This window comes from Coffea arabica, chromosome 7e (genome assembly GCF_036785885.1).
Source record: "Coffea arabica cultivar ET-39 chromosome 7e, Coffea Arabica ET-39 HiFi, whole genome shotgun sequence".
Classification (NCBI taxonomy): Eukaryota; Viridiplantae; Streptophyta; class Magnoliopsida; order Gentianales; family Rubiaceae; genus Coffea; species Coffea arabica.
The window spans coordinates 1,273,313-1,337,500 of NC_092323.1; the positions used below are offsets into that span (position 1 = coordinate 1,273,313).

General features: G+C 36.6%; 2 protein-coding genes across 7 annotated transcripts; one reads left to right on the forward strand and one right to left on the reverse strand.

Moving 5' to 3' along the window:
- Positions 1-159: 159 nt before the first annotated feature.
- LOC140010976 (protein FORGETTER 1-like) lies at positions 160-25,682 on the reverse strand. 3 transcript variants are annotated; one of them, XM_072058703.1, is made up of 32 exons: positions 24,545-25,682; positions 23,272-23,337; positions 22,957-23,130; positions 22,749-22,879; positions 22,510-22,586; positions 20,036-20,217; positions 19,762-19,839; positions 14,161-14,293; positions 13,532-13,592; positions 13,370-13,451; positions 12,332-12,460; positions 12,092-12,235; positions 11,910-12,009; positions 11,660-11,785; positions 11,486-11,556; positions 11,208-11,380; positions 10,978-11,071; positions 10,736-10,833; positions 10,516-10,651; positions 10,257-10,363; positions 9,868-9,963; positions 9,673-9,760; positions 9,469-9,589; positions 7,809-7,920; positions 7,606-7,729; positions 7,462-7,539; positions 7,250-7,368; positions 6,471-6,524; positions 6,251-6,353; positions 3,102-3,230; positions 2,053-2,164; positions 160-636 (listed from the first exon to the last, which is right to left on the reverse strand). In XM_072058703.1, exons 1-32 carry the CDS (start codon positions 25,013-25,015, stop codon positions 605-607), a joined length of 3,801 nt encoding a protein of 1,266 aa, XP_071914804.1. In that variant the 5' UTR covers positions 25,016-25,682; the 3' UTR covers positions 160-604. The 3 variants fall into 3 exon arrangements, 2 of the variants coding, with proteins under 2 accessions (XP_071914804.1, XP_071914805.1); XM_072058704.1 differs by lacking the exon at positions 7,462-7,539 and having other exon boundaries at positions 24,545-25,455; XR_011818177.1 differs by lacking the exons at positions 160-636; positions 2,053-2,164; positions 3,102-3,230 and having other exon boundaries at positions 6,278-6,353; positions 7,462-7,522; positions 24,545-25,446.
- A 6,511-nt stretch (positions 25,683-32,193) lies between these two features.
- On the forward strand, positions 32,194-60,650 carry LOC113737611 (nuclear-pore anchor-like). 4 transcript variants are annotated; one of them, XM_072058860.1, is made up of 48 exons: positions 32,194-32,666; positions 32,791-32,937; positions 33,364-33,462; positions 34,920-35,048; positions 35,132-35,224; positions 35,312-35,377; positions 36,166-36,255; positions 36,347-36,424; positions 37,819-37,928; positions 38,275-38,395; positions 38,524-38,616; positions 40,196-40,244; positions 41,975-42,078; positions 42,150-42,218; positions 42,946-43,089; positions 43,292-43,396; positions 43,477-43,596; positions 43,722-43,800; positions 45,690-45,733; positions 45,825-45,898; positions 46,556-46,658; positions 46,758-46,892; positions 48,902-49,000; positions 49,099-49,140; positions 49,272-49,325; positions 49,543-49,722; positions 49,846-49,893; positions 50,424-50,474; positions 50,901-50,984; positions 51,056-51,130; positions 51,208-51,392; positions 51,680-51,782; positions 52,472-52,588; positions 53,782-53,874; positions 54,107-54,265; positions 54,345-54,398; positions 55,099-55,212; positions 55,437-55,514; positions 55,617-55,766; positions 55,850-55,921; positions 56,581-56,736; positions 56,845-56,898; positions 57,105-57,192; positions 57,382-57,473; positions 57,559-57,687; positions 57,913-58,017; positions 58,636-58,810; positions 58,942-60,650. In XM_072058860.1, the coding sequence occupies exons 1-48, from the start codon at positions 32,361-32,363 to the stop codon at positions 60,291-60,293; spliced, it is 6,267 nt and encodes a 2,088-aa protein (XP_071914961.1). In that variant the 5' UTR covers positions 32,194-32,360; the 3' UTR covers positions 60,294-60,650. The 4 variants fall into 4 exon arrangements, with proteins under 4 accessions (XP_071914961.1, XP_071914963.1, XP_071914962.1 ...); XM_072058862.1 differs by having other exon boundaries at positions 53,782-53,862; XM_072058861.1 differs by having other exon boundaries at positions 43,483-43,596.
- The last annotated feature ends 3,538 nt before the right edge of the window (positions 60,651-64,188 follow it).

The following is a 64,188-nucleotide window of genomic DNA, read 5'->3' on the forward strand; positions in this document are numbered from 1 at the left end:
TGGCTAAATAATAACAACCCCAAACTGCCTGAAAAATGGTTGAATTTTGTACACCCAACCGAAAAGTAACCCAAAGCCCAACACAACCTTCAAATTAGGGAACAAATTGAGCGGGTTTGTGGATTTGGGTTTAGACTGCCAAGCCTAAAATACTTCTCCTGAGTTGAAGCCATACTATTATACATAAACGACGAGCTACAACACCCACAAGGAAAGGCATTTTCTATCAACTGCTTTAGCTGCAAAAGCAAGGCCTGTGTCTGATACATTACACTTGCAATGTTGTCCAGAAACTCAACCAGCTATAGTTCACCCCGGCATTTTGCCTATCACGGTAATGCTTGTAACTTACAGAAACTATAAGCCCAAAATGAGCTCCTAAAAATAAGGATATTAACAATTACTAAGCCAGCGGAATTTCATTCTCTTGCAACAGGATCAAGAATAATTCACCTTTCACCATGAGTCACCCAGTTTTTCCCCAAAATATGACTGTTATTGCACATTGATGCTGCCGCAGGTTGCCAAGGGCATTACCACAAGAAATTGCTGGCAGTGACTTTGGTCATCAAAGGTGGAAAAAAAACTGTGTCATCAAAGTTGCTTAGTCATCAATATCTTGGACCCATGCCAAATCTGCCAACAGAATGCACCCGCAACATCATCATTTAGGCAAGGATCTTGCTTAATATGGAGCAAACATGGTTCGAGCATTGACATACGGACTAGCAATCATGCATGTAACAGTGCCATTGCCCAAGCTTTAAAGGCAAATGCTACTGCAATTTCTTATCCCTGATACTTTTGACTTTTCTAAACCAACAAAGAAATGGTTAGCTGAAAGCCTCAAAAACTCTATTACTCGAACTCTACTCCTCCCCAGGCATACTTATCTCAGACATGACATGACAAAGTTAAAGGGTGAAAAGGATGCAAAGTTTATATCATGGTTGAAGCCACCATAAGTGCATGAGTTGGATTTCAATTCTAACTATGTCTAATGTCCGTTTTCTTCCTTTTCCTGTGTACATTTTTTACTTGTGCAGCACTCAAATGATTAACACAATAGTAGATATCCAGATAAAAATATAATTTCCTCTTAAACACAAGACAAAATAATTTAAGCTGGTTTAAATTATCATATTTGCTTAAAGTGTTACTTACAAATTAGGATACAAGATGCACCCCCGTAAACATGCCCAAGTCTTTAGAGGTGTAGCCCCTTAGTTTCAGAAGGTTAACGAGTCTCACACCTAGACGGATACCTGTACCCAACACTGATACCCAAGTCCAGTGACATTGCTTAAAAGTGCAACACCTTTCTTCAGACGAAGTGGTGCAAACCCATAGTATCAACTACCAATTACAGAGTGCCATCATATAAAATACTTGACTCCAGCAAAATATGGTAGACATTGCAGATAGAAAGCTAGTATTTGGAAAAAGTAGATTTATGATATTTCAAATTGAGTGCTAAGAGTTTCTTTATTTTCAGGTGCAACTCAAGAGATAACAAGGAAACTAAAAAAATAAACCCGAGACTCTGCAGTTGGGTATCAGCCATGAAATAGCAACTTTTTGGATACTTTCCAAATACCCAATCTGAGACTAAAGCCAGATGGCTTACTGATTATCAGAACCATAATGAAACATATAAAATGATGGGCTTGATAAAAGAAACAAAGAATGACAAAAGTAGAAACTATAAATTCAAATTTCTCAACGAAATCACATACAGAGAGCCGAGTGGTGTTTGATGATACTAAACTAAATTCAGAAGGGGAAAGCATCACATCATCCCCTGACATCCTATAGAAACCCTACCAAATCCAAAATTTATTCATATGACTCATTTGGTAATACAAGTGACAATTCACAAAACCATCAAAGCTTGAAAAATGTGCAAAACTATTAATATTGCAGTTCATAGAAAATAACAGGATTAATGAAATACAAGTTTTTGCATGGTTTCAAATATGCGCTAAAGCTTTCTCATTTCACATACTTTCATTAGCACAAAATACAAATCAGAGACAGATGAAGAGAACAGACCTTGAAGCACAGACTCAACTGCAGCATTTGGGATTAGTAATCCAACAATCCGCTGATTGTCAGTGGTAGTTTCAATCCGGACAACTCTGATCCGTTTATGGCTTTGCCGGGCCTGCAGAGAAATGTAATGGGGCTTCACTCACTGGATATCTCTTTCCTCTTTAATCACATGTTTAAAAAAGGAACAGAAAAATGAAGGGCCACATTTTTGCTTAAATTTAGAGTCACAAGCAGCTTATTGCTTCAGAAGATGTATACACGCTCTATGAGCCTACCCAAAACACAGAGAGAGAGAGAGAGAGAGGGAGGAGAAGCACTCAGCCAAAGAAACAGAGAATTAGGCAACTGACAATCTAAATTAAAAAGCATAGATGCTAACAAATTCAAACAGAATAATGCATGCAGCTCAGAACCGAAAACAATGAAAATGAGAATTCCTTTCCTGGGCCCCTAACTCTATCTTAGTGCTAGTAATTACAGGAAGAAAAAAATGTGAAGGATCAAGGGGAGACTAGGATGAGCTCTTGTGTAACTAGTCTGCAATACTCAGAAGCTTTCATCAACTATAACTAGGCTGCAAACTAATCGACGCTCAGTCAAAGCTCGACTCAAGCTCGAACTGGCTTGCCGAGCCAATCAAGTCGAGCTGAGTACGGAGATATTCAGCTCTTTAGCTCGTCGAGCCAGCTTGAATTGATATATTTTTAATATTCTTTATTATTAGTAGTGAACTTACATATATATCCCCAATATTTTTATCGTTTCAAAAGGTCAATCGTCTATTTTATGCACATTAAAAAACATGAAAATCATTATTTTTTATTTTTATTTGAGCTCAATTAGGCTTGAACTTGAGCTTGACTAGGCTTGAATTTGAGTTCGAGCTCGAGTTCTACATTGAGAGCTTTTCAAGTTTGAACTCGAGTTCAAGCTTGGTGGAATTCAGTCAAGCTCGGCTTGATTAAGCCAAAGGTCAACTCGACTCAACTCAACTCAGCTCATTTGCAGCCCTAAATTTAACATGCCCTGAAAATCATGAAAAAGAATACCTGCTTGGAGAGAGCCTTCTCAATAGTTCCCCAGATGGGAAGAATAAGGCCACCCAACACATTTACCTCCTGCAATCTTCTGCCCACTGTACAGAAGCTCCCAAGCTTACAATTGGGTCCATGCATACACTGAACAGAAAAGTTGCAGAGACTCATATTAGAACTGTAACCAGTATATGTGCACACAAGACACGCATTACATAAAACAAGTACATAATACATATGCATATACACATTATGTGCTAGTGTAAAAAGATTTTTACATTCATAGAGTAGGAAAGATTAATCAAACATATATGTTTACAAATATATTAAAGAACAACATGAGAAGTCATATTTGGAGCAGCAAATCATGCAACTATTATGAACCACACCCTTAATGATCATAAGAAGAACTTGAAGTATATGAACCAAAAAATCACATGTAGGCTTTCCAAATACTTATGCATATTAAAAGTAGGATCTTCTTCTTCTGAAAGACTCACCAGATTACTAAAAGAAGCTGAAGTCCTATCCTTTAAGATGCTGCATGGCACAGCTTGAAAGTTGCCATTTCGGAATTAACGTTCACAGGGTACTGTAGCAGTGTGCTGCTTTAGTTATTCCAGGACTGTTTTACCAGTTCCTTGGTTATTCAATTACTTAAATGATTATTTCCTTTCCATATTTGACTCAAGATCCTAAACTTACTTGCATTCCTATTATATTTGTTTATTGGAGAGCAAGAAATTACTAGTCTAGAATGAGGATTGGGCATTAAACATCTAGCCTTCTGGCAAATGAAATCCTCTTCTTTGACTTCATCTCATCGAACTTCAGCGCTGGTGCTAATTAGCCCCCAAATCAAGGTTTCTATTGGTTTTCCCTGAAAACCTAGACTTCGTTCATGAATTGAAGTACCCCCTTTTCACAGCTTTTGGTATCAAAGTGATCCACAGATTGTTAAACTTACATGCAGCATGGGTTAAGAGAGATAGAAGGACGTCTTGAGTGGATATCCAAACAGTTGGATATGCTCATGCATTTAGAAGCGAGGGAACTTCAGGATAAGAAGCAATTCAGCTATAACATATGAGAAACACTTGAAGGTAGTCTGAAAGTGAATTATGAGTCTACCAGTGATAAGTAATCACGAATTATCCACCAATCTATGATGTTTAACCGCATGATGGTCCAAGTGTTAGATCTGGAGATTCTACAACAATCATCAAAGCCTCTACATAAAAATCTTCACCAAGTCTATGACACAAGACCAAAGACAGCTCAACCAGTTGGATCTAAAAATGTTCTACGGTTCCAGATACAAAGCTAGACTATCACAATCCAAAAACAAGTTTGTCCTTCTGAACATTCATTCACTTCAAAATTATTTTCAATTTCCACTATTAGAAGTGAATAGATGTCTTCCTCACCAGTCAGTGCTTTTTGGCTGATAAAAATTTGAGTTATGGAGATTGTAACGATTTGAAATGGAGAAACTTCATGGAGGATACAAAAGTTCAACATTCAAACACGTCGATTTTACTCATTTCAAGGAGCTGTATGGTGTCCTTTGATGTTGACAGAGCATCCCAAGAAATACTTTTACCGCTTGGTTCAGCACTTCAAAGATACAATGAGTGAGTTTGGAACAACTCCAGTACTTCGCTACTGGCAAATTTTAAAGTAGAAGAAGGCATGAAAAAGCCTGTCAGGGCATCCTTTTGATCATGGAAAGATCATGGAAAGCATACAAAACTCAGGGACAAGTTTTCCTCCAACCAGAGGAGAATTGATGCAGCATTTACGAATTAAAAGTTTCTATTCCCAAGTTTCTATATACCAGGTTCTGTTGTAGAGTGGCCTTTAGTGCTATAGGACTTAAATGATTATTTCCTTTCCTTGATTTAGGATCTTAGATTTATTTAGTTTCCTTTTATGGTGATTCGTGGAGAGCAAGAATTCCAATCAGTCCATATTGGGGATGGACAACCAGAGATCTAGCTTTCTTTTGTATTTTAATGAAATTATCTCCCATGAGTTGATCTCGTAGAACTTTAGATTTGGAGAAAAGTTTAATTTTTCATTCTAATTACTTTATTATTATTGCTATTCCCCAATGGGTCAGGTATTATGTAAACCCAACTAAGATTCATCATGTTTGTTTTGGGTTTTGCGTCCAAATTTTCAAACCCAAACCCTACTTAGATCCAGACCCTGTGAAAGAGATATGGGTCTAGGTATGGTCTGATTTTCCATGATTCAGATCCAAACCCAAATCCAAGTCCTACCCAAACCCATACAAATAAAAATGTTGAGCACGTGCAAGTTTAAATGTCAAATACAAATTAAAATTTTCAAGCAAATAGAATTACTTGATAATATTTCATGTTGTTCGTTCTTTATTACACCCAACATTCTTGATTTTTTTTTGGTTATTTGAAATTAGTAATTAGATTGTATTTTTGTTATCTTTGAATTCCATATGTTTTTATTGTTTTTTAACTTAATATTCAAAAAATTCACGTGGATGCCCATTGGGGTACCTAGACTCGGGAGGCTGGATCTAGATTTTCTTTTCCAAACCCATAAGGGTCTGGATCTGGGCCGATCCATTGACATGCATATGTATCACTTTTGAGTCACCGTTTCTGCAAGAAGCTTATCATCAATTTCAAGCGGACAAGTTTAGATCATATTGGGTGAGTAGGCATTGCTCCGTTGTCGAATTGATTTTACTTACTTGAGTTCTAACTACAAACTCTTCAGTTGTCACAGTGAAGTAATCCCAATCAACCAATACGGCGTAAATATCCACTTGTGAAAATACATGAGTTCCTCAAAAAAGAGGTAATTTTGGAAATTTATTGATTGTTACTAAGTGTGGTTCCTAGCACAGATGCACAGATGTACTCTTAGTGCTAGATATGGTCCATCCCAAATTCAACAATCAGAAGCAACTCCAATCTATTACTTACACACACAACCATCTAACAAGCAAAGGACTTCTGACAGTTATCAAATAATGGATGTTCTCCTTCATGTACTGGTCATATCACTTATACCAATATCACCAAATCCTTTAATCAAACAAGAAAACAATAACAGATAACCAGCATGATAACTGTTCTGAAGACAAATATACAGTAACAAGGTCGGAATTTGATTACCTGCTTGGATGAAACATCATATTCATCTTCCCAACCAGTACAAGCCTTCTCTGATGAAGAAATCTTCCGGTACTTATCCTTTAACTCTGTAAGTGGCATCTCCCTGGAAGATGAAAGAACCAACAAGAGAGGGAGCAAGAAGAGAGAAGAGATATGCAGCTGATAATAAGAAATGTATATTGATCTGGAAAGTTATCGAAGAGAAAATTATTATTGTTACCTTAATGCCTCCCCAACAGCAGGACGGAAGATTTTATACAAACCAGAGGCAGAACTGAAACACAATAACAAGGCCATCAAATTGAGTTTCACTATGTCATTTTGATGGAGGATGTAAGTAAAGAAAAAATAAAGCCTTAATAAATAACCATAATCAGATTCTGAATAAATAAAAGGGCACCAAGGACTACAACTGCAAAGTGCTACATCGAAAAAAAATCAGACAAAACAAAGGCCTGGCCTTTTCCTAATCACACATTAAGTTCCCCCTGGGTTGAAGTGATCCCACGTGTATGCAACTCAAATAAATGGAGCAATCTAGCGGGCACACCTGATGGTAACTACCACAAAAAATTGTAACTTGTCCAGAAGCTTTAGTTATAAAAAAATTTCATCTACTTAACACCAAATATAGCTGCAATCAAGCTGATCTGAGCACTCTTTTAATGATTTTGACAATTTTGTTTGCTCGATTTGAATCTGCCTTGGGCTCAATTATGAACCTGTCAAATTTGTGATACATTCATAAGGTGAAGTTCAAATTTTAACTATATCTACCAAGCTAGGGGAAGGCTTGAAAGTTTCTAGCTCTTTTCCTTTCTTGGATGTCTACATTGTAAAGGACACGCACTTACAAACCCAAACTTTCGTCTGTAAGCTACATTAACCCAAAATCGGTTAAGGAAATATGTGACAACTTGATTCAGAAAATGATGGACCACAATTATCAACCAAAAGTTAAGGAAATCCATAACTTCATAACAATGGGTCAAGGCGTACCCTTCCAATGCTAATAGAAAGTGTCGTCTTCCCAACCACTCCCTCTTAGATTCATAAAATCCATTGTTAGTCAGACCACATCCATCCTGTTGTCTCTCTTCCAGCAGTTTAGACGCAGACTGCAGTAAGACAAAATAAGACAATAAAACAAAATTCAAATTGTATTTCAGAGAAGTATGCAGTATAAAATGGCTTCTGTATAAAAGTACTACCTCCCATGTGATCCCACGATCTAATGTAAAAGTAAACAATATAGTAGACGCCCCCGACATACTGTCAACATGAACAGTCTGCAAGATTATGGATGTTAAGACGTGGTTAACGTTAAGCAATAATACTAGTAGGAGGAGGATAACCTTTGGATGCCCTTGTAACTCAACAGCATTGGCTTTCATATCAACAATGCCAGAGTCCAAATGTCCCTCAACACGTGCATTCTGAACGAGAAGATCAAGGATGCTAGCAAATAACTCAAACAGCCTGTACCCGCATCAAATTTACACCATTATAACAGCACATAAGGACATCGTGTTCCCAACTTGACCAGTCAACTACAAACCTATTTTGGATCTCAGGTGGAAGGCCTAAAAGGCGGTTGAGGAAGCGCCCAACATCATGCATATCCGAATCAACTATACGCCCAGAAATCTTTGCGCCATCCTTTCCATTACCTTAAAGCAAATGCAAGATATAACACTTCAAAAGGTTCTCACTGCCTACCTTACAAATTTTCTCATATTGATTAACCAAATAACTTAATAATTCAAAGAAAAAGGATAGAATAAGGTAGTGGGGTAGACCAAAGATGAAAGAAACTCCTAGACTCAGACAACAGTTTGCTTAAACATTATAATTGATTTCTCTGCCGGAAAAAAAATGCACACAAACACAGAAAAAATTTCCATAAGAGGATTCTTAACAGGGAAAAAGAGGAATATTAACAGTCTCAGATGCCGTAGTTCCTAACAAATGTCACCACATCATAGCCTGAGGAATTAGTTGCCAACTTTTGCTCCATTACAACTTCTGGTAGTAAAAGAAAAGCTTTCCTGCAATTTTCCCCCATTGGACGGTAAAGTGCTTTCCAGGATTGCTTATGTTCTCCATTTCGTTCCATATTTTCATCAGTGGTAAATGATAATAGATACTTGGCAAATAAGCCACCTATAGACTCTTTCCATATCACACTTTCTTCAAATCATACTCTCTGTCTAACATGAAATCTCATACAAAACTGTGAATTTTTGCCACATTAAGTTGTCTTCTTCTATATCAGCGTCAGAAAACCTCCACAATATTGCTCATCCTAGATGTATTGGTATAGTTTCAAATCAGGCATGCATCCTCCAAAATCACGTAGTTCTATAACCTAATGATTGCTCCTTTCCTCAAGTCAGCTGCAGTAGCAATAACCACATAAATCTATGGAAAATGATCTCTAAAGGTTTTTTTCCATATAAAAAATTCCCCAAACCTTTTCCCAGTAAACTGCCAAGCTTGTACACTCTGCAACTCTAAGTTTCCAAATCATCCTTCACTTCCCTACACATCGCCATACCTTAAATAAATCAGCTGTTTTTGCTCCCCAAATACCACATTTTGAATCCATACCTTCTCCCTGCACATCTCCAAATACAGTGTTTTAAGAAAAAAACACAGTAACAACCACCTCCCTTCCCTGAAATGACCTCATGGAACACCCTTGCTTTCCTGATACTCTCAATTATTAATAGGAGATTCAACCCTTATACAATTAACCAGATAGCACTTCTATCCAACCCATTCCTGTAAGAATCTAGATTAAAGTCGCGTAGCTTTTGCCTGCTAATTGCAGGAAGACAGAATTTTTTTTCTTTTGTTTATTATGAAATAAAAAAGTTTCTTCCCAGATGAAAGCAGAGCAGACAAGCAGCATACTATTGGTCTTCCCATGAAATCCAACCAACAAAGAAACCTCAAACCTTCAAGGATCGGTTTTTTAACCAGGTATGGAATATATCATCAAAACCTAACATGACAACATGAACCACAACAGAGGGGTGTCTGGTTTACCAATTCATTTTCATCCCACTTAAGGAATGGAAACTCACTTGCTACTTGTGCAGAGACCGAAAAACAAACAAGACAAAGGAGAAGACCTGTTTGTTATGGTAGAAGTAGGTGAAAGTTTCATGCTTATTTGCAACCAATTTGACAGGGCTATAGGGCTGAAATCTTACCAAGAACTGAGTCTCTTATTATTCCAACAGAAACAAGAGCAGCTTTCCCCTGCAAAATAAAATCTTGGATTGCATCTGGTTTTCCAGACGAGCATCCAGGTGGTACAACTGGCAAAGAGTCCTGAAAAGCAGAAAAAAAATTCAATAGTTACTTGAAATTTCCAACTACCCCAAAATAATACTATGAAATAAACTACAAAAAACCTGCTCCATGATTCCTCTGTACAGCATCATCAGAGCTCTCTTTCCATATGCACTATCATAATTATAAGCACTTAGAGTTGGGCCAGCCCTATGAATTTTCAGCAGCATCAGTGCTAATAGTTTGATAGAAACATGTATCCAACATATTAGTTTCTTAGCCTATTAAACATCCGTTAAGGACAAAACAAGAGTTACCTGCGGTCTCCCTGAGTAAGTGCTCCAAGAGATTCCAGTCTCTTGGCAACAATGGATGCAAACCTCCGTTCACCACCAAGATTCGTAAACAGTAGCCTGAAAGGTAAAAGGGGAAGTGGCTACCAGATAGTTCTTGTACGTGAAAGGAAACCAATTTGAAAGGGAAATGGAAAAGAATGAAGACTTGAAAGCACAAAAAGAATTAGAGGCCATGTTAAACCATGCATCATACACCACATTGGCCATGCCATTGCGGTATATCAAACTGGTGCAGTCATTCACCATGTTGTTTGGTGCTGTTGAGCAATGCACTATGCACATTTAAGCAAACTGTGTAGCTATACGGAGTGCTATCATACTGCGAGTTAGATTTAGAATCTGATATGTACCTATACTCAGGTGCAGAAGCTTGATTTGATCGGTGAGTCCTGCCAAACTGTTGAATTGCACGGTCAGCACTCCATGGTAGTTCCAAAGTTAAATGGACCCTTCGTTTCTGTTGGAAAAAAGACCAACAGGCTTGTACACATGAAGACAAAAGAACAAGCAAAATTCAACTGAAGATAATGAACCATGACGTGGTTCAGTGATAGCAGAATTCTAATACCGGAAAATGTCCACAGAATCAATGAAAACTTGAAAATGAACCTGATTTAGGGCCCTTCTATCTGCTTGCAAAGAAACACCAGCTGACCCAGCTTCTGAAATAATAGCTACCAACTTTTTCCCATTCATAAACAGTTGCTTCTCATGCATATTAACCATTTCCATTGTGACATCCTTACTGAAGTAATATAAATTCACATAGAACCAATTCAGCAACCACAAGATGAAAAGCACTGAAAAGCAAAACCAAATCAATACTGACGTGTTTCGAGCCTGATAAGTAACACCCTTTCCACCAGAGGCCCTAATAAGCATGCCACGCCTTCCTGTAATTTCGGCAACTTTATCAGGGCCACCAAGCTGCATAAGAATTAGAGGTCACAGGAAGAACTGAAGGACAAGATGAAGAGAAAATTAACCCAAAAAAGGAAAAGGACAGAAGATAAGAGTGGATGAACTCATGGTGTTGGTTATACCAATGGGAATTAGCATCTTTTATCTAACCTGATCAATAATATCATCCAATGGATTATTTGGAAGATCCAAAGAACGAATTAATTCCAATATCTTTGTTCTACGCTCCACAGCTCCCTCATACCTGAAATCATTTTTATCAGCACGTTGAAAAACCTATAATATCGGGAAATAAAAAAATAAAAAAACAAGATATTGTTTACATGCAAGGCAAACAAAGAGAAAATGGATATTTGGAGTCATTTCACAAACATGAAAACCTTTTCAGCAGTTCTGCAAGATAGGCGTGTCTTGCTTGGAGATATTCCTCTGTTTTTTCCTTGCATGAATGACAAGACCAATCACTGGAAACTGTTTCCATAACAGGTGGAACTAAGCAGGCAGGATGCACAAGCTGGCCACAACAGGAACACTGTAGCAACTTCTTCCTTTCCTACAACAAAAATGAGGATGGCTACGTAGCATAAGAAGAGACATTATTGAGATAAAGAAGAGAATGAATGAATGTAAATAAAGAAGAGAATGAATGAATGTACACCTCTTCTGAATTGCAGATATCACAGATCTGAAACTCATCATCAGATTCAGTAGATTCTTCTTCAGAGTCAACTACAATAGTAATCATGAATCAGTCATACGAAATATAGCGTATGAACAATAAAGTAAGCACAATGCATAGAATATGAAATATGTAACATTTTAATTAGCTTACTTTCTGATTCTTCGCTTTCAGCATCACTTGCAGATTGCCACTTAGCAACTTTCCTTACTCTCCCTCTGAAAGAAACTCCAGGAGTTGCTGAATGCCTCTTCCTTTGGAGCTCCTTCACACTTTCCTCTAACATCATTAAAAGTCAATCGCATAGGCAACAAAAGGTGCAAAATATTCCAATAACCTATTGAAGCAAGCAACATTTTGTAAAGATCTGATAAACAATAGCCGTACAGAATACTATTCATACCTGGGAGTGGTTCAGGCTTTTCAGGTAATGGATAATTTTCTTCCACAAATTTTAGCAACAACTCTCGAGGCCCAGAAATAAAATCATCAAGTTCAAGACCCTGTATAAGCACATATTTGAACAATGGGAAAATCGTGAACATGGTCAGGCTAATTGTAAATTGCATTGAAGAAATGACGCACATATTTTGAAACGGCTTCTTCAGTTCGTGCCTCTCCAGTACTCTGCAGGCCTATGACCACACACTTCTTCTCTGCTAATGCTTGCTTAGCTAGTCTTACCACTGCAGGCACCTTAGCTGACATACACACGTGCCTAAAGAAACGCTATGACAATGCAGAAACTTTCTTTCAACAAAAGTCCACAAGTGAAACTAATCTTTATGAACTATATTATTAGCCAAAATTCAAGATACTCAGTACCTGATGGTTTGCCCAATATAATCTCCATAATTGACTTGAGTTGGGCTTCTCAGTAGTCAGAAAGGCACTAGCTGACATCAATTCCACTCTCAGCTCTGCCCAGAACTCAGCCGCTTTCTTATACATTTCCTAGGAAATGACAAGTGAGAAAACCAAGGTCATGCAAAGCCTAGTCAAAGAACACAAAGACCTTCTTCATACAAAGAAAAGCTATTTTCAGTTGGTGATGTTTGTTCACACGGATCACGAAATGTCCATTGGTCGTTAAAAATTATCAATACTAATCTGCACATGTCAAAAGCATGGTCACATAATAGGGTAAAGAAGCAGCAACTATGACTGAAATAATCAGTGTTTTTCATGAATTTCTTCCAACAACAATAAGGGTAACATGGAAGGAAAGTATAAGCTTTAAAGAGATTCCAAAGACATTTCAAAAATTGTTAATTTGTATCGTCCCATACATATAATATCAGTTAAACTGGCACTTTTTGTAATTAGCAGATGTAATTGCACTCCATTTAGTGGATCAGGTGGAACTTCCAGTGAATTTACATATGGAATAAAATTGTCCCTCCAAATACACTTCTATACAAGTCTTGCCTCCTCAAGTCCAAGTGTCTGTGAAAAGAAAGGCCGGTGACAATAATTGGTCTTATATGTGGTTTAATAACAGTGATAGACAATAGACCTTTATATAGTATCATTAAGCATCTGGCAACAGAATAATCCTAGTCTCAGTCAAGCTCCAGTGTTAAGACACCAGAAAAACTCCCCATGCATCAAGGACAGACCGAATAGTAGGTATGACAAGCAATAAATGTGACCTTCCCGTTGAGCAAAATATAGCTACCAAGGAAATGAAATTACCAGCTAAACTGTTCAGTAGAGATAATCATATAATTTACTTTCAATATTTAGCAGCAAAGGCATAGGGTTACCATTCTGATATCAAGATGGTAAAATAGTACTACTAAGCAACATTAACATGTAGGATGTAAACGAAGGGCTCTAATTCGGCTGAAAAATGCACGGTACCATCATTTTCGCCTCTAATGGTACTTCAACAACTTCAATCTCGGCACCGTTGTAGCTCAGTGTACGACAAACATACATACCCCTAGAAAGTTTACAACAAGGAATCAAATCCCCTCGTAGTTTGAAATGTAAGTCATCCACAAGAAAATTTGAAGTCCAAACCTTGCTTTCATGTCCATTGCAACAAGCTCGAGTGCCCCAACTCCCCCTTTCTCCATAGCACCTGAACAAAAACCAACTGAAACTTCAGCAAATATTACACATGCATGAAGGATTGTACATTATTAGCACGAGCTTTTTCCTATATTAAAAAATTTCTCTAATAGCTGATATCTAAATTATGGCCTTTCTCATCCCTTGGAAAGTGACTCATTTACGTGCTTCCAATTTCCCAAATCTTCCAATATGAAATACAGAGACATCGCAAATGATCCCTCAAAACTTCAAGGATGCAGTCCAGAATCAATCGGTGAATGTGAAGGGTTAATCTTTACCACCATATAATGTGATGTAGACAGACGACAACTTAACATTGATAAGCTAAATAAACAACAAAACTTAGAGAAGGGATCCGGTTTTGATGACTCCAATGGATGATTTGATGAACTCCAATGGATCAACTACTTGTATGACTTGAACATGAATCATTGGATCCTATGTTCGCATCATAATGGTTTGACTACAACATTCCATCGATCCCTCTCTGTGCATATCTTCAATCACAAGCAGTTCGATAATATACAGCATAGGATTCTTTAAAAATTGTCTGTTTCAGCAAACAAAAATCGCACCTAGAAAATCACGGAAGCTAAGAAAAGAAGTTCCAGCTCCCCAAAGACCCAAGCGAACCATATAGCCCATATTGCGAGGTTCTGAAGCACCGGTTGCTGAACAATAAATGACACGAGCTTGAAGAAGCCGAGCCTGTAATATATGGTTAAGACAACAAATTAGAAGTCAATTTAGCTCAAGTAGTGGCTCGTTAGAGAATCTTTACACTGACAATGTATTTAAAAAAATTATCTAATAATTTTTGTGCCCGAGGTGCACAAATTATTGTCTGCGGCAGGAAACATTCATGACTACACGTGGGTGATAATACATCTGAATTAGCGAGAGCAAATTCTCTAAAATGCAGATAACCAGGAGATGAAGCATTGTAGACATGCAATCTTAATATCTCATGAGATGCAAAAGAGAAGACAAACATAAAAGTAGTCCCACTGGTTCTCTTTGTTAGATCTTTCAATTCCCCTTTGGATGGCAACCCAGAGAAAAAATAACTTTCATATTTGAAATCACAATGATAAAGTACAAATTACTTCACTACATTAATAGAAATCAAGGTTGCATTGCTAGATTTCAGTCTTTAGTAATTGTAAACCTGGAGCCAATAAAAAATGGATTTAAAAACAAAAATCAAATCTCATATACTGGGAATAGGGGATCAACATGATCATGATTAAAGAAACAGAAAAATAATTTAAAGCATCACAACTTCTCCTTTTTAAGTCCATTATAAACAATTCAGCACCACTTCTCCAACACAAAATCAATTAGCGGAAGTTTGAGAAACCTACTTGCACATCAAAGATTCTGTTAGATTATTTTAACACCAGTACTCCTGGAATGCTCGATGTGCATACAATTATCATCTTAATCAACATGAAGACAGCAGCTGTTTTAAGTTCAATAAGTGAAACCCAAATTGGAAGTGAGAATTGAGAGCAAAGAATCAACTATGGTGCATAGTCTGTTTTGTTTTCCAGGAAGGTGAAATCGAAATGGAAATGAGATGCAAGATGGAAAGTGATGTATTGAAGTACACCTGATTAGGAGGTTATTGAATAGTGGAAGCCTGGCTATGGAAAGAGTATAGTGGAGGCAGTTATGTAGGGTTGGGAAGTTTGGCAAATAAGATGTGGATGTATCATGCTGAATCTTGAAATGGTATATTTGGAATAATAAATAATGACACAATTTTTTAACACCAAACCCATGGCTCATGCATTATATGTAGAGAGAGATTTTTTCCCTTCTTCTGGATGGTACTCGAAAGACTGCACGTAGCAAAAGAAACAACATGCAACCAAATTTGGATCCTTTTTAGTTTAAATTGAATGGAGCCTGGCAGCATTCAACACCCCCATTGGCATTTAAACCAATACTAAAGTCAGCTAGTAAACTAATGTTTCCCTCCTCCACACATCACATAAATGATTATCTCTAGCTCCTTTTACACCTATTACCGTTTGTGTTCTAGTATTCCATCTAGTCCACTTACTATTAGAAGCATTGTCCATCTTTTCTGCTAAGGAACCAATTTCAAATATGACCTTGAGTAAAGCATATAATATGTAGATAAACTGATTCAAAGAGAAAAGAGGGAACAAAAAACATATAAAATAATTCTTTAAGTTGTTACTTGAACTTTCAATGAAAATCTACTACAGTTTGTTATGACTTCGCAAGACCCAAAAAGTATAATGTGGCAAGCGTCACTTCTCAAACAAGAACATCAACATAGAAATTTTGTAACTTGCCTCGCACCTTAAAACCAGCACCTCCGTATTCATAAATTTGAAACCCCTAAGCTCAGTCTTCTTACTAAAATTTCTTATAATTCGAAATGCTGGTGAAAATATCTTCTAATCTAAAGTATTTAACTCAATGCAACTTGTTAAGAGAACTTTCACACAATATGAAAGTTTGCGAGTGTCAGCTTCTAATCATGAATGCAAATCAGTTAGATAAGGCTTCTAAGATGCTCAACCTGAAACTGCTGCTTCAGTTCATTGTTGATTTGACCTAATTTATCAGTTCCAAACCTCACCTTCAACATTAGCTATCATCAGTAGCATTTAACAACCATGCTCTTAGCAACTGCACCCAGCAATCAGTCATCTTCAAACCTAACTGAAGTAACCTCTTCGCAATTCAGGACTTAAAGTGCAATGGCTTTAACTACCTCCATGTATCTGCAGAAGTTGTTTCAACTTTTCTACTTACAGCTGATAGTAGCTAACCCATGTGGCTTCAGAACAAGTGAGGAGAAACAATTATACGCCAAAAATAACAATATAATAAGTGTAAAATATAGAAAAGCGCCCTGCAATTAAGCAAACCTACAGAAAAGCCCCCTAGAGTTTCAAAACATACACTCCGGTACCTCGTGGTCTGAACTAATTTAAAAAAGCTACAGAAATCATCTAAATTAACGGGTTTGAAATACACACGCCTCTTTTGCGAGTATTTGTACAGAAAAAGCCCCCTATGGTTATAAATCATACAATCTGGTACCTCATGGTTTGAACTAAAGTGAAAAATCAACAAAAATCATTTAAATTAACGAGTTTAAGGGTGCTTTACTGAGAAACATAGGCTCCATTTGGATTAGCTTTTTTTGGGGGTGTTTTTTTAAAAATTTTACTGTAGCAGACTTTTTAGAGTATATTTTGGAATATTTAAGAGTAGTAGAGTTTTTAGAATATATTTGGGATATTTTTTAAACATTAAAAAAAATTAAGACTACTTTTTAGAGCACCTTTTAGAATACTTATTAAAAATTTTTAGATATTTTGTCCTCGGACTTGACAATGGCAATTGACAATGACACGAAGCACTAGCTGGTGATAGAAATGGGCGTACAGTACAACTCCAGAAATTCACGGCTGTGGTCTACACTGGGCCCGCCACCGTTCTGGTCCAACGCCAAACAGAGGTTAACCACGCCTCCCTTCTTTCTTCTTTTTTGTTTTGTCCGATTTCTTCTAATACTACTTACTACCATTCTTGTTCACGGTTCCGTTTCTTGCCGGTGACCCTACCCACTCTACAGCTACCACCATGTATTTCCTATGGCTCAGTTTTGAGTCCTTTGACACCTGCCCATATTATTTATTTATTTATAATAATAGAAAAAAAAAAAAAAAGACACCGTCAATTCAACTGCTCCCCTTCTCTGATCACACCGGCCACCACCAGAGCAGGAAGGAAGGGGGTTGGGGAAGGGAGGGGGGCAAGGGAGGAGGGAGGAGGAGAGAGTACGGAGGGGCTACGGTGGATAGTGATAAAAAAAATTAATAAATTTTAAAATTACTTTAAAATATATTACAAAACAAAAAACACTACATGTATAATGAAAAGTTTTTGAGATACACTAATAATGTTGAAGTAGTATAATGTTTCAAAAACATCATTAAAATTTAAAAGTACCTAATCCATACTACTTCGAAAGTTTTGGTAAACACGCTAAAATACTACTAGGTTTGTTTGGATAGAGTATTATTTGGAATAATTACTGTAACACTTTTTATGATGTGATGTACGTGAAACAAAAAAATGATCGAGCATACAAAAGGGTTAGTTGAAAAATGTGTTTATAATATAAGTAAAATATTATTTAAAAAATTTTGATATTCAAACAAACCCAACTAGCTAGTAAATAATTTTTTTAATCAAACTTTTAGCTGATATACCTATTAAACACCTTAGAACTCATAAAATTCTCAAAAACAACCCAAAACTCCCAAATGCAACTCACCTTTTTTTTTATACACAAAATAAATAAATAAAAGCTCCTAAATAAACTCACCTTATCTCTATACAAAAAATGAATAAACAAAAATAAAATACCACCCTCATCTCTTCCTCCACCACAACCCCCACCTCTTGCCACCACCATTGTCCACCTTCCACTGCCATCCTCCCTTCCATCACCAGCCCTTCCTCTCCTTCTTCCTCCTCTCCCTTCTCCCTCCCCTCCCCTACACCCTGCTCCCTCTCCTCCCCTCATGGCCACTTACCCGCATCCTCTCTCCTTCCAGCAACCATAGCTAGTCACGGGAGAGAGGGAAAGGGGTGCCGAGAAGGGGTCACGACCAGATTGCCCGTTCCCCACAGCCTCTCCCCTCTCTCATGTGACAGATCTGGTCACGGGAAGGAGGTAAGGAGATGTGGAAAGGGGGCCGCAACGAGAGGGGGTGGGGGTGCAGGGGAGGGAAAGGAGGAAGAGGAGGGGGAAGAGAGAGAAGGAAAAGGGAAAGGAATGGGGGTTGTGATGGAGGGGAGGGTGGCAGCAGAAGGTGGAGAATGGTGGTGGCAGCAATAGGTAACCATAGGGACCTTTTCTGTAGGTTGGCCTAACCTCAAGGTTTTCTGTAGGTTTGCTTAAGCATGATAGTTGTTAGAAGGTCTGTTTTTGCTTATATATATTAGGGTAATTGTGTCATTTCATCCACCTCCATTAGTTTTGACGATTTCCGTTGCCGTTTCGGTAAGGAGATGTGGAAAGGGGGCAGCAATGAGAGAGGGTGGGGGTGCAGGAGAGGGAAAGGAGGAAGAGGAGAGGGAAGAGAGAGAAGGAAAAAGGAAAGGAATAGGGGTTGTGATGGAGGGGAGCGTGGCAGCAGAAGGTGGAGAATGGTGGTGGCAGCAATAGGTAACCATAGGGACCTTTTCTGTAGGTTGGCCTAACCTCAAGGGGTTTTTCTGTAGGTTTGCTTAAGCAGGATAGTTGTTAGAAGGTCTTTTTTTGCTTATACACATTAGGGTAATTGTGTCATTTTGTCCACCTCCATTAGTTTTGACGATTTCCGTTGCTGTTTCAAATTAGTTCAAACCACAAGGGCTGGAACATATGGTTGGCTTTTCCATAGCACAGCTTAATCACGGGAATTTTCCGTATTTACCCTAATAATAATAAACAGCTTTCAAGCAGCTTTCTGTAGGTTTGCTTAAGCAGGATAGTTGTTAGAAGGTCTTTTTTTGCTTATACATATTAGGGTAATTGTGTCATTTTGTCCACCTCCATTAGTTTTGACGATTTCCGTTGCCCTTTCAAATTAGTTCAAACCACAAGGGGCTGGAACATATGGTTGGCTTTTCCATAGCACAGCTTAATCACAGGGGAATTTTCCGTATTTACCCTAATAATAATAAACAGCTTTCAAACAAGCGAAACCTAAAACTGGGAACAAGGATAGGCAGCGAATGTTATGCATTATATACTGCAAAGATGAGAAATCTAAAACTTCAAAGTAGCTCAATTAAAAGCAGCTGGCAGAAATTGCATGTAGGTACACGGAAGAACACTCCTTATAACATCTTCTGCTTTTAAACAAGAAGAACTGAACCACCAGAAGCAGACAAGACGGGTGCGGGATATTTGGGTGGATATGAATGTGTTTTTTGCAAGCATTGTGAACATGTGTGACAGACTGCGCCACAGAGAAATACAGCTTGCAGTGCCGGAATTTCCTTTTTGACCAAGACATAGGACAATATAATTACAAAGCCAATATCTACAGTATATAGAGTTTGATTATAAAAGGTTAGCACATAAACCATTGCAAGAAATACATGATTTCAGTCACTCAGTTTCAAGGATAAACCTGAATCTCGAGAACAGCCTCCCCCGTGCGTGTTGGCTGCCCTCCTGCTTCAGGGACCAAATTTTTTGCTTTGTGACACTGCAATAAGGTGGTTAAACCAGATAGCATAAGACAAACCGGACATGACATTTTTATCTTGCATGATTCACAACAACTGCCCCACATTTATGCCCTGAATATGCAACAATTGTACACTAACTAAAACTAAGATAAGCATATAAACTTCAAACTGGAAACATTCATTTTTTTCTGCATTACATGGAATGCTTTGTACCTCATCAAAAATAATCAGACCATCATAGTCTGGTCCACACCATTGTACAAGCTGCTGCAAACGAGTACGACCTTTTTCCGATGATGCAATGAGGCTGCTGTATGTCAAGAATATAACTCCTTCCCTAATGCCAACAGACTTTGAATCAAGCTTAGAGTAAGGCAGCTTGTTCAAGGCATGCACTACAAAAGTCAAATGAATGAAACTTAGCTTAGAAATACTTAAAATGTCAGCCAAAAACAGGGAAAAGGATCATCTTGAGACTTCTTCCTACTTATCAAGTACGGGACAACATCACAAAACCGATTAAGTTTGCAGGTCAATAAACTTAGTCTCCGAGCAGCATAGAAGAGCGATAAAAATCCGTTACAATTCAGATACATAAATTGTGCATTTATATAAATAGATAAATTTATATATACATACATTATAGGCCAGCAACTGCCTTAAAGCATGTTGATCAGGTAAGTGGTCCATGTTTTTGGAACATGTGAGATCTAGAAGGAAACCCTACTAAGCCAACTCGATGTGCTATCTTGATCGAGCGAATTGACCTTGGAAGCAAGACTGCATCAATGACTCTAGCAGCCTTGACATGCCCCATCCCAACTTAATGAACTTCTCTACCGTTCAGTCCTCATGCAACAGATAGTAAAGCAGTGCCAGATACACTCGTAACTCCCATCATATGAAACGGGTTCACTTCTGGCAATACATGGTAGATGTGCAATAACTTTTCTATCCCCAAAAGCTAGTTCAGTCAATTCCAGGTAAAGGCCTGCATGTTCCCCAAGGGAAGAGGGCCATGAATATCTTAGAAAGGGGCACGAAAGGGGCGTGAAAATCATATGAAACGGGTTCACTTCTGGCAAGATATGGTAGATGTGCGATAGCTTTTTATTCCCCAAAAGCTAGTTCAGTCAATTCCAGGTAAAGGCCTGCATCTTCCCCAAGGGAAGAGGGGCATGAATATCTTAGAAAGGGGCACGAAATGGCCGCAGCCACCCTCACCCCCCCTCTCTCCTCCCCTTTCTCCCTTCTCTCACCACAGTCACACAGCCAACCCCTCCCTACTCCTTTCCCTTCCCCTCCTCCTCCTTCCCCCTCTTTCCCCCACCACCCCCTCCTCTCTCTTCCCCCTGCCGCCCCTCCTCCTCCCTCAGTCTGGTCGCTCGACAGGATCTGATCTGAGGGGGAGGGCGAGTGGGGGCAAGGGAAAAAGAGAGGAGGGGGTGGCGAAGGAAAAAGGGGAAGGAAGGGAGGGGGATAAGAGTAAGAGGTGGGGTGGCAGCAGGCGGAAATGGAAGGGGAAAGAAGCCAGTGGAAGTGGAGCTGGCAGATGGAGTGGAAATGATTAGGGAGGTGGTGGTGGAAGAGGGAACGGGGCGTGTGTTTTTGGGCATTTTGGGGTCACTTAATGTGTTTTAACAACTGTTGCTAAAATTTTAACAAAACTTAGTCTACTAAAAACAGGCAAAAAACACACCTACCAAGCACACCCTGAGAAACCACCACAGCTTTCTACTTAACAGAGTTCACAAACTGTGAATTAAAAATAAAAAAAAAAGGTCTATTTAAGTGTAATGTTTCTATAAGTTGCCTTTTACGGAAGGCATTAGACTAGTGTAGCACAAACTTTTAAAGTTACACAAGAGCATAAAGAGGAGGCAGATAAAATTAGTCATAAATCAGGACTACTGATACAACACCCTCAAAAAAAAAATCTACATAAGTCCAGCTTTAAAGTAGAACCCCAATACTATTATCCGAGCAATCAAACAAAAATGAATATAGTATAATTCCAAACCATTACAGTAACTCAAGAACTGTAACCCATAAACAGCACTTCTGTGCCAGAATCAATTCTTTAAAAGTTGACATAAAAATTCAGCAGATGTTTTGTTTCCTATGATCAAATGGATCCCCTAACAAGAATTTCAAATTCTTTTTTTTCTTGGCATCTTTAATAAATAACATAAACTAAAGAAATTCAAATTCAAGCTTAATTCCTGCAAGCCGAATAAAGCACCGAAATCTATCGGAAGATGTTCCAGTATTTAAAAAAAAAAACTGCCTCTTCCAGAGGAATACACTGATAGATTAAATTCAGCCTTTTTTGACATCTATTGTGTCTTTTCGATGGGGCTTCTCCACATCAAACCATACACCCTCACAATCTGCAATGACCTAAAGTTGCATCAATGACAAAGCATCTCACTGCTAACAAATTTTCATTCAGAACTGAATTGTGTATCTTCAAAGATGCTCTCAACACTGGCAAACTGACCAAATGCATCTTTAGATTGACAACTACCCCCATTAAGCATCATACAAAGTGGTGGGGGAATGGCCTAAAGACAGAATTATATCTTCAAAATCCAGAGTTTCAGGTTATAACTAGCAGGATTATAACTAGCACATTCTTTGCTTCCAAAAAAAAAAAAAGAACTGATACTATGACAGTAACTTCCTACCTTCAACGCAGGATGCCCCCACATCGTCTAAGTCTCTCCTTGCATCGAATTTCAAGTCTGAACCAACAGAAATCCACCTGTATGCAATCATTTGAAACAGGGACTACACCGTGTGAGTTTCAACTATATGGCAGCATTGACTATCCACTGATGAGATTATAAAACAGGGAAAAAATGAACACAATCTACAGCACATTGAGGCATAATATGTGAAAGAATTGCTTAAAATAAAAGCTTACAGTGCCTTCCTTCTCTGGTGGTGCCAATTCTCCCATATTAACCCAGCTATTGTCCTCCCTTTGCCCACTCCAGCACCATCTCCAACAAAAAAGCCTGCCCTGGAGCCACTTGGAAGGTGCTGAAGATGTCTCTGTTATGAAATTACCATTATATGGCAGGTGACATTTAAATGAAATTTTGATTCCAAATGATGAACTGACAACAAACCTGACAGGCATAAACCAAAGTCTCAATCTGCAAACATGATAATGCTTTTGAGTTTTCCAGGTCATCCTTGATTGTGAGATCATAAGTTGGTTCAGGAGGCTGAACTGCAGATAATGATGATGTCTCCACCACAGGATCAGGATGGGGTGGACCAATTGACAGTTTTGGAGGCCGCTGCACAGAACTCAAAGTTGAAAGAATATTGAAAATCAAAATCTTAAGACTGTTCTTCCTAGTTTCCAAATACCAAAACATACAGGTGAATGCTAAAATGATTGAGGCACAAAGACGTATGAGAAGGATGAGAATAATTACATAGTCGGTGAATGTTTCCCCAACCATACCACCTTCATCTTCTTCTCGTTCCACCTCAATTGCAACCTGAAAGGTTTTTCCATGGACAGGAGATAACAAAGTATGAAAATCTTCAACTCTCCAATTTTAAAACATTCTCCATGCATAGAATATGCAGTGTCACTTCTATGGAAGTAAACGGTATCTCATTTTACGTTCCAATTAAACCCTAACCTAGGGCATAAACTAATGACCTTTTCTTTCATTCTTTCCAGTGGCCTATCAGCCATAATCTAGAATGACAACATTTAACAACAAGAGGGAATACATTTTTTCAAGTGCAAACTAGCTGGCAGATCATTCCCGAAGACCTTTTCATGCCAAATCTGCAACTACTTGGGTGGCATACTAAGCTAACAACTTTTTGATTTAAGCCACTGGTCTAAACTAACGAACCAAGTCGTTACTCTCATTGCATCCAAGTAATAGAAACTATTCAAATTGTCAAAAAGCATTCAACATGGGAAGCATTGGGAATTGCAAATACAACCACAACCGCCTTGCTAGTCCTGATCCAAGCAGTTCAAAATCAGGACCTAAGCAAGAAATGTAGAATTCTAGAGGTTGCTCTATGGGCTCTAGATGTGTTTCCCACCCTTCATGGACATAGCATATAGACCTCTTAGCATTTAGTTCCTACGTTTGAGGTTAGCTACCATTCTGATACCATGACAAATGAAGCGGCCAACTTGGTGGTACTCTTCAACTTAACTTCAGTAGCAATTTATCTAAAGGTCTTATTGAAACATGTTTACTAAATTCAAGCATTGCTTAGGTATCCCGAGACAGACACTTTAACACCTTTCAAGCTCTGTCACATTTTACAAGCAAAATTCTCTCCATATATATAAAAAGCATCAAAGATATACTAGGCAATACAAATAATGAGAAGGTAATATGTGATTAAATGGCTGCAACATGTCTCCTAAACTGCTAAACTTACAAGTACTAAGTTCAAATGGACTTGGATGCACTAGAGTTAAACAATGAATATATGCGGAGCATGTGTTTATCTAGATTTCATATCAACGTGTTGGAAAATGATATGGGGAGAAAAATTAGGCTGAAACAAAGGTCTAGCATTTGGAAATTAAAATACGGGTGCTTCAGAGTGGAATAATAACATCACACATCAGCATCAGTTTTGTACTCCACACCATCTGCTCATCGCTGTTGCCAGAGAACCAACAAAGTTCCAAAATGCCAGAGAAAATAGGAGAGGAAAAAATAAAACCTCGTTGACTTCTTCAGGGGGGGGCGGTGTAGGCAAAGGAGGAGCGCCCGGGAGAGGCGGAGCAAAGAACTGCCTAATCTTGGAGAGATCAACAGCAAGGTCGACTCCGCATTGAGGGCAATTGAAGCGGGAAAGACCGTGGGGGACGTTGAGTATGGCTTTGCAGTGAGCGCAGGGGAGCTGGATCTTTGTGGGATCAATGCCGTGGGCAGCGGCAGTGCGCTGCTGTTGCTGTTGCTGTGAAGTTCGCAACAGCTCCGGGGGCAGCATCTGCGGCAAATTGCACTTAGGGCATACGAACTCGGTCAGGCCGGCTCCCACCGTTAAGATCATCTTGCAACCCGCGCACCGCACTTGACAACCGGCGTCATTGGCACCAGCCTGGATGACAGGCAACGGTGGTAGGGATGGCGGAGGGGGAGGCGGAGGGGGGGAAGGAATTAGGGGAGGCGGCCCAGACGGCTGCCCCATTTCCCAATCTGTCAGCTAGTGCTCTAAACTGCAATTGATTCAGTAATCACTATCAAATAAAAGGCTCGCGATTAGCAATAATCATACGCGTTACTAATCCACAGCAGACGCCAAAAAATGGTGAAGAGGGTACTAGGATTGGATTTTGGGTTGTTGAAGCTCCCGGTACTGTATCAATTATGATAACTGAACCAGGACCAGACCAGTGACTCCAGTTTAACGCGGACAGAGGGCCACGCCCATACGAGACCGAGCTGTTGTTTGGGTTGGAGCGAGCGGCAAAACGGGAAAATCATACGCGGCGCTAATGTCGTATGGACAAAATTTTTGATCTGCGGGTATCATGTTCAAAATCAGGCGCCAGACCTCGTAACCCCCAGTGCTTCTGCATCTCCATCCTTTTTTTTTAGCAAATTGTACAAAATATCACTAAACTATTTACTTTGATAGCTTTTGATTACTTAAACTTATTTTAAGCCAAAAATATCACTTAACTCTTTTTTTTTTTTGATAATGAAAACGGAGATTCATTGAAGTAAATCTGCTTTTCCAGCGTACATAATCTCCTTTGGGAAGCTTACAAATCAGACGTGACTCTCCTTTGGGAAGCTTACAAACCAGACGTGACTCTCCTTTGGAAAGTTTACAAACCAGACGTGACTTTCCTCAATTGACAGAGACAGATGAGACAATAAATGAGTAGGAACATTGTTCTTTCTTCTTACATGTAAAACCTGTATGTAGTAAAAATCCTTCAGCATATCTCTAATGCCTCTAATCACTTAACTCTTAGAGCAGTAATTTTTATGTCATTCCATCCAAATTTAGGTGTTTCTAATAGACGAAGGGTCTTGCACATGACATGTACCAAGATTTTTGAAGGGAAGTGCCTTAAAAAAATCTTTGTGGGGCATTTTAATAGATAAAAAATATTTGGGGTCAATCTGATTACTTCAAAAGTTAGGGACTTTAATCAAATTATGAACAATTCCCTAACCCATGCTATCACACCAAAGGCCAAAACTCTGACAGGTACCATTACCAAATACCAACCACTGGCAAATTCCCATTTGGCAAATGAGTTATTTTAGGCATTGTAAGATGTGTATTTTTAAAATTTTGTAGAGTTTTTTTATATTATTATAACTAAAGATGTTAAAAAATTTGTAGGAGAGAATTTTGACAAAAAATTCATTTACCAAGCAAGACCAAGTTTGAACAACACCAATCGTACACCAAAATATACTTACTTATCAAAGGGGAGAACAACGAGTAAGCATCAATTACACAAGAAATGGAACTTAAGATGGCTCTGAGTCATTGAGTATAGCCTCCACTCCATCATTACCTCCACTACTCAATAGAGTTGATTTCGTCAAAGGAAATGAGATCTCAAAGCCAAATCTCTTCAAAAATAGGTTCTCGTGATTCACAACTAGCAAGTTTTAGTCCCTCTTCTGTGCTTGCTCTTTTAAAATATTGGGCACATCATTTCTCTCTTGATTCCTCAACCATGGCTTTTCAAGTCGTCGATATTCCCTATCACACGACCTTAGGCTAAAAAATGTTATTATTGGACTCTATTTAGATTGTTACATTGTTGTCTCTTTCATACTCTTAAAGGAAAATGTAAACAATTATCCAAACTAAAACCCATAAAGGTGTTGCACCAAGCAACGTCTCCATCCTTTTCGACATTGAATCTAGTATATTGATACTATAATTTTTATTATTATTTTACCGTTAGATCAGTTTGACGATTCTACTTTTGAAACTTACCCACGCAGTTCATATACCCAATTTTCTTTCATCTTTAATGCCAAATTGAATGAGATGACAAAAAATTACAATTTAAAGTGATGCTTTTTGGTAAAGAAAAAAGTTAAGTGACCAAAAACATTTAAACTTGATAAACATTTGGTGCCATTTGCTCTCCATTTTGTTTCTATATGTTTTGACTAGGCATGTTAATTGGATAAGATCTGGCCAAATCCACTTGATTCAGACACAACCCATTAAATTTAGAGTAAATCGGGAGAATGATCACTCAACTATTAGTAGTAGCACGATCTAGTTATCGATTTTTATTTTTGACCAAAAAGGTTACTCAAATATTTAAAAGGGCAAATTACATTTTACCCCCTATGCTTTAGTATTTTTTACATAACCCCCTGTATTTTCAAAAATTATGTATAATCCCGTTTATGGTTTGGATTACAGTGTCAAAATGATGAAATAATCATTTATAACGGAACTTCTAAAAATATCGAATTTGCCTTTATAAATATATGACACATTAACCCCGTATGGTTTTATATTTTACCATATAATCCCTTTATAGTTTAATACTTTACTATATAACCCCCTTATGGTTTTCAAAATATACACATAACCCCCCTTGGTTAATAAATAATTTTTAACTTTACATAGGAGTATTTTTGACATTTTAGATGACTCCGTTACGAATGATCATTCCTGTAACTTTGACACTTTAATTTAAACCACGAAGGGGTTATGTGTAACTTTTGAAACCATATGGGATTGTGTAAAAAAAAATGCTAAACCATAATGGGGTAAAATGGAATTTGCCCTATTTAAAATAAAGAAGGGTTGGAAGAATGAGTTGGGTGGTATTGAAGGAAACAGTGTAAGTAAAAGATTTTGAATTAGAGTCCTCCCATCTACACAAAAAAAAAAAACATATCTAAGATGGGCATTTTGGGTCATTCTCTACTAAATTAACCAAAGCCGACCTGCAACTTAGGACATTTGCCTTGGATGTACAATAACAAGTCAGTGTATTTTTTTTTTTCTTGATTGATTCACTATCTAAATTGGCTAATATGGCCCAAAAGACCTGTTTAAAAGAGTTGATTTACTTTTATGGCAAAAAAAATTTAGTTATCAAACCATATCATTTTAGATAGTTTAATGACCATTTTTTCTATTTATTTTTAAATTTATTAGTACTTAAATTCAAACTCAAACCCTTATTAATATAGAAAAGAAATTATAGATATGGATATTTGTAAGTTTGAGTTTCCAATGAGTATTTGTTTAGTGTGCAATTAAAAATTAATCTAAAAAACGATAAGAATATGTGAAATTTAAAAAATAGTAAAATACAACTTATTGCTCCAAATTTTTTTAACTAAAATAAGCAACCCCAAATAAAGTTGTGTGCAAGAAATCATTGAACTGAAACACATGAAATATTGTCAAACAATTCTATTTGCTTTATCTTTTTTTATCGGTACTTAACATTGAAACTTGCATATATTTAAATTCCCTATATTTTTTCTCATATATACATGTTAGTTGAGTTAGAATCTAGGTTTAGATTCTTTCACAACCATACCATAACCAAATCGATGATTCTTTCATATGGTCTGGATTGAATACGGTATGAATTTGAAATTTTGAATTCTAACCTAAGACTTACAAATGCATTTGATTTTTTTTTTTCACAAGATTATCGAATTCCAATTCTCACATATAAATGCATATGCAGTTTCTCTTGCTCAATCGATTTTCATTGCACTCAATTTGCTTTACTTGTTAATTCACTATTAACTCCAATTTTTTAATTGATAACTTATAAAGATGGAATTAGTCAATCTAATTGAGAATTTATGAAAATTTTCAACATTTAGCAAACATGAATAAGTAACCCTGAAAAAACATAAGCATGTACTACTTTAGTTTCTCGTTCCATTCATAACACAAATAATTTTAATGGTCCATTTGGTTCATAGAATGGTGTATGATCGGATAGATCATTTTGTGTTATCCCATGTTTGATTGCATTTTATATATGGCATGACACATCCGAATACATGGAAGAAGTGATATTCGTCAACTTGAAGTGACTAATTGATAGGATGATAAAATTTTAAACTAATTTATCATTATAAATAATACAAATTTATGTGCTCATAATTATATAATCCTACTCCCACATGATAACAAAACATGAATAGGTGAATTTGCCCCTACTAATTAATTTTAAATTATTTGATTAATTTACCCTTATGAATGATACAAATTCATAATGACTATTATGTAACAACATTCTCACATAATAATATGACAATAAACGGAGTAATTAGCCGCTACTAATTATATTTAAGTTTTTGACTAAATTACATCTATTAATTGATTTAATTTTTTTGACTAGTTTGCCCATACTTTCATTATAATAAAAAAACTATATTGCCCTTGCTAAACTTATTTTCTCAACCAAATTATATATAAATACATAATCCTATCAATTGAGGGTTGTGAATAAATAGTTCAATAAGCTCCAATTTGGCTTAAAGAAAAATTTTCTATATTAGCTTGAACTCAACTCATATAAAACTCTTATGAACTCAACTCATTTAAAACTCATAAATGATTTAAGTTTTAATCGATTTAACCATAATTTAGCTAAAACTTGACCTATTATTTAATTGAATTTTAAATTTAGGTTCAAAAACTTGGTCAAAATCTATTTGTAAGGGCTTGAGTGAGCTAAGTTTGAATGAACACAAATTTTTATATAGCAAAACTCTTGATTTACTTTATATATCTAAAATTTTAAACGACTCTATCTTAATAAAAGTTATAAATTATTTAATTTTTTATCAAATTATTAAATTATTTTATTAATATTTTATAAAATATTAAATTATTTTTATTAAAAAGGATATGCAAATTAAGAGGTACTTTGGTCATTAAAATAGTAATTCTAACTCATCAAATCTTTAATCAAACACATAATAGGATTTTTTTTCAACACATCCTATCCAATCCAAAACCAGCCAAACACTAGATAACTTGGATTATTAATTCAAAGATGACTCAACTTATGATTAATAATCCGAAGATGAGTCATTCCATCTCATCCCGTCCGTGAACCAAACAAATCCTAATGGATTAAGTTACATTTTAAACAAGAGTAAATCTTTCCTACACTGACGGTGTATACACTATCAGCGTTGGATTCATGACATGTGTGCAAAAGTTGAATTTCAAATTCAAATTTTGCATAGTTGTCATTCATCCAACGCTGATAGTGTATACACTGTCAGTGTAGGAAAGATTAATCCTTTAAACAAACCATATGTAAACTACAAAAAGAGTTAAATAAACATATTCCCTCATTTACTTAATGCTTCAAGACTAGTTTATGAAAACAACAATATATGCTTGGTGGAAGCTTTTGCATATTTATCTTGATTAACAGTTATTACCAAATATTCCCCTAGAAATATTAGAAGTGGCCCAAACTCACAGTAAACTTAATTCTTTATCTTTTTATTACTTTGCAAAATGAAGAATCAAAGAACAATTGTATCAAATTTAAGCAAAAGCAACACTGAAAAAAAAAACCAATTTTGTCTATGGATCTATGTAATCAATAAGAAAAAACATACAATGATTAGCACACATTTTAGAATAAAAGATAATAGGTTACGCCAAAGGTTACTAAATTATTTAAAATTACATGGTATGATCACTAATTTTTTTTTAGTAAAAAAAATCACTCAACTCTTTAAAATGTAATTTTTTCAATCAACTCATCAAATTCCAGCATAGAGATGATGAAAAGTCACTTACGTGACATGAATTAGCACTTTTTAAGGATAAAAAATATATAATTTTTTGAGGAATAATTATTCAAGCATTAGGGATGATAATTCATGAGGCATACATGAGCACTTTTTATAGGGGAATATATATATATATATATATATATATATATATATATATATATATATATATATTTGTGGAACAATTTGGAAAGAAAAATCAATATCTTAGGGACAAAAAAATAATATAAGAGAATTAAAAACTTTAACTAAATTACATGCTAGTCCCTAATCTATGTTTTTTTAGGACATTGTTTTGATACCTCTTCTTACCTTTGTGGCATGCATTTCCACTGTCTCCCCCTTCACACTATAATTCCCTCATTTTCTATCACAGTTTCCTCTTTCCACCATCCCTATTTCTCCATTCCTTACCAGCACTTGCAGCCCTCTTTTCTTTTTCCTAGATCCCTTATGCCAATCCCATCAATTTCTTTCCTATGAAACCTCTCACCATCCCTCCTCTTTGACCATGTCTATCTAAATTCCTTTTATAGTTGGGAACTACTTGATAATCCAAATAAATCAATTCCTATTTATTTTTCACTTTATCTAATTCAAAACTTCCAATACTGCTAAAAATAAGAGAAAGTACGGGCTCACAATCTATCAATTGTGAAGTCTCTAACAAATTTTGTATGATTTTTAGTCAAATTCATGAATGGTCCTATAGAATATATGGTTGGCAGTGTTGATGTATCATAAGAAGATTGCATTGAAAAATGATCAACACATAAACAAATCATGAGTATATTCCAATAATATACGTCCTAAATTTGTTAAACTGGTTGTGTTTTAAGAATGGGAGGAGAAAGAAAATTGATAGTGAAAAAGAGGTGCAAGAAGAGTAGTGCGAAAACTTCGTTCCGCTCTTCACTAAATTTATTTTCAGACTTTGTTGACAATTATATCCCTGAAATCATACTATTATTCACTATTATTACCCTGAGATCCTACTATTATTCACTATTTGTTGACAATTATTCACTATTATTCGCGTAGGTCATATAAGCAACTTTCCATTCTAAATAGTCGAATATCTTATTTAACTAAAAAATAGCCAAACAGTTAGCACTCATACGAGTTTAAATAATTTAATGACCTTTTATGTCATTCACTCTACATATTAGATTATTTTTGCTGTGTTTCAATTAAAGAATTAGGAGAAAGATTTGAAATCCATCCAAATCACTCTAGTTGTTTTGATTATTTAAAAGATATTTGGATTTGTAATTCATCAATTATTAAAATACATTTTATGTATTCAAATAATTGATTATTTACAAATTCAATTACCTCATAAGTATTTGAGAGAATTTCAAATTCTAAGTAGCCTTTAATATTTCTTCTTTGTGAACAACTATGATGCCATCAGAGTGACTTTATGCCTTTATTACAATTTGTTCCAACCAAAGGGGTTTTAGTGTTAGAAAGATAATAACGGGGTAAAGTAAAATCGACCTCAAACAACAAGGAGTTTTTACCTAAATAACCAAAGATCAATTACTCTGTATAAATTGTTCTTGGCATCCATTTCTTAAATCTGCATCCGGTTCGTCTCTTCCATTTCAATTCACCCTTGTCAGTTTTGTATAGTTAGGGCTATTCTTACGCATGCATAACGTGGGAGAACACGGAAACGAACTATAATCCCAAATTCAGGCCACAGAATCTTGTCGCCATCAGTTGGAAGAGGACGGAAGGAAATTGCTATGCCGCTATTCTTGTCGTCAGAGGAGTTCCAGAGCTGCTCGAATGACGCAGCTCTGGTGGCGGAGAAGGCGGACGCTTTCATCCAGGAACTTATGAACCAACTGGAGACGGTGAAAGCCAAAGCTGATGCCGCGTCCATTACTGCCGAACAAACTTGCTCTCTCCTCGAGCAGAAGTACGTCTCCCTCTCCTCCGAGTTCTCCAGCCTCCAGTCCCAGCACTCTCAGCTGAACGCCTCTCTGGAAGAGCGCCTCACCGAAATAACTGAACTCCGAGCCCAAAACCACCAAATTCATTTGCTATCCGTAAACTCTTTCGCTCTCTTGGCTATTAATTTTTTTTATTTCATCTTTCCGGGGACTGATGCTAAACTTGTTTCCTCTCCATGTCTATTATCCTCTCTTCACCCCGAAATCATAATCCAAAAAGACTGGCAAGGATGGGGATATTGAACGGCTGTCGACTGAGGCATCAGAGCTTCATAAATCCAAGAGACAGTTGATAGAGTTATTGGAGCAGAAAGAATTAGAGATCAGTGAGAAGAGTTCGATAATCAAGAGCTATCTTGATAAGATTGTATGGCGCTATTTATTTGTTTCCCTCCTTGATTGTATTATTTGCACAATCCCTTTTAGTTCAGGTTCTCTTGACCTAATTGCATGTATAAGAATCTATTCTTGCTACACTACTGTTTTAGTTAGTACGCATATGCTTTACATGAGCGTTCTCTACCACCGAAAGAAAAGTACATAAATGAAATGAACAAATTTTGAGTGATGTCCATAACGTTTAGCCAGTATTCTTGTGGTTTGGAATCTAGGGCTACACTTCTAAATGAAGTTATCTATTATACAGGGAAAAAGTGCATTCTGGAAAATGTTTGTGATGTATCTGCTACTATATTAGAGATTGTTGGTGTTGAAGAAACATTCGAGGTTATGCATGATTGAGATTAGTCATAGGGAAAATGCTGCTGATATTTTCTGTTTCTATGTTGTAAAGGTCTACTTGACTGAGAATGCTGCTTCTAAGGAAGCACGAGTCAATGAGTTGGAGACTGAACTTGCACGATCTCAGGCTTCTTCTACTCGCATTTGTCAGGTAGGTTGAAATGCTGCTGCATTGATTACTTGTTTCTCTAGAATGTGAAACAATGTATCGTAAAACTTCGTTCATCTGTGTCAGTGTCAGTTGTTCTTTATTTTTCCTAGATAAAGGGCAAGAGAATGAAATAGAAATTAGTCGAAGCATATCGTGGAAACATAGCTACTTATTGCTTGTTTACCCTTTTCCTTTTTCAACATTTTGACTATTAAATAATCTATGTTACCTACTGAAGTTACTGTACATAAATTATTGGAAAGTCGACTCCCTCTCAGCCCCCCTTTCCCTTTGAAAATTTTGAATTGTCTTTTTTTCTTTATTTTGTCCTATATTGGTTCGATGTGGTTGTTGAGATTTGCAGTAAATCAGAGACACCAAGCCAATTAGTTAGTATAGTATCTTTTTCTGTTGTCTCATCAGTTGCAGAGTTATTGTTCTTCATGTATATGCATCTGCTTTGTACCAAAATTCTTTATATAACAAAGCATTTAGAATAGGATGATGATTCTTTTCTTTTAATGCCAAGTAGTAAAGCATCTGTAAGAGATGGTACTTATTTTTTTGTGATCAAAACTTAATTTATCAGCTAAAAGGTTACAAAGAGGTTCATGTTTTACTGACCCGGTCTCTGATTTAATTCTGACAAGGAATAGCTATTAAGAGTCCTCCTTCACTTCAATATCTCCTTTTCAATGGGATTGAAAGAAGTAAGGGAAAAGTAGATACTTAGAATCTGTTATCGGCATCGTCTTTTAAAATTTCAATGCGTTTAAAGGTAGCATCAATACTTATTTCATTTCAGTGCCTTCAATTATTTGTTTTATCAGCAGCATGAATTAGAATCTCATAGCTTATTGTCAGCTCACATCATTTCTCATGTTTAGTACATTGACTTCGTACTGGTACATTTTGAAGCTTGAAACTGAATAAATGATTGTTGATTGTTGACGTAGGAGCTCTATCTGCTTTCAATCATACTAGCTCTTGATTTAGGTGCATATTCTGATGGTTTGGAGTCTGTTAATTGCAAGCATTCTTATGGGATACGCAGTAGAAGACTGTGTCATTCTAAGGCAGGACTTGACTTTGACTATGTTTATTAGATAGTAGTAACTTCTTAACATAGTGAGGGAATCTGTGTCTTCCTTTTTGGATTTTTATTTTCCTTAGTTTTAAAGTGATTTAAAGCAATTTATGATGAATTTGCTGACATATAAGAGCAGAAATGCGTGCTTAACTGAGTTAGTACAATTAACTGGGCTATGAGCATATGTTGATTGATGGTTTCTCCCATACTGTTTTAGACTTTTGTCTATGCTCATATCTGACTTAGTCCTTTTTCTTGTATTATTTAGAATGATGCAAATGTGTCTAAATAATTGGATTTTGGCGTCTTTCTGTTTTCTGTTATAAAGCTCATCCAATTTTGAGTATGAATGTTTGCTCTCTGGCAGGAGAAAGAGCTCATAGAGAGGCATAACTCATGGCTTAATGATGAGTTAAAAGTCAAAGTTGATAATCTTATTGAGCTGCGGAAAGCACATAGTGAACTTGAAGCCGAAATGTCTGCTAAGCTCGCAGATGTGAGTCTCCCTAATAAATTGTTCATGCATTAGCTGTCGAACTGCTGATTTATAAATTTGGTGAAACTTTGTGTTTGATTTAGGTTGAGAAAAATTGGAACGAGACATCTAGCTCTTTGAAGTGGAATAAAGATAGGGTGAAAGAATTGGAATCAAAGTTAGCCTCCTTAGAGCAGGTGTGCAGAATTGTATCCCTCTTTGAGCTTTGTTTATGTCTCAAAACATCTGTTTTGTTATGTAAATATTCATTTTTGCTTTTGAAGGAGTTACTGTCAGGTAAGGATGCAGCTGCCACTATTGAGAAGCAGCTCTCTTCGGAAATCTCAACAGTAAGTAATTGTAAAGATGTATATTGATATTTGATTTTCTTCCAGGTCATGTTTAAAAATATAAAAGTCCCGGTGCACCCATAAACAATGTTAAGGAATTTAATGTTTTTTCTTGCATATTTCTAATGATGCTTATTGTTTTTGTGCATGTGTTTGTGTGCCTTTGTGTGTGTGGGAGGGAGGGCTTTTGACCTCGTCTCTTGGTTTTCATGTGGGAGTTGCATCGAATGAAGATTTGAACATTTGAAGAGTTTAGTAACTGTAATTTCATGCGTTATCCCAAAGAAAATCAAATGACTTGATTAAGGAGTAAATATAAATGTCCTGAATGAAGATTATGACGCTGTATAGACTTGACTGGAGAATAAGAGTTCTTAAACTTAAAGCATTGCGCTGAGTGTACCTTTGAATCACGATGCAGATAATGTTGGTGTAGTAGTATGATGATAATTTTGAGGTAGTGCTTGCATGACTCATAATGGTATAGGCTTGGGGTTTGGAGGGTTGGAAAGTTTTTGTGAAACTTGAAACAAAAGACAAGAATTGGTTGCTGCTGTTAGTATCTGTAGAATGTTTGTTATTGATGTATTGGGCTCTTGCTGCTCAGTTGCCTTTCTAATGCTGAAGTCATCAACCAGGAGCCAGCTTAAATAAAATAACCACTTCTTTTTCACTCCATCAACATATATGCATAGCTGATAAATTCTCTATTCTTCTGTTAAATTTTAATGTTAATTTCAGATTGCCTTATTGACAAGTATGTTCTTTTTTCTGCTCTACTTGTAAAGTGGAAAAAGCTCGTGGACCTATACAAGGAGAGCTCTGAGGAATGGTCCAAAAAGGCTGGGGAGCTTGAGGGAGTGGTCAAGGCTTTGGAGGTAAGTGTCTTGAAATTGAGTTTCGTGTGTATTCATTCACTAGAACTCTTTTATTTATGCATGTATAATTTTCATGTTTGGTTTGTTGCAGACTCATTTAGTTCAAGTTGAAGATGACTATAAGCAGAGGCTTGAGAGTGAAGCATCAGCAAGAAAGGAAATTGAAAAGGTTTTGTGTTTTTTCCCCTCTCCTCCTTTTGCTTATGTGGTCCTTTTTTGTAATTACCTTGGGCTTGTTCTGATAAATATCTAGAGTCTCATTATCCAACATTAACTTCGATTACTAGATTCTCCAATGGAACCACTTCTTTCTCAGGAATGGACTTTTCTAGTTCTAGCTTGTTATGTGCATTTATCTAGTTTTTGTATGTCACTGGAAACAATTCTTTCCATGAGTTATTGTGCCTTCAACTTCTTTTTAGATGGTTATGTACTCTATGTTATGTAGGTTACCATGTAGAACATAAACTGGTTGCCTTTCAGAGTAGTTTTAAGCTTTTCATAGAGCAACAATGTTAAAGTACAAGAAGTGTTAATGATTCTCAACAGGTTGATAAAGTGTTAGCCAAACATGTTAATTGCAAACTTAGTGATCCATAGGCCGTTGAAGTACTTTACTTTCTCGTCTACTGAAATCACTTCCAGATGTATCTTTGTGATTTATTAGTGTTCTTTATGATTTAATTGCATCTTGGTCTTTGATGGCAAGGATTTGATTCCAGTTAAAAGGTGTATAGTTGTGAATAACTTTTGTCCATGTGCAACTTGTGCACGTGGAGTATGTGCATAATTTATAAGGTCTAGGATGGTTTGCTTGTGATTGCTGGATTTGAGGCTTATAGTTGCATAAATAAGTTGATGGGTTTGTCCTGTACTGGGCCCAGAATTTGTGAATTAATATTTATGTGTCTTAGGTGTTTTTAATAGGTAGGAAAAGTTAATGCAGTTTGTGATTATGGGTTTAGGTTTTCCCTTTTTGTGGTTGCTAGTTGAATTACCCGTTGAGTCTTATTTTACTGTATCATTTCAATTCTTGTTTTGTAATATTGTTTCAGTAATTTATGTCAAATTAACAGACTATGGACAATTTGGGTGTAATAAATGTATTTTCTATTATTTGAAGCAATTGTGCTGCAAACTTTTTCCGACCTTATGTGTAAATTGGTGACTTTCTACTTTAGCATGAGAAAATATTAACATCAATCTTATTTCATTTCTCAGCTGTCCTCTTTTTAATCTGGTAGGTTTTGTTTCGCTGAAGGTAAATATTGTCTATCTAGTGATCCTTTTGTTGAATAATTTGGGGAAAAGAATGAGATGTTAGCCAATTAGTTTTTAGTAGAGCCTTATATATGTTTTAGAGTAACAATTTTTATGTTGACTCTCAATAATGAAATTTGAGTTGGAGATTTTCCCACCATGTTACAACCTTCTAGTACTTGCATTTCATTGATTTATAGAGTCATTTTATTTTGGTTTGATTAATTGTGATGCCCATGATTATAATTCATACTGCGGCCATTGCTGTTTTTAATTTCATACTTTCTCCTTTTGAATATTTAGGAAGCTGATTGTTTGAAGGAAAATTTTGAAAAGTGTGCAGCCGAGTTGGAAAGTTTTAAGAGGAAGGACCAGCTAAAACCACTTCCCCTGAGTAGTTTTACTTCTGAATTGTAAGTCTAACAGACATATTTTGCAATGCAGGTCCATCTGACTTGTTCCTGGTTGACTTCATCTCTTAATGTATATGACTTTTTGTTTGAAAGACACCTTTTGTAATTGAAATTGCTTTAGAATTTGCATGTGATGCATCTACGACTCTGTTTTCCTACCTCTCCCTCTAAAACCCTTTTTAAGTGAGGACTTGAACTCTATTCATGACAACCATTTGTACTTTTGGCTTTATTACCTGCATAAAGCTCACCTCTACGTATGCGATTGGTTGCTTCTTTAGTCTTTGACTGTGAGTGGCCACAAAGTAAATTTTTTGTTCTCTATTTTTGCTGTGGATAATTGCAGATGGGTGGACCCAAGGGAAGGTACAAACACTGTTGAGGATAATCGGATGCTTTTGCCAAGTATTCCTGTTGGTGTCTCTGGAACTGCATTAGCAGCTTCCCTTCTTCGAGATGGTTGGAGTGTAAGTTAGAAATTTCCTCTGTCTTTAGTCCATTTCTGAGGAGAAATTCAAATCTTGTCGAGTTCATGACCTCATTCGGCTGTTTATCTGTTTTTTCCACCTGTCTAATATCTTTCTATCTTGTTAAGTTGGCTCAATTGTACACCAAATATCAAGAAGCTGTTGACGCGTTGCGGCATGAGCAATTGGGAAGAAAACAATCTCAAGCAATTCTGGAGCGTGTATGTTTTTGAACTCTTCTTTATATCTAGTATGTGTAGCATGTTGTGTAGAACTTCCAACTTCTCTTGTTATGATACATTCACAATGTGCCTGACTTAGGTCTTCAGATGAGATGCTTTAACCAGATGTCTCAATGTTCATAAATTATTTATGTTTTGTGAATTGAAAGGGAAAGTTTCTGTTCCAAACATTCTGTAGTGGGTTATTGTTTGTGAGGGGGTGTATGAATTGGCTGCTTTTTGGGTGTGTTTGCTCACATTCTGTTAAGGGAATTGTTTGTTCTCTTCTGTTTTGTCTTTTCTACTCTCTTACATCTAGTGCATAGTGTGTCAGTTCCTTTTTCAATTTATCAATGTTGCTTTTATTTTCTACAATAATGAATGTGCACATTAACAAGTTTCCCTGAATAGCCTGGAGAAGGAAAATACAGTTTCCAGGAACATTTTCGAACTTTGCCTGTGGATATGCATATTGATATGATTTTAGAAATGCTGTAAAAAGTTAATTTTAGAAATGCGGCTCTGTTTGGATCTACTAGTTTTTCAAAAACTAATTTTTCAAATACTATAAAAATTTTTAAAAAGTATTCTAAAAGGTACTCTAAAAAGTAATTTTTTTTTTTAATTTTTAAAAAATATTTTAAAAACTCTACTACTCTTAAATATTTCAAAATATTTTCTAAAAATATCCTAAAATATATTTTAAAAACTCTACTACAGTAAAATTTTTCAAAAATACCCCCAAAAACAGCTAATTCAAACGGAGTTTCCCGAGCAGAGAAATGTTTGTCCTGCTGCTGATTCACTAAATGCCATGTTTAACAACTCTCTGTACATTGGATGCCTTAAGATTGTGTCCAATGTGAAAATGCTTTTGCAATTATTAACTAATGGGGTTGAATCGAGTTGACTTTGAGCTGGCACTGGTTGAAATTCAACTTGAACTTCACCATAAGCTGCAGTCCTACTATAGCTTTCTGGCTAGAAATGAATTTGTGAGAAATCCTCAACTTTTTTGCATCAGCATATTTTGTTTTATCTAGCCCTCATTGACTAATTAAGTGATGACATGCACCCATAAAAGTCAAATTCTTATAGCTGTAATTGAAAATTTGGAAATTGGGTTCACTTTACTACTTGGTGACACTTCTCTATTGGGTAGCAAAGGACTTTGGAAAGCAATTACTATTAGTTGGAGCTGATGTGTTGCAATGTTCATACTGTTGCACCCACTGCTATTCAAGTAAGTTTGTTAACAGGTGGTGTTATAGGAAGTGAGAAAAAGAGGAGAGCGGTGAATGAGACACAAGCTGGGAGTAGATACCAACTTTAGAAGAAGCAGGGAATAGGAGAAGTATGAAATCCCCAAAAATTATAGCCAAATGATATTATTCACGGTTTTCTGTGTGGGCATGTATTGACGAGCTTGTAAATTGTAAATTTGTTGATATAGATATGCGTCACAAGTTTTCATTAGCTAAAGCTTTACTTGTGGCACTGGATTAATATGTATGTGCCGCTATATGATCTTAATCCAGTCTTAATTTTGTACTTTTCTGAATCGAATATCATTTTTTAGGTACTTTATGAGATAGAGGAGAAAGCAGGTGTCATCTTGGATGAGCGAGGTTTGTCCTTGATTTCAAGAAACTTCTGTTTACTTCTGTTCTTTTACCTCTTATTCGTTTTTTTTTTTGGCTTGTTCTTATGTGAACATTGATCTGGAGGTCATCGTTTAACTTATATTTGTGGGGTATTTGGGATTGGAAGAAAAATTGAAATTAATTTCTTCATATGAATTAGCATTCTTCTTTTTTAAGTCAGTAATGATGTTTTTAACATTCACTCAAACATGGAAATCACTTTCCACAATTTTGTGACAGACTGTTAAAATGTGGTTCATGAGGTCACTACTTCACAAGAAATTAACTAATTTTGTTTGATCAAAATTTCCTTTTCTGTGTATTCGTTCATCAAACCCTGAGTAATAAGATCTTCCTTCGTTCACTACTTCACAAGAAATTAACTAATTTTGTTTGATCAAAATTTCCTTTTCTGTGTATTCGGTCATCAACCCCTGAGTAATAAGATCTTCCTTGGCTTAGGAATTGTGCTGGTATAAAATTGTTCTTACAGTTAGATAATTTTTTTTCCCAAAAGCATTCAGTTTAAGTATTACGGACTCAATTTTGGTGGATGCTTTCCGATATGTATCCACCTTTAGTTAGCGGTTTTAGTGGTTAACATGGTTACTAAAATCACTATTCTTTATTATTCTTTTATTGTACTCTGTCGTTTTTGCCTTCTTCTTCTCCTCCTCGTCCTCCTCTCCCTCTCTCTCTCTCTCACACACACACACAAAACTATCTTCTTCTTGAATGCTAAATCCTCAATAAGGAAAGGCCTCTTCGAGGTATGCAGGAGCACGAAGTATGAAGGTTTCTTGTTCTCTGTGTGTGTTTCACTCAACTATGTTCTTGTTAAATGATGATTCCCTCAGAAAAACAATTCTGCTTGTAGTTATGTAGGAGTACTGAGTACAGCAGTAGAGCCATGTTTAGCTGTGGGTGGGCAATTGCCCCCTTAAACTTTGAAAAATTCATGATGTCAGCACGAAAAAGCTGAAAGTTTTTAATTTTGTCCTACATTTGCATTGCTTCTTATTATGTCTCTTTGACCGTAGAAGCTTCAGAAAATTAGTCAGATCATGTTTGATATTGTTTGTGAGTATATGCAACTTATGTTCGTCATATTATTGATTTGATGGGTGAACATCCATTCAATAAGGTTCTGAAAGCATCTAGAATATGAAAATTCTGTTGGTTTAATATCTTGCTCTTTTAAATTGTAGTTTGTAATGGCCTAAATTGTAGTTTGTAATGGTGGAAGTTGGCCAGTTGGCTGCTGAATATTATAACTTGTGAGAAGAAGTGTTTGAACTAAGTACGGGGCAATTCTAGTATTTTCTATGCTTGCACTAGCCCATGCTCTGCTTACTATATGGATGCAACGAGCACATTTGATTTGTCTATCTCCTTTCTTCAAGACAATGAGTTTGTTTGGACACACAAAATTTGCAAGATTTATTTCAGATTTTGTTTTGCTTGCATCATACACACAATTCCCAATCACCTTTTTATCTCACATACATCACATCACAAAAAGTACTACAGTAACTGAATCAAATAAATCATCCAAATAAATTCTTATCCAAACAAACTCAATAATTTTTAGTGGGGATACAGCATTATTGATGCAGAGTATACTTGTCCCTCCATAAAAAGTATACTGTAGAAGCTTCTTTGCTTGATTTCTTCTTCTTCATGGACATGTCATGGGGTTAATTGCCTTTTTGCAGCTGAACATGAGAGAATGGTTGAGGCGTACTCTTCACTTAACCAAAAATTGCAACATTCTCTTTCTGAACAAACTGCTCTACAGAGTCACACCCAAGAACTAAAGGTTTAGACATTTTTTAGTTTTAAGAATAATGCTTTTCAGTTTTGATAATGAATTTACATAATTGGTTTCAGGCCGACTTGAGGAGGCATGAACGCGAGTATGCTGCAGCCCAAAAGGAGGTTGTTGATCTCCAAAAGCAGGTTACATATGAGGATGTAAAAGCTCATTATTTTTTCATCTTTAGCCGGTCTTTCATTTACTTGAGAGCTTCTGAAGCTAGCATTGCATCAGCTGCTCTCTTGTGGTTATTTTTATCAAGTAAAAAATGATTGAAACGTTAAGTCTTTGAATCGTATTATAGGTTTTAGATATCCCTGTGGTAAAGCAAACATCCATGCTACTAGTGGTTTTCGACCCACTCGTTACCTCCTTGTGCTTTTGACTGAAGTAAAACGTGGTTGGAAAACTTCAAAACTAAGAGATACCTGTTACTTTGTTGTAGATGTAGCCATGTAGCTTAAACAACTCCAAAGAATACTTGTCGGGTAATTATGTTTCTGTGAGAATAAAAGAATGCCTACTTATTTTTGGATAGGAAAATTTTTGGATTTTTTTTTTGCATCATAAACACATTCAAATCACCTTTTTTTATTCAACCTTTTTTTAATCTCACGTATATCACATCGCAAAAAGTGCAAAATTATTATTCTAAAAAAAAATCCAGATGATCTTTGATCCAAACAGGATGTTTTCCATCCATCTGAGTAATTATTTTACTGATTAGATAATTAATTCGTTTGGCAACTTTTGTTGCCTATGCTGGAAAGTTTGGTAAGGAATCCCTGGCAAGTTTTGGCAGCGTTGCAGATACAATGGGCAATAATCTCATTCTTGCTATTAAGCCTCACTTGTCAATCTTGTTCTTAGGTTTCTGTTCTTCTAAAGGAATGCCGGGACATACAACTGCGTGGTGGATCTGTTTGTCATGATTATGGTGATACTTTTATGGCTGGTTCTGGTGTGTCAACTGAAGATGCTTATAATGCTGCTGATGTTATTCCTGAGCAGTTGGTATGGTCTGTTGCCTGTCTGCATCCCACCACATTCACCAAAAATAGAAATATAAAGAAGAAAAAAGGAATCCATCCTCTGTCTAGTGTACATTAATGATGTGCTTTTTAAATAAAATGTGTGCAGCTGGCTTTCGATGCAAGGAACCCATCCTCTGTCTAATGTACACTAATGATGTGCTTTTTACCTAAAATGTGTGCAGCTGGCTTTCAAAGATATTTCTGGATTGGTTGAACAGAATGTCCAGCTCAGACGCCTTGTTCATAGCCTCTCTGAGGATATTGCATCTCGAGAAACTGAGTTAAAGGTTTTCGGAAATATCTACATTTAACTAGTGCAGTTAATTATTTTCAACGCCTTATGTAGCCTTACCTGCATTACTGTAAGTTGCAGGAGAAGTATGAAAAAGAGCTTCAGAGGCATACCGATGAAGCTGGCTCTAAAGTTAATGCTGTATTAGCTCGAGCTGAAGAGCAGGCATGCATGATTGAATCACTTCACACCTCTGTAAGCTTCTTCAGGGACTATGGCTTTTGGAACAGCGCATTCTTGTTTTGTTCTGATTGACAGAATTAGTGGTAAAAAGTATTAGCGCTCATTCACTGTTTGTCTGGCATTTCCTCCATACATAGGTAGCAATGTACAAGAGGTTGTATGAAGAAGCTCATAAACCTCGTTCTCCGAATCCTCTACTTCAAGAAGCTGTGCCAGGTTTCTGCTTGTTTCTTTTTGTTTCTTTAATTTAGTTATTTTCTTCTGATGTTTACATGCTATGCTCTGTCCTCCTCCATTCGTGCTGGATGCTATTTTTAAGGCAAGGTATATTAAAGGTTCTATTATGCATTTGTTGTTTTTTTTGTCCTTTCATCAATGAATCGATCCCTTTGTCCTTCTACCAATAATCACTTGCAAACCTGATAGTCTATGTAGACCAGGCCTACCTAATTTTTCTCCTCCTCATAATGAGTTGTTTTATGACAAGTGTACCAAATCAATTGCAATTCTTGGTGCTTCAATGGTTGAAGATACAGAGCTTTTCTCTGGTACTTTCCTTGAACAATTCACTTGCATTCCAATTCATGGTTGCTGGCAGGGGATTGGGTTGTAATGCTGCATGATATCTTGGAATTTGGTCTATGATTAATGGCTAAAGTTTGTACAGGAATCCTTTGACGTGCATTTAGAAGGATATTGAGATGAAGAAAAAGTAGTTGGAAATAAGATATGTAGTTGATTTATGACCATTTGGGAATTGTCCTTATTAACTTTTTCATGTTAAGTGGAGGCATGACTTGCGGCTTTGCTGTTGTTATTTGGGCATGGTTAAGTTTCTTTTTTCAGCAAACAGATCCTAAACACACACCAATTCAGCAACTATAACATAAAATTGAGGGAGGCTACGTTGATCATAACTTTCTCATTCCATTATACCACAACAATAAAGACAAAATAGTTAAGCAATGACCTTCAGTCTTATGTATAAAAAGAGTTTCATCTGAAAAGACATTATTGTTAAAATAAATACAGAGCCAACTAAGATTGTGTACAACAGATGTTTATTCAGGAATAATGCCTCGATATCTTTGTGAAAAGTATCACATATTATAATCAAACATTCTTCTGATGTCTCAGGCTTATTAATCAGTTAATTTACGTTTATTTCCTCACGCTTCATCTTTATTTTTTTTTGGTGTTTTCTTTTTGAGTGCTACAGAGAGGGATAACAACTGCTGGTATCCTTCTTGGAAGTATGGATAGATACGTATTATACATGAACTATCTAATTTCTCATGTCTGGAAGTTGAGCAATCATGAATTTTGCTTCAGCTGATATGTTAGTCAGATATTCTTGACGGTTATCATAGATCCTGAGATAGCCCATTTGTTTTCTAATTATAATGAGTTTCCTTCAGGGTTCATATCTTGTTACACATACCTTCCCTAAAAAGTAATGTCTACGTAGGATGTGCTTGGAGTTCAAGAATTACCCTTATCCATGCCATGTCAAAGGTCACTAAAGTTTTGCAGGGGCAAAATAGTTAACGTTACTGAACCAAGTAAAGTTATTGTGATTTGAAAAGCCAAATGGGAAGTCTTTGTTTTCATGCCAAATTTAGGTAGGGGTCAATGTATTTTACCCGATCTAATTCCAATTTTTATTATAATTTTGGTCTTCCTGGATTATTAGCCAAAATAAAAAACTATCCCTAATTTATTACATATTAGTTTTTAATTGATATTGCTTTTGAAGAATTATGCTTGGGATTTTTCCCTTTTGGAAATAGTCAGCTCAATAAGTTCTGTTCATTGTATCACTAATCCTTCTTTTCCTTAGCACAAATATGCCTGCGAACCTTATGCCTTGGCAGCATCTAATTTCAAGTAAGGTCCTTTCTATGTTTTGAAACAAAGAAAGGAAACGGAAGATAGAAGTAAGAAGGTTCATATTGGCACTGACGGGATAGAATTCGTATTTACTCCTCTATATGTTGTTCAAAGTTTCATGTTGACATCTTAACATTGCTTTATAGATTGGATGACCAAAATTTTGTGGAATATCCTTTTTGCATGATGATTACTAATAATAGTGCTTATTGCAGTGGAGCGAGGGAAGGCTATCATTGGCCTAGCTGACGATTCTTATGTATGGTTCTGAAACACTTGAGGAATATAAATTTTATCTCTCAGAGTAATATGAGTGATCACTTTTGTCTTATTGGTTTAACATAATCCAGGAATCTTTGAAGAAGGCACAAGAAAAGGCTCATAAGCAGGTGAAATATCTTGATGAAGAATTCGGGAAGTCAAGGTAAATGGTTGGCAGTTCATACAAGTTTACCTCAGCTTCTGCCCTCTTGTGCATACTGGTATTGTTTGTTTGAGAATGGGTTACACCCAGCCACTTAACGGTGTATTTTATGACTTTTGGCGGAGGGTATGCATGCATTCGGTAAAATTGAGCATGACCATGAGATGTTAGGGAGTTAGGTGTCTTCAAGAAGCTTATTAGGTGCTGATTATAAGACATATGCGTTGCACTGCACAATCTTTTACAGATGCCTTTAGATGATGTGCTGCTTTCTCTTGTCATGTTGCTTTCGTTTCTATTATACATATCTTGTCTGGATACTCATACAGTGCTTACTGTTTTGTATTTATTCTTTTCTTGTTTGGTTCTCTATTATTTTCATGTTTAAATGGGGAAGCAAGGGGTGGAGGGAGGTGGGCAAGAAAGGGAAGGATGGTCTCTAATTTATTTGTGATCCTTGTGTCTGAGAGCTTGAAATGGTTTCCTGTTGAATATACATATTAGATGGTTAGTATTATTGCCTAGGTGAAGGAACTAAGACGGTGGTCAATTAGGATTGATTTGGTCCTTTCCTATTGATCTTGGCATTGTCAGTTTGATTGCTTGTTATCTTCTTCTCATGGTAACTAGGTCATATTAATATGTCCTTTATTGCAGGTGTGAGATCATATCCTTGCGATCAGAATGTGACAAGTTAGCTCTAGAAGCACAACTAGCACGAGAAAAACTTGAAAGGTTTATGGCAGAATATGAACACCAGGTCAAAATCTTATTTATGGAATATTTGGGTATTGTATGTTAATATCTTTAATTGCATGGTTTATCTTAATACATTTGTTCTTGTGGTTTGATACATCAGAGAGATGAATATAATGGCTTGCTAGCAAGAAATGTTGAGTTCTCACAGTTGATAATTGACTACCAAAGAAAGCTACGTGATAGCTCGGACTCGCAGAGGGCTGCTGAGGAGCTTTCACGAAAATTAACCATGGAGGTGATTGCCATATCTGTTTGTTCTACCATGCTAAGAATTTATTTTGAGTGACAGTTTTACTTTTTATTCACAATATTTCAACATAGCGCTAGCTTCTTTATGAAGAGGAACAAAGGGGGTGGTACCTGCCTCTTGACAAAAGAAAGCATCACATTAAATTTTAAAATTTTCTTAGAGAAAAATACTCAGTTAATTATTTCAATGTTGTAGTATGACATTCTTGGTCAATGTAACATTTCCCAAAACTCGATAAACAAACAGAGAATTGGACAATCCTATGTTTATCCTCAATTTCAGTACATTTTGAAGCTTAGATTTCAGCTGTTCACGACCTTTCCTTTTCACACAGCAGTTTTTTCTTTAAGATCCAAATGTGGAGCTTAGAGTTGTAATTATTACAGGCTTCTTCCTTCATTGTTCACACAAAATCCGGCTTAACAATAGGTCTTTTGTTGTGGCTAATGTGGTCCAGCATTAACTGGAGGCAGCAAAGAGCCGTGCTGGAACAAATGAATGTATTCTCCTCCAACTTTTTGCAAGTCTGTTAACAAAACAATTTAATTTGCTAAAGGAGTATGCTATCTCCTGTTAAAGTACTTGGGATACTTGTCATGCAAAAGATGCCACCCTCTTGGCTAAAAGTCCTTATTTGTGTCAAGCAGAGCAGTTGGTCTTCAAATCATTGAGAAGATCTTTAAAAGAAAAACATCCATTTTCCTTTGTTTCACAACTGCTTTGTAACCTTAATCTCTGATTGTAAAAGTTTGCCAAATGTTTTCTGATATTCTGGCTTCTTTGTTCCACAATCTCATCTTAAAATTGACTGTCATGCAACCCCTTTATACCTTCTAGGCACATATATGTGACTTTCTTTTTCTGTTTTTTTAACTATTAGTGATGGAAATTTGCTTTCCTCCACTGCCAAATGTTATATCTAATTACATTTTAATGTCTTGCGCTTTGTCTGTGTGCTTTTCTGGCTTTTGAGCTTTCTAGCCTCTTTGGGTCCCTGTTTTGTTAATTATGTTGATTTATTAAATAAAACAAAATCGAGGAGATCTCAGTGTGGTTAATTCACCCATCATTCTTTCCCTATATCTATAGAGTTTTCAAAGTGCAGCCACATAATTCTAAAACAAAAGGGAAATTTCATGTTCTTATTCCCCAAAATTTCAATCAGATGCGTGCACTATCAGATTAGCCACGGTCTTAAATACCATCTGGAATCAATTTTCTATACCACATGAAGTGAGGGACATAGCAATTTTTGACACACAAGGCTTTCTTGTACTAAACCAATTGTATTATCCTTCTGCTGGTGTAATATCAATGAACTCTGCCTGATCAATAATGTCACTTAACTCCCTTATTGCTGCAGCAGATCTGGGACAACCCAGTGTTGACTCCATCAATATTTTCCATTTCAGAAATGAGCACCTACCATCATCTTCTGCTTACGAGGATTGTGATTTTAAAATAGGCTCCTCGGTCACTTGTGGACATAGAGATGGAAAGACTCTTTTCCAGAACTTCCTAGGACAAATTGATGTTGAGAATAAAACCCATTTTTTAATGCCTGAACTAGCTTCTGCAAAATAAATGTTCCCATAACTTGAAGCTCAAAGACTTATTCAGATTTTGTAGATGGTTCTGTCCTTTCTCACCCAAAGAATTCTCTCACGACTTTTTTAATGCAGCTAGCTCTTCCTTGTATGTACTCCTGAGAACACATAATAATATTATTTTCCACGATCACAGAATAACTGAAAGTCGCAACTTCTTGTTGCTGTATTTACAAGCTTTGCTTTGAGAGTCCCGGAGTATTTCGTGCAGAGAATGCCCGACAGCTTAAGTATTCAGATAAAGTTTAAGTTCAGCTTGTATCTGCAGAATCAACTTTTCATGAGATGATATCCAATTAATCTTAAGAATGTGTTTTTTGGGGTTTATCTTTGTCATTACTAATTTTTGTCCTAATCATGACTTGAAACAAGTATATTACCTTATAGGTCTCTCTTGTCAAGCAAGAAAAGGAAATGTTGTTGAATGCTGAGAGGAGAGCTGCTGATGAAATTCGTAGCTTGTCAGAGAGGGCTCATCGTCTGCAGGTATTTATCTTAAAGGCATTTTTATTCTTCTCTACTTTCTGCGAGGGCGAATTATGATTATAGATTGTGCTTTCTGTTACTTGTGTGAATTTCTTCAGGCTAGTTTGAATACTATAGAGAGCACGGAAGAAGTTCGAGAGGTACCCCCCCTTTTTTTAATTATTTTTAAAATTTTTTCTCCAACATGTTGGTTTTCACTGTTGTAGTTGTTTTGTCAAAATAATATGAGCTTTGTTAAGGGGTTTTATTTATTTATTTTTGGTGGAAGCAGGAGGCCAGATGTGCTGAAAGAAAAAAGCAGGAGCTATATATTAATCAAATTGAGGTTTGTTTCCAGTTTCGGACATGCTTCATCCCTAGCCTCTTTTTAATTAATAGGTTGAGCTATTACTGGACTTGTAAACAGATGCAGAAGGGTAGAAAGATTTCTTTTCTTTTCCCGTGTTTTCTCCAATGCTTCCATGATCTGCTACTCTTTTCAATTATGTTGTGTGTTCTGCTTTTTATTTTTTTATTTTTTTATTTTTTATTGATGGATGCAGAGAGAATGGGCTGAGGCGAAAAAAGAGCTTAATGAAGAGCGTGACAGGGTCCGAAATCTTACACTAGAGCGGGAAAGTTCCCTGAACAATGCATTGAAACAAGTTGAAGAAATTGGAAAAGAATTGAGTAAAGCCTTACATGCACTTGCTGCAGCTGAGGCTAGGGCGTCTATTGCCGAGGTCTCTGTTATTTAGAATATTTGGCCAATAATATCTCCTAGTTCATGCTTGTGTTTAGTTGGTGCTTGGTAACATAGTGAATAGGTTATAGACTTTGCTTCTCATATGGTTAATTTAATCCAGGCCCGATGCTCTGAGTTGGAGGAGAAGATGAAGTTGGCCAATTTTGAGGTGATTTTTCCACCTTGCATTTGTTGTGAAATATCTTAATGTAGGCTTTTTAATTGGTTGTAAAAGGGCCACTTGCATCTGTTGTTCTGAAGAATTGTGGCACTTTATCCATGACATTTACTTGGTCTTTCGGCTGATTTTTATGGGTTTACTCTGCTTCGTTGATAATGAAATTACTTGGTTGATAACTGACTTTTATGCTTTTCTAAGATAGTTGCTAAAAAGTTTGTTTCTCTTTTCAGTTTTCCCCTGCTCCATATTCTGAGCCTTTTTACACTTTTTCACTGAATTAAGATATTTGTGATGTTTTTCCCTGCTTCATTTTCTGAGCATTTTTGCACTCTTCCCAACCTTCATATTGCTTTCTCTAGTGCAGCGATCTTGTGATGTTTTAAATCACTTTTCAGATATATCCTCTGTTGTCTGATGAAATTTTGGTCCTGTTTGAATGCCTTTTTTCAAATTCTTAATTTTTCTTATTTTCCATGGTTATTGTGATACTGAATTATACTTTACTGCTTATAATTCAGGCTTCTGAGAAATATGGAAAAGGTGGACCTAACTCTACTGCTAATAATGAGGTAACCTTGTTTTACCTACAGCATTCTGGCTTCTGTGCGTATTTCTTCATTTCGAACAATGTCCGGTTGGCACACATGCTCCCCTTGTGGGGTTGAGGGTTTACAGTTAGGATTTAGTGGGGTTGATGTGTGCTTTATTGGGTAGAAAGAGAACAAGAATAAGTTCCAATGTTTTACCTTTAGGGCATGTCCTAGCAGTGGGGGCAAACTTGAGACCTGGGAAGTTGTAAGGTTCGATTCCTGCTGCTTGGGGCCCCTAGCCCACTGCTTGCTGCAGCTTTCCCAGTTAGTGCAGCCCAAGTTTGGTATAGTAAATATGAAAAGGGAAAAAATAGGAATTTCGATTTTTTCAGTAGGACAATAAATTTGTATGAAGTTTGATCTCTGTTCATTGACCTTTTGCGTTTGTAAATAATTGGATTCAAGATTGTATTGGATTTGCACACTGCTGAACATGAAATTGCAAAATTGAGAGAGGAAGCACGAATCAACAAGGAACACATGCTTCAGGTAATTTCAATGCTTCTGCGGTTACTACTTAAAATGAATGATATGCTAATCTCTTTTGGCTATTGTGGCAGTATAAAAACATTGCTCAGGCTAGTGAAGAAGCTCTTAAACAGCTGGAAGTTGCCCATGAGAACTCAAAAGCAGAGGTTGTCCGAAAGCTTTGTTGTTTTCTAAATTAGTGAATTTTTCTCATTCACAAGTTGGTATTGCATGTTTTCCACAGGCGGAGAATTTCAAGAAGTCGCTCGAGGCAGAACTTTTATCTCTCAGACAAAGGGTTACTGAACTTGAAGAAGAATGCAACTTGAAAAATAAGGAAGTGGAATTTGCAACTGTCAGGAAAGAAGAAGCTCTTGCTGCTGCTTTATCAGAAATTGCATTTCTAAAAGAGGATTGCTCGGTTAAGACGTCAGTGTTTGACTACCAATATCTTTGTTGGTTCAGTTTGACTTGTGCAGAAACTGCTATGCTGTCTAAACTGATCTTTTTCTGAAATTGGCATATCCAAAATTGAAAAATGTGACTCAACCTCCCAATTCCCAATTCAAAAAGCATAATGCATCAAATGATCTGCAACAGCCACCAGATCCCATGTGTTCTGCTTTTGCCCCCCAAGGCTCACTTCAAATGATATGACTTCAAATGATATCTTTGTTTTTGCCGCCTTGAATGGCTAATCATTGTATTATTTGCAGGTCTCAAGTTGCAGTTTTGGAAACACAAATTTCTTCTTTAAAAGATGATTTAGAGAAAGAGCATCAAAAAGCACGTGCTGCTCAAGCTAATTACGAAAGACAGGTTGCCATGATTGTTATAACTGCATTTTACTCTATTGTTTGCTCATTTTTAGATCACCAAAAGTTTTTGGGACTGTATGCCTATGTTCAGTAAGTTGAAGCAGTTTATGTTAAAAGATGCGCTGCCAAAATTCCTGTCCAAACTAGACTTCATAAGAGGATTTGGTTTCAAATGGTAACTGATTGTTTTTATCTTCTGGCATTTGCTCTTAATTCTGTATGTATCAATGAAAAAAGGTGAAAAATTTTCTTTTCACCTTGTATATTATGGTTTTTGCTGTCTAAAGACCAGCTAAGAAGATCTGAGAAAATGACTATACAGTGTTTTCTAAGCATGGACTGGTGAATGGCTTAGTATTCTCATAAACATGTGCTTTCCATCTTTCCTTTGCTTTAACTCCATGAAGAGTTCTTGATCGACATTCACCATGGAAGGTTGAACTTTCACTTGACAACACGGCTATGCAAAACATATGGTATCCAGTATCCACTGAACGTTTTTATTGGTCTGCATTAGAATTTGAAACATTTCGTATTGTGGGGAAATTATTGAAATGGAACTGAAGAGTGGCTTTCCGTTCTGTTATCTTTTGGTGTTCTTCAGATGCATAATATTACTCTCATTTCATTGGTGATGGTGTAATTTATTTTTTATACTTAATATGCATATTTTTTTTGTGATTTTGGTAGGTTATTCTACAGTCTGATACGATTCAGGAGTTGACTAGAACTTCACAAGCTTTAGCTACACTGCAAGAAGAAGCATCCGAGCTTCGCAAATTGTCAGATGCACTGAAAACAGAAAATGTATCTTCCTTTTCTGTGACAAATTGTTGTTCCTTTTCTCTCACTGTTTTCCAGTTAATTTGTACTGTTGTCGATCTTGCATTTTTGGATTTAAATCCATTGCGTTTATTATGATTCTTTTCGATTTGATATAATCATGATCGTTTCAAGTCATTCTGTAAATTTGAAATTTCTACTCTGAGAGCCAATTTTGTGTCACCTGAGGAACCTCTTCTGTGGCCTACATGGTCACAGGTATTGCATCTTTAGTTTTCTTACAACTCCCAGCTCTTATGAAAGTCTGACAGTGTAGGGCAATTCCCCGTGCACTACAATTACTAAGAATAGCATATTGCATAGTTTGTCAGTTTTGAAGTTCCTTTGTTTCCTAATCCTTCACAAACAAACAATTTCATATGAACAGAATTTGGCTGAAATACTCAGTTTATGAACTGTCCACCTAATGCCTTCACGTTTTCAAAATCTTTTCCATTTAATTCAGCAGTTAAATGGTGATCTTGTTCATCTGGATTTAATTAATCTGAGAGTAAGACCGCACCTTTCGCAGTCATATGTATGGTCAGCTTTTTCTTTGATGGAAGTTTCATTACTGCTGCTTTTTTTTTTTTCAGTTTTATGTTGACCAACCTGTAGATGGAAAGATGATAGGGTATCATAGATTGTTTTCGTTCTGGATTTGTAATGGTTCTGCCCAATTCTTGTAACATTTCCTTGTTTTGTACACAATCTCATAAACAGTTAACTGAAGAATGGTTCCTTCCTCTTAGTTTGATAGTCATTATTGAGACTAGATATTAGCTAGGAGCCCCCATGTGGTAATTATCTTCCTATTCGTTCTGGGTTTGTAATGATTCTGCCCAATTCTTGTAATATTTCCTTGTTTTGTACACAATCTCGTAACCAGTTATCTGAAGATTGGTTCCTTCCTCTTAGTTTGATAGTTCATTATTGAGACTAGATATTAGCTAGGAGCCATCATGTGGTAATTATCTTCCTAACTGCCTCTGTCCTGTTAAATTGAAGATCAAACTCAGAACTTATTTATGTCCTTTAATTTCGTTACCTCAGTAATATGTATGTTAGAGTTAATGTAAGTTCTGGGCTATTGTTTCAGAGTGCTTATATCTGAGGTTTGACTACTTGATTCTTGTATCGGTTTGTACTAACTCCTATGATTTGGCTGTGATTCATAGATTGAACTCAAGGCCAAGTGGGAAACTGAGAAGTCAGTGCTTGATGTTCTGAAGAACGATGCAGATATGAAGTATAATGAGGTTAATGAACTGGTAAATGATTACTTATTTTTATATAATTTTGTTTTTGTGCTTATATGTCTCTGCGATTTTCCCTTTTTCTTTTTTCCCCTTTCACATGTATCTTACATTTAATATCATTATTTCTATTTTATTGGTTTCTTGAATTCTTTCTGAAGGACTGTCACTGGTTTTTATTTAATTATTTATTTTTTGCCTTCCATTTTGATTTTTTTACTCCCTTCTGAACCCATGCATCTCTCAGAACAAGGTATTACATAGCAAGTTAGAGGCTTTACACATCAAATTGGCCGAGAAGGACCGTCATTCTTCCTGTGTTTCTGGAAGCTCTTCTCAGGATTCTCTTGATGATGATAATGGTTTGGGACATATTGTAAATTACCTCCGACGCTCGAAAGAAATTGTATGCATGCCCCATCTTCTTCTTGTGCCTTTCACCGACTCTCATTTATTTAGCATCTAACTAAATTGGACTTCTACAGGCAGAAACAGAAATTTCTTTGCTAAAACAGGAAAAACTGCGACTTCAATCACAGGTAGCTCGACGTACCATTTTGATTTGCCTACACATAATTATTTATTTTCATGTTTCCGTTTTGTCCTATCTTGTATCTTTGGGGCTTAGGTTATCATGTAGGGCAATCATTTGTTGCCAGTTTGCTTAGTTTTACTAAATAGGACTGTATTAAACTTAACTAAGTCTTGAATGCCTCACTGGTAAAGTAAATTGGGGTGTCGTATATATATATATGTATGTATGTATGTATGTATATGTGTGTGTGTGTGTGTTACTAGCTGTGCTTCTCCGTGATCTATATGCTTTGATTTTTGGGCTTGGTGCTTCCCTATAAGGTTTTGAAGAGCATGACATGTTAACCCTCATTGGCATTTTGTGGCTTCCCTGCAACCTCAGTTATCTTATATGTCTTTATCTGCTCACATTTGGGGTTGGTTTTCCTGATAGGGTTGTGCATGGAACCCTATCAGGATTAAGTAATGTTAACCTGCATGGAACCTTAATGGATATCTGTTGTGTGGGCTTGTTGCAAACTGAGTTTTTTAAGCACAAGCATTTTGCATAACTCTGCAATAAGTGGCTGGTTGATATCCATAGGATTTAGTTTCTTCACGCACTATTGATACTTCAAGATTTTGAAATTTTAGCGGCGCTATTGATACTTCAAGATTTTAGTCAAGTTTGCTTCTAATGTATTTTTCTTCTTTTTGCTCTTCCAGCTTGAAACTGCTCTGAAGGCAGCAGAGTCAGCTCAAGCGTCACTTAATGCTGAGCGAGCAAATTTAAAGACATCGCTGTTCACTGAGGAAGAGTTCAAATCTCTACAGCTTCAGGTTAAAGTTATACCTTGCGTCTTCTTTCGATCCTTGCAATCGTTATTTGTCTTCTGTACATGACATTCTGTTGTCTTTTTTTTTAATAATTTTTTTGGGTTGAATTTACATTTTAGATGTTCACTTTTTTCTTGCTATTTTTTTTCCTTGTTTTGGCTTTTCCCCAATGTGACACGGACAATGTCATCTGGGGACCTGAAATTCTGCTGTTTAAACCACTGCAGGTTCGAGAAATAAGTTTGCTTCGGGAAAGTAACATTCAACTCAGAGAGGAAAACAGGCATAATTTTGAGGAATGTCAGGTTTGAATGTAGACAGTATACTTCTGTGGAATTGTTAGTTGATGTATTACGTTTGCTTTTTGGTAGCTTCTCTAACAAGAAAAAATTGTTGCTTTGTCCTAGAAACTTCGTGAAGCTCTTCAAAAAATTAGTATTGAAATGGAAATTAAGGAGAGAAGTCTTGAGGAGAGGCAAAAAGAGGTTGAAGCTTGTAGGAGAGATATTGAAAAACAGGTGTTGGAGAAAGAAGATTTTAAACGGAAGGTTGATGAGGTATTGTCTTGAACCAGATTTTACCTTTCAATCCCTAAATCACTTTGGTTTGTCTTCTCATGGTTCTTTTCCCTCATCCTAAGTTATTGGAGAAGTCCAAGAGTTTTGATGTGGAAGATTATGACCGTTTGAGAGAATCAGTTCAGCAGATGCAGGTGGGTTGTATATTATCCTGAATTGGTCATTATGATCTCTGTTCCATTTTTGGTGATGATTGTGGAAATAATTTTATGTTCTCTTTGAAGTTATCTTCAGATTTGATCAAATCCTTGAATGATTTTACATTCGTCATTTGAGCTTTTTGATTAAACATGATTGGTGAGGACCAAGGTTTTTTGTTTTACCAGCACTTGGATTGACAAGTTTTCTGTGTTAAGCGTGGTTGTTAACATAGTAGCCAGTTGGTTTTTTGTCCTTAACCCTTGAAAACTTGTAGACCATTCTTTTGGGTTTTCATTATTGACTTTCTTGATTGATTTTGGAGGAAATTGGAAGAGGATTTTGTGACGGCCATTTGCCAGTCGCAAGTGGAAATCCTTGAATAGAAAATTATTTAAAAGATGGTGTTTTGCTTCTTCTGGCTTACTATAAGTTTTATTTGGTTTCTCCAAGGAATACAATTAAATTTAGAAACAGGATCCACGAATGTAGCTCATAATATTGATTACAGGGAGAGAATATGTTGAAGATGGATTAGAAAGGAAACATGAAAAATGGACAGGCATAATAAGGATATAACATGGCTTCTGATTTCTGAATTTGTTGGTAAACCTTAGATCCTTACCAACATGGCTTCCAATTTCTTCGTCTGTAGGTAAACCTTAGAGAAAAGGAAGCTCAATTAGAAGAAATGAAGGTGGTATTATCTGAGAGGCAAAGTGTGATATCACGTTTGGAGCAGGATGTTTCAAGGAGTAAAATAGAAAGGAATGAAAAGGAGTCCAGGATAAATGAAATATCTCAAGTTGAGGTACTCCTATTTGCATTCAATATGTAAATTTCACCTCAATTTCTTGATTTCTCTTTGCCTCGAGTTTTAGATCACAACTAATAGATTCTTGCATATGTTGTGATTCAGGCTTCTTTGAGATCAGATCTTGAAAAGCAGAGGAGGGTGATAGCTCAATTAAAGGTCAGCAGCGTGTTCATGGATATACCTGGTCTTTGTTTACTTCTTGAAAAAATACCTTGGACGTTGTTCCTTGTAATAATTGAGTGTCTGATGATCTTCCATTCTTTTGATACTGCTTTCACTAAATAAGACCTTGGATGTTGTTTGTTGTAATAATGGGGTGTCTGATTACCTTACATTATTGTGATGCGGCTTTTACTTTGCAGAAGAAATCTGAAACCTTGTCAAAAGAAAAGGAAGACATGAGCAAAGAGAACCTTGTTCTTTCCAAACAATTAGAAGATGCTAAGCAAGGTGTGGGTTCCTTACCATACTTTCCGGAATTAAATGAGCTAGAATGCTTATCTGTTAGAGCATGGGGGCCAAAAAAAAAAAAAAACTTTTGGTTTCTTATGGCAAGATGCATCACTTACTTTCAGTTCTTATGATAGCATTATAGCACTACAAAATTATCTTTCTCAGCTATTTAGTTGTCTTTTATAGTGAAAAGGAGTCTTGGAGATGCTGCAGGTGAGCATGCCATGAAGGAGAAGGAGAAGGAGAAGGAGAAGGAGGAGAAAGACACCAGAATACAGGTTCACACAACGACTCGATATTTTGTTGCTCTTTTGTTTTCCTCTTATAATGATTTAGCTGATATTTTCTTGCAATTTATGAAAGATTCTGGAAAAAACTGTGGAGAGGTTGAGAGAGGAATTGAAGAAGGAAAAGGATGAACATAAAACAGAGAAAGCAAAGCGACTGAAGACGCAGAAGACAATTAGTGACTCATATGAGACTGTTTCTCAGGTGTGCTTGCTCGTTGAACTGGCTTTTTTATTTTTTAGACTTGTGAAGTGGATTGCTTGTTGTATTTGGATTAATAGTCATCAAAATTATAGTTTTATAGCACAGCTCATGCGTGTAAATGAAAATTAAGGATGCATGAAAATAAATTTAATTTGTCTTTTAAAAGGTTTACAGAAGAAATATTTGCAGGCTTGAATTTATTAATTTTTTCCTGTAATAATCCAGCATCGGGTGAAGTTGTTAGATGAACTGGAGAAGCATAAACAGGCTCTGAGAATGCTTGTAGATGAAGTTGAAAAGCTAAAGCAGTCTAGGGGAAATCAATCAGAGGTAACAATTCAAGGTTTTTTGCTGTATTGCACATTTTTGTTTCATCATATCCCATTTCCCCTGCTTCGTGACATACACACCTTCTGTACTTGTACATTTCATGTTTTAGTGACAGAGATTACCAGTCGCTTGAAATTGATGTCTAGGAATCATGCGAACTTGTAAAAGTATTGGAAAAATGCCAATACACCGTTTTGAAGGCTTTCTGTTTTGGCAAATCCCCTCTTTCCTGCCATAATATGTTACCAGTGCAATATATGCTAATTGAAACTTAAGATCATCTGGAATACATCTTCAAATAAAGCTGTGGATCTTCTTCTTGAATTTCTCAAGTCATGCAGAGTTCTCCACCGTTTTTTTTCCTTTGCTATACTTGTTGAAGTGAACCTTAGTGAAACTGTGGACAAGTTTGTGGATGGTATGATTTTGTGGCACTGTCTGTGGTCCAAATCTTTGTCTATGGAATTATTTGTGCAAACTGTAATATATACTGCTTATTGTCTCGCATTTGTTTATTACCCCTGCTTGTGAAATTATGTCAGTCATAAGATATCTGTAAATCCATGTATATCGGATGATGGCGTCCTACGGGATTCATGTATATATGCTTGTTCTTAGGGAACCACCGAAATTAATTTCCTATCTGGTAGTCTCTTGGAGGACCTTGCTACTGCATATCATCTGGCTGTAGAAAGTTTTCATCGGTCTGCTCAACCAGTATCTGTTGAACCTGGGGCCTCTGCTGTGGTTTCATCAGCGGCTTCGGATACCACTTCTGGAGGGCCTACCATAGGTATGTATCCTCAAGCACGTCATGTTTCCTTTACCATTATCATCAAGGTGGCTTTTAATCTTTAGTAGTGTTCTACTTTCTTGGAAATTTGTTCTTATAAATGATGTTTTTGTCATCTGATATTCAAATAGTTGCTGCAATGGCTCCAGCAATCTCGTCTCCCGCCCCCTCTACCGCAAATGTTCCTTCTGCCAAAACATTGCATGAAAAAGAGAAGAAATCTGTTTTAGTGAAGCCAAGTCTGGAGACACGCAAGACAGGAAGGAAGCTGGTCCGACCTCGTATTATAAAACCTGAAGAATCCCAGCCTGATATATTGATGTCAGAACTTGAAGGGTCTGATAAGCCTTCATCATCTAATGATTTGGAAAATCAGGGAAATCTTGATATACCTACATCAGCACCTGGTCGTAAGCGCCCATCTGCATTATCAGCTTCAGAGTTATGTGAAGAATTGCTTGTGACGGACGAAACAGGCGCAGATGTTGCTGAACCAACACTGAAGAGGTCCAGAAATTCAGAGACCCCACAAGAAGGTGGTGAAGGACTGCCACCAGAGGGCAGCGATTCCCAAGCTGCTGGGAAATTGGAGGATTCTTCTGAAGTTTTGCCTGCTAGTGAAGAATCTATGGAAGATATTCCAGATCTTCCACACGTCTCCAAGGGCATCTCTGTTAATGTTGACAAGGACGAGGGTGAGACTGCTGCTAAGCAGGCTGAAGAGCCAACTGCAGAGATGAAGATGCAGGAGGAATTTCAGAATGACAAAGGTGATGTTGCTGATGCGTGCTCAAACAAGCTGAATGGTGCATTATTATCTGATGTTCCATTAAAACAGCAGGCTGATCAGGAGATTCAGCATCCAGCAGCAGAATCCGAAAGTGAGCGGGAGGAAGGAGAACTGGTTACAGACGTTGCTGATCTAGAGGGTAGTCTTAATATGTCCACTACACTGGGAAGCCCGGAACCTGAATTTCTGTCTGAGCATGGAACAGCTTCTGAAATTCCACCTGGAGTTGATGATGATCCCGTGGATCAGGGAACAGTAGAAGCGGGGGATGCAGAAGTTTCCCAAGCTCTGGATGATGTAAAAAATGATGAGGGTATCATAACTGAAGACATTGGTGAGACTTCTCACAAGTTGAATAATGATATTGAGCAGGCTGCAGCTGAGACAGACGAGGTCTCTGAAGCTGCTACAACTACTCCTGAGAAAACACCACCTAGCACTGACGTAGAAATTGGTGTTTCTAAACAAGGTGGAGCAAGTGCCATAAATGATACAGAAGAAGGGAAACAGGCGTCACCTATTTATAGGAGTTCAACAACGATTAATTTGTCTGAGAGGGCGAAGGAAAGGGCTTCTATTAGACAAGGTGGTATGCTTTCTTCCTTGACAAGTAGAGGTCGTGGAAGGGCACCTCGAGGTCGGGGTGGACGTAGTGCCCGCGGCCGTGGCCAAACATCTGGTAAGCAGGGTTAGGTATGGCAGGTTAATGGGCTGGGGGCTACTGTTGCTCTTCTAGGTCTTTTTTTGCTTGGTCGTCCTATTTCTTGGCGATGCCAGTTACTATCAAGATGCATATCTGGATCGTTCATGGATGGATATGTCATGACTTTTGATCAATCTTGGCCTCTTTTGCTCTCTCAAGCTCAACTATTTAAGTTTTGGTTTTCCGGAGGAGAGCTCTCGTTCGGAGAAGAACTAGACTTTATATTATTTCACTAACTTTTATAGTTGTCAGCCACTGTTATTAAATTCTCTCGCCTGGAAACTCTTGCAAAAATTGCTTCGAACATGTTCTTATTAATAGTGCTCCATCCATTCATGTTTCGCATATATAGTATACCGAAATACACTTAAGATTCATGTTTACACGAGGAAAAGATACCTAGATATAACGAGTGTTTTTAAAGTTGGTCTCTCGAATTGTGAACCGGCCAGGGTTCTAGTTTGGTTTACTAGTCAACCTAGCAAATCAATTAAACTAGTTAAGGAGAGGTTGAATTGGTAAAATAATGGACTTTCGAGTTGGTTCATACAGTTTTGTTTAAAAAAATTTTGAACTAATTCTATTGAAATAATAAATAAATGCATAAAAAAGAGAATGATTTGAATTGGGTAGAATCGTGTAGAAGTTCGCTTAAAACGGTTCGGATTTAAAAAATATTGGATATGGCGCGATGGTATTTAGAGTCCTTAGTCATAAATTGTCTACTCGGTGGTGCAGGTGCACCTATGAATGTAGATGCACGTGACCTTTTGGGAGCAAAGCGGGGTTGATTATGAATGTAGATGCACGTGACCTTTTGGGAGCAAAGCGGGGGGTGATTGATAGTCTTTGAATATCAGATTTTGGTCTTTATTATTTTTATATACAGTAGGTTATTATTTATCAACAATTAAACATAGTTATAAAAATATAATTCCAAATTTTAGTGATTTTTTTGAAAAGTTTAAATAGTAGATGTGCAATCAAAAAATGGCGGTGGTATCATTATTTTTGATAAAAAATTATAATTTGACTCCATTTTGTGGTATCATTATTTTTGACCCTAAATTTTGGGAAAATTACATTTTGACTCACATTTTTATATAATTAAAATTGGACCACTATTTGTATAATAATTATTGACCTCTTGAAGTTTTCGTAAAATTGCATTTTTTAATCCCTAAATTTTTTATTTTTTTGAATTAGGCCTTAATTAAATTTCATTTTAGTTTCTTAATTTTTTGCAATCTTATTTTCAGCTACATATTTTTAGGGAATTAAAATTTGGCTCTTAAAAGTTCCTTATTAGGGTTTAGGGCCTTGGTGCAATTAAACCAAAATCGGGGAGGAGGGCAAAATGCAAATATTCATTATCATCCTCCAAACTCACGCGGAATCAGCAAACTAATGAAGAATCTTATGTGTGCAACCAGCCAAGAAAACATTGAAATGAAACATCAAAAATAACTATTCAATCTTGCATGAAAGGGAAAAATCAAAAAAAAAATTTTTTTTTGGCCAAACACAAGTACAAGATCATGCAATCCCAAACACCAACACAAGATTCAAACGTCCAAAGGCAAGATTGTGGAACCCAATACAAGATTATGTAACATGAAAAGAAAAATGAAACATGCACAACAAAGACAAGACTTTGGATCTCATATTGAATGGATTTAAATGCAGATCTAAGCTTGTATCCAAAGGAAAGTATGAATAAAGGTTATCTCTGATGCTTATTGAGCGTTGCAAAGTCCCAGAAAAGTGTGCAAATGTCGAAACGAAGCAAGATCCAGTGACTCAGATGCATCTCAGATCCACAGTCAGATGCATCTCAGATCCAGCTTAAAAGTGTGGATCTGAGATGCATCCGAGTCACTGGATCTTGCTTCGTTTCGACATTTGCACACTTTTCTAGGACTTTGCAACGCTCAATAAGCATCAGAGATAACCTTTATTCATACTTTCCTTTGGATACAAGCTTAGATCTGCATTTAAATCCATTCAATATGAGATTTAGGGTTTAGGGTTTAGGGTTTGGGGTTTAGGGTTTGGGGTTTGGGGTTTGGGGTTTAGGGTTTAGGGTTTAGTGTGACAGCCCCACCTTCCCCTAAGGCGAACCAAATAGGTTAGCGGACTGCCTGCCCAACTCTCGCCAGGACTAACGGTGCAGTTTAGAGCGATCTATTTTGTTCCGGAACTTATAACGCGCGTAAACAAGGCAAAAGGGCAAAATAACCCAAAATAAAAAAAAATGAAATTCGGAGTCGGTCATGAATAGTAACCGACCCGTCAGAACCCAACCAACTATCAAGTAACATTCACATATGGAATTTGAGCAATTACAACCCAAAGCAGCATACAAAAGTTTTCAAAAGTGAATATATACACGGTTTGCCAAATTGAAAGTGAAATCGGACCTAAAGATACATTTAGGGTTTCCCTTCATATACAATACAAAAGAAATATACATCTAGTTCATTCGGTAACCATCTATCAAGATTCATTCCAAAAAGAGTCATATTCCTGTAAGGAAAACAAAAGAACGGTGTGAGCTAATTGCCCACTGAGATACTATCACTTATGCACCCAAGTGCATATAAGCATCAAGCTTTCATTCAATTTAGTAAAATAAGCAAAGGCACACTTCAAATATGGTGATAAAAGGATACAGATGGCTCTCAAGAGCCCTTTCCTGGTTTGCATTTCTTGATCGGACGTCATTGACCCTCCGTCAATGTTTAAAAGTAACCAACCGTAGACTCCACTTTACCTCCACTCCTTCCACCTAACATCCCCCTACCGGGCCCGAACTCCAAACACTTGCACTTTGGTATTACTCGAGTATACCGGAATCGAGAGTCTCGCATACTACAAGATTCCATATAACTTTACCCAAGGTTCATTAATTGGCACGATCAAGCTTTCGTCGGCTCGATTCAATCAACTACCAATGGGGTTGAGCTCATTGATAACATTTATAGTCGTTGGATACTCGCCCAATCGACACCAAGTCGAGTACTTTCATTTCATGTAACATTTCATGTAACATTACAATAACATGACAACAATGATATAAGGCATATAAGTGAAAGTGATAAAGTACACTTTCACTGCAATCAAGTCACATTCAATTCACTTCAAGCAAGTTACATTCAAAGCCATATAGTAACACACAAGTGAGTAGTACACTCGCCAGGGTCAGTGCAGATACCTCCCAAAAGAGAGCTTTAATCACCAATAAACCGTAAAATAATCCAAAGAAAACAATTGAAGGTTCCACTTTTAAAATTGAGTATACAGAATGCACATGTGAGGCTCGACTACTAGTCGTATGCCTCGCCAAATAATTATTAAAGCAAGGTGCAAAACATGATTTTTGGAACGAAAAGGTAACATGAAGACCTAGGCTCAAACAACCCAAAAGCCCTTCGCTCAAAACACAAGTAAATCCAACTAGCCTTCAAGTAAAATTTCGGTAGCATATCCCTTGTGTTTACCTATTTTCCAGCCATCATGGCTTCATTATTTCCTCAAATCAGTCCCAACATCTCGTACAAAAATAATCTCATTCCCAAAAGCTGTTCACTAGGCTTAATGGCATTCAAGTACAAAATTTAGCTAGGAAATAATCGAATATGAAAGTCAAGCCCTAAACTATTCAAATGAACACAATAAGACTCGATTACAAGTCATAAACCAATTGTATATACTACCAAAACAGGGTTCCCTAAGCATACACAAACATTAAAGGAAACCAGAAAATTCGGAAATGCAATTAACTTTGGCCCTGAAAAAATAATTTTTGTCCTCATTTTGCGGTAATGGCACCAATTTCACTACGATTATCGGATGAGGGTACAAGACCCACCATCTTGAAGCTAA

Bases quoted from the DNA above. Each gene is read 5' to 3' on its own strand.
- LOC140010976 (XM_072058703.1), bottom strand. From the start codon at position 25,015: ATGGGGCAGCCGTCTGGGCCGCCTCCCCTAATTCCTTCCCCCCCTCCG. The intron at 22,880-22,956 runs GTTTGTTGTCAG...ATTTCATAACAG, and splicing joins CTTTGGTTTATGCCTGTCAG to AGACATCTTCAGCACCTTCC. The intron at 7,540-7,605 runs GTTATCCTCCTC...ATAATCTTGCAG, and splicing joins AGTTACAAGGGCATCCAAAG to ACTGTTCATGTTGACAGTAT.
- LOC113737611 (XM_072058860.1), top strand. From the start codon at position 32,361: ATGCCGCTATTCTTGTCGTCAGAGGAGTTCCAGAGCTGCTCGAATGAC. The intron at 45,734-45,824 runs GTATGGTTCTGA...AACATAATCCAG, and splicing joins GCCTAGCTGACGATTCTTAT to GAATCTTTGAAGAAGGCACA. The intron at 53,875-54,106 runs GTAAATGATTAC...TGCATCTCTCAG, and splicing joins ATAATGAGGTTAATGAACTG to AACAAGGTATTACATAGCAA.